The sequence below is a fragment of the Primulina eburnea genome, chromosome 13 (genome assembly GCF_022965805.1).
Source record: "Primulina eburnea isolate SZY01 chromosome 13, ASM2296580v1, whole genome shotgun sequence".
In the NCBI taxonomy this organism is placed as follows: domain Eukaryota; kingdom Viridiplantae; phylum Streptophyta; class Magnoliopsida; order Lamiales; family Gesneriaceae; genus Primulina; species Primulina eburnea.
The window spans coordinates 24,715,042-24,787,130 of NC_133113.1; the positions used below are offsets into that span (position 1 = coordinate 24,715,042).

General features: G+C 37.0%; 3 protein-coding genes across 3 annotated transcripts; 2 read left to right on the top strand and 1 right to left on the bottom strand.

Annotated features, from left to right (window-relative positions):
• The first annotated feature begins 37,243 nt into the window (after nt 1-37,243).
• LOC140810388 (uncharacterized) lies at nt 37,244-37,945 on the top strand. The gene is made up of 2 exons (XM_073168256.1): nt 37,244-37,670; nt 37,926-37,945. Exons 1-2 carry the CDS (start codon nt 37,244-37,246, stop codon nt 37,943-37,945), a joined length of 447 nt encoding a protein of 148 aa, XP_073024357.1.
• Nucleotides 37,946-41,442: 3,497 nt separating this feature from the next.
• Nucleotides 41,443-44,871, top strand: LOC140809566 (uncharacterized). Its single transcript, XM_073167236.1, has 6 exons — nt 41,443-41,709; nt 41,923-41,989; nt 42,073-42,104; nt 42,536-42,777; nt 44,281-44,517; nt 44,607-44,871. The coding sequence occupies exons 2-6, from the start codon at nt 41,937-41,939 to the stop codon at nt 44,613-44,615; spliced, it is 573 nt and encodes a 190-aa protein (XP_073023337.1). The 5' UTR covers nt 41,443-41,709; nt 41,923-41,936; the 3' UTR covers nt 44,616-44,871.
• A 695-nt stretch (nt 44,872-45,566) lies between these two features.
• On the bottom strand, nt 45,567-54,129 carry LOC140810571 (uncharacterized). Its single transcript, XM_073168415.1, has 9 exons — nt 53,985-54,129; nt 51,912-53,564; nt 51,516-51,742; nt 51,104-51,436; nt 48,177-48,423; nt 47,040-47,168; nt 46,730-46,945; nt 46,297-46,420; nt 45,567-46,111 (listed from the first exon to the last, which is right to left on the bottom strand). The coding sequence occupies exons 2-9, from the start codon at nt 53,460-53,462 to the stop codon at nt 45,879-45,881; spliced, it is 3,060 nt and encodes a 1,019-aa protein (XP_073024516.1). The 5' UTR covers nt 53,463-53,564; nt 53,985-54,129; the 3' UTR covers nt 45,567-45,878.
• Between the last annotated feature and the right edge of the window lie 17,960 nt (nt 54,130-72,089).

A 72,089-nucleotide genomic window follows, 5' to 3' on the forward strand; every position in this document is an offset into this window, starting at 1 on the left:
TGTCATTCAGTAGTTTACTACATATATATTCAGTTTTTTCAACGTGTTTAATCAGTCTGTTAATGCCCATATATCGGTTGGTTCAATGTGCTTAAACTATCAGTTAATGCATATATTTCAATCGGTTCAATGTGTTTAATCAGTCGGTTAATGCAAATGTATAAGTTGGTTAAATGTAAAATCAATCAGTTAATGAAAATATATCAGGTGTTGAAATATAAACTCATTTGATTAATTCAAATATATTAGTTTGTTAAATATAAAATTAGTCGGTTAATGAATATATTTCAGTCGGTTAAATGTAACACATTAAACAAATATAATAAAATGAAATTTAAAAACTATATATATATATATATATATATATATAAATATATATATATATATATGATTGATTTATTATGCCCCATCGATGAGAATGATATACGATTATCATGACTATATGATTATATTTTAACTTTATAAATCATACTACTTAACAAATATACATTATTTCAGTTCGTTCAACAAGTTAAATCAAATATTTCAGTCAGTTCAATGTATTTAATCAGTCGATTAATGCATATGTTCCAGTCAATTTATAAAAATACATTTGGTCAATGTATTTACTCAGTCGATTATACTTTTAAACTTTTACATATGATAGACAATATGATATATAATTACATTGACATTTGACTATGTTTGTCAGTGTTAATTATATGTTTTTCTATAATTATTATACAATATGTGATTATCATGACTATGTAATATATATGCATGTTATGTAACTTACATTTGACAATATGATGTATAATCACATTAACAATCAAAATTCAGTTGGTTAAATCAAATATTTCAATTGATGCAATGATAAAAAGTACGTTACATTTGACAATGTGATATACCATTACGGTTACGCTGGATTGTGATTGTCAATGATGATTAGATGTAATTTAGAAACTATAGGCGTATGATTAATTTGTTATCCCTTATCGATGAGAATGATAGACGATTATCATAACTATAGAACTTTATAAACCATAATATTTAACAAACTAATCAAATATTTCAATCGATTCAATAAGTTAAATCATATATTTCAAATGGTTCAATGTGTTTAATAGGTCGGTTAATGCATATGTTCCGGTCAGTTAACAAAAATAATTTCTAGTTCAACGTGTTTATTCAGTCAGTTATACTTTTAAAATTTTAAGTATTTCATTTCAATAACATAATATATATCGTATAATTTTTAATATCGTATTCATTGAGGATTATATGATATACAATTATCAGGACTATATGATATAAAAGTATGCTACATTTGATAATTTGATATTGTAATATCCAAAAACCAGTATATGTAAGCCACATGCAAAATTAATTAAATTAAATATGCATTCAACATGTTTAATTTATTTTAAATATTTATATGTTTATTTTATGGGATTTAAATATTCTTTGAGTTGAGTTTTTTAGGCGAATACTTGATGCTCGGCCGAGGACCGGAGACGATTAAGATGCTAAAATTAAATGTTATATTTTTATTTTAAGCCAAGAAATTGGATAATTTAAACGATTTATGAATTTTATCATTTTAAATTCAAATTTAAATTTTTAGGAGAATTAAAAGATTTTAAAGCATTTTTTTAGCAAATTTCAAAATTTTGAGATTTAATTCTTGAGCATGATGTTTAAGGTTTTATTAATTATTTGATACTTTAATTAAATTTTCCGGGTATCATTTAATTAAGTATGCAAAGTTCTTTTTTTTATATATATAAAAATAAGTGATAAACTCATGCATACACTCACACACACGAAAATTACAGGGTTTTGGCTCCCTAGCAGCCCCCACCACTTCTCCACTCCTACATCCATACATTGGTGAGATTTTTGAAAGTTTAAGGAAAAATGTTTAGCAATCGTTCCCCGTTCATCCTCCATGTTTCCTCGCGCCAGTGATCGTTTATTCGAGCTTTTATACGCAAAGGCATGTTCTAAACTTTTCTTAATGCATCAATCGTGTTACATATGTTATTTGATAATATTTATGCATGAAAAATGCATTTATGTACGAAATATTTGAATCAAAACATGAATTTGCATGTTGAAATTTTTCTGCACAAGAATCTTCAAGTTTTCATGAGTTTTGATGTCTAGGCTTTGTGTGGATTGTCCGGGCTGTTGCTGCTATGTATGGGCATGCGTATGTGCGTGGGGACCTTTTTGATGTTCGGCTGGTTGGGGCAGGTTCGGGCTGGGCTAGGGCTCATAGCTAGGGTCTGGAACATGTCATAGGGTGTCAAGTTGGGTATCGTCTTGGTCGTTTATGGGCTGGTCAGGTAAGAAAGTCGCTGCAGACCAAAAAAGGGCAGCAAGCGCGCAAAGCGCACGTAAGGGCATGTCACGGCCGACTGTTCCACGTCACCCATGGGTGACCTTAGTTGGGAAGGACCATATCAGTGGCTTGGTTAGTGTCTAAGTTCATGGTCTAAGGATTGGTTAAGGGTTGGTCCGAGTCGTGGTATGTTTGGAGCCGTATAGAAACCACACGTGTCGAAAAGGATCTGAATAGAGCCTAGAGTTTCTTATCTTGTTTCAGGATGGTTTGGGGCTGTTACAGAGTTTATTACAAGGCTATGGACAGTGTGTTAGATTTCTGGTCAATGTTGAGTCGAGTCCCGAGTCGTGGGGGTAAGTCGCAAGTTGTTTTATTTAATTCGGGAGTCGTACAAGTAATATGCAAGTTTATGGGATGTTTGGAATTGTAACTTATAAGGGGTGGCAGCAGGTCTGGGGGTCGATCCAACAAGGTCCACAACGTTCTTAAATAAATATAACGTGCAAAAATATTATTTTTGAGGTATGTAAGTTGTTTTGTGGCTGAATTACGCATGTACGGTTCTGAAAGTAGGAGAACGTGTCCGCTGGCATTTCCAGCTTATCTTATGATTGGTGGTGGATATCCAGTCCAAGGTTTGTGATGATCATTGTCGGCCAAGTGTTGTGGTGTTAGTTTGATCAAACGAATTATGTTATGGTGTCATATTTCAATGAGCAAAACTCTACGCAAAATGATTATGTTTATGTTATGTCAAGCATGTCTATGAATTATTTATGCAGGGAAGTCACGTCATATTTATTTATGCCCAAGTTATTTTACAAATAAATTATGTTTAAATTGCATGGTCTTATTTTATTATGTAGTATTTGCTACTCATGGTTTATGCATGCTGAGTCTTTAGACTCACTAGACTTGATTGATGCAGATGACGTTGTTAAGGAGGCTGGAGGTGATGATCAGTGACCAAGCTCGGACCGTAGGAATTGTACGCCTGATGGCCTTGCAGTTTATGAGTTTTATGCGTGTTAAAAAGGATGTAGTACTCTGATTTATTTTATGGTATTTATGGTTAGGGAAAACAAATTATTTCTTTGGTTGTTTGAAATATTTTATGAATGTTGACGTGGGACATTTTTATGCCTTAAAATAAGTGGTATTTCAGTTTTACTATTTTTTTTTTTGAAGTTTTGAATTTTAGGTTTAAGTGTTCGGAATTTTCGAAAATAAAGTTTATGTTTTTTTTGAGTTTAAAAGTTAAGAATTGTGAATTTAAATAAATAAAAAAATATTTTTCGCACATTTTAAATAGTATAGTAAGTGAGGGTCGTTAAAAATATACAATTACATTTTATTGTGATTGTCATTAAAGATTATATGACATTTAAGAAATAAATCATAGTAAATAAAAATTCAGTTGGTTTAATGTATTTATTTATTCGGTTAATGCATATGTTACAATCGATTATATATTACTCGCACGCATACCCACGTCTACGTGGGTAGCCATAAGGATTGGGCAACAATCTTATTTGTTTGCATCATGATCCAGGCGCTTATCCCCATCCGTGTGGGTTGGTTAATAAAAATTCGGTTGGTTCAATGTTTTTAATATGTCGGTAAATGCATATATTTGAGTTGGTTAATGAAAATATATCTGGTTCATTGTGCTTAATTAGTTGGTTAATGAAAATATTTATTTTGGTTCTATGTGTTCAATCAATTGGTTCAGTGTGTTAATACAATATATTTCAGTCGGTGCAATGAGTTAAACCATACATTTTAGTCGGTCCAATACAACTACAAATCATTCATGTAAAATAACATCATTCAACCACACAATCACATCGACAAAATCATTTCAAATCTATAACAAACATTCGAGACACTATCACATAGAAAAATCATTGAAAATTTATAAAAAAATCCTTCACCATATCATACAGATGTTGCTAAATATTTTCTTTATTAATTCACAATCTTGTCATTTAATGAATATATAGACTACTGAGACAACTCCATCTCGAATATCTTGATCATTCAAACACCACAATTAGAACTGCAAAATAAATTATTTCAAACTCTTAGAAATGTATTTTCACAATCTTCTATATAATTTGATCTCAATACATTTTTATGAGTTTAAAATAATTTATTTTACAGTTGTGATTGTGGTGTATGAATGATCAAGACATTCGAGGTGGAGCAGTCTCTATATTCATTGAATGATAAGATTGTGAATTCAAAAAGAAAATATTTAGCATCATCTGTATGATATGGTGAATGGATTTTTATAAATTTGCCAAGATTTTTCGATGTGATAGTGTCTGGAATGTATGCTATAGATTTGAAATGATTTTTTCGATGTGATTGTATGGTTGAATGATGTTATTTTTCATGAATGATTTGTGGATGTATTGGATAGAAGATCAAGTTTAAAAAAAAAATCAAAACAAAATAAATCCCAAAAATTCAAAAACATACATGATGGCATTTTGCGGAAAATTTTTGGGTCCTCGTGTGATTGTCCAAATATTGGGAATCATGACTTTGCAATAATGCAGAAGATTTTGAACAACATATTCTACCGGCTGAATATAAACGCTCATTTCAACATATGTGTGATAGCTATGGTTGCACTCACATATAGTAATGTTTCATTTTTAACATTAACTATAAGTTCTACCCAATGTATTGGCAAATTTATTGGAATCAATAATGAAGATGCATTTGCCCATGGTACTGAACTCCAACGACGACAATATCCATCAACATAGCTAAATAAATTCTTTCACTTGCTATTTTTGAAATCATCGGGAGGATTATGATATACGAAGCCTTTATCTTGAGAAAAATATGGATCCATTATGACAATATCTTGTTTTACCAAATGTAGGTATTTCTTATACAACACAGATTGTACACATGTACTCTCTTGTATGTGATGCACATGATGGAAGCATATTATGTATATAATATTATGATTAGAACATAAATAGAACACAAAATCTTACTCACTCTTTGATCAAGCTAGTGCCTCGGATTAAGAAGGTCCATAAACCACGACTTGTCATATGATCTATACACATCGGCTTTAAATAGTTAATGTAATCTGCATATTTCCATATTAACAGTTGGCAATACTTTATTAATGGAAACTCATTGCACTGGTTCAAATGAACCAATGTAATGACTGGTATAACACAGTGTTGTCAAAGCATGTGTCTCAGGTAGCTGTACATATGGAGAGCGAAAAAAATTGATACTTCATACACTTTCGAGCATCTACATATGGAAAGCAGGTGTTTCAAATAGTAGTGCATATCATCAAATCATAAATCCGAAAAAATTAAAATAAATTAAAACACATACACTTGTGAACTAGGAGAGATAGAGTGATTTCCTATGTTAATGACTTATAATTAGCAAACATAGCTGCTACATCACCATCAACGGTGAGGGCTGGTGCAGTGTCCTGTGGGAATGAAATCTCTATAGTAGTAGCAACTGCTCCTTTCACACTTATGCTCATGTCAGGTTTTGTGATCACATTTTTCTCCGCACCAACTAGGCTAGCATGTGCAGCTTGTTCACTACCACATTCAACAATAAAAGTTTTTGTAGCTTAGCAACAACTAAATAAAGTAATGTATCATAATCAAATAACAGTTTTTTAAATATATAATTTACACACACATACACATATTACTATTCTTTTTCTTGGACCGTGTATAGAAAATAATCCATTTTCCAAATCATTTCTTTCGGTGGAAGGTGGCTCATCTACGATTCAATGAATTAATCAAGTTAAATAAAAATATGTAAACATTTAAATTAAATTTGAAAATAAAGAATACATGATGGGTGGTATTGTTCATTAGTCACTCAGTCATTAACATCTTCAATGACCACCTCTTGCTCACGCCTCACTCCTTCATTCAAGTCTCGAGCAACAAAGTTTCTTCTTTGACTATGTTATCTATGATTTAAGAAATTAAATATTGTTAATAAAATAAAAAAAACATGCTACAATTTAAATTTAAATTAAATATACCAAGATGTGCTAGAGGAGATGTGAATGTTCAATGGTCATTTTGCAACGCCCCCAGATTCGATGACTGTCCTCACTGTATCAACACGGGTCTTTCCAGCGTGCTTATGTCCTCACTCACACGCACCCTGGGAAACTTCCCAGGAGATCACCCATCCCGAAATTGCCCCAAGTCGAGCACGCTTAACTTTAGAGTTCTTATGTGATGAGCTACCGAAAAGAAGACCCACCTTCGTGATATGAGTAGTACCGATCAAATCTTTTAAGCCATCTTCAACTGTACAGTCCATTACATTGAACAGTCTCAGAATCCTCTCCTTCCGGTGTAAGAACGGTTCATTCATGTTCCCTCCACCTAGAAGCTTGCCAGGAACCGCTCATTGTCCGTGCCACCTCATGGCACCGGCGATCAACCCCCGCCCTCTTCGGCCCCGGGCCTCACAATTGTAACGTCCGAAAAATTAGTCCACGTAAACCACATGCATGCAAAACTATTTTGATTTCTTAATTGTTTTATTTAATTGATTTTAAATGCTAGAATGATATTTATTATATGATTAAATGTATAATTGTATGATTAAATGATTATATGACATGTTTACATGAAATTAAGGATTTTACACGAATATTCGACAATAGGCAGGGAAAAGGAGACCGGTGACGACCAAGACAAGAATATATATTTTTCATTAAATAATGGCAAGGCTTCCTAATATGATTAAAAATGATTTAAATTTTCTAAAAATGGTGGAGTTTGAATTATTTTACGAATCGAGCTCAATTTTTCCCGGGAAGCCGGTTTTGGGCAAATAAGGAGTTTTAAAATATCAAAAATATTAATTTTTGGAAACTTATTTTATAACCTTTTATTTTTTATTTAATTAAGTCTTATTGGGTTCAATTTAATTAATTTAAGTAGGCCTGATTACCCTTAAGTTGCAAGCCCAAAACCTAAACTCATTAATATGTTAATTAAATTATAAATAGCTAAACCTAGGTCATTTAACACCACAATTCTTCACCCATCAGCCGTAAAACACACACCAAGCACACACCACAATTTCGAAAATTTGGGGAGAAGAAAAGGCTAGGAGTTCTTCGTCGTCCGGTCGTCCAACGTCGCACCCTCGCCGAAGATCGAATAATCGAGCGTTATAAACGCAAAGGAACGTTTCCTAAACTCTTTTAACATCATAAAAATCATAATATGCTTGATTTAATTGTTTATGCATGAAAAAAAATGTATTCGATAATTTTACGGTAGAATGTTTATACGACGTTTTTACGTTTTTATGAAAAACGTTTTTTAATCCAACGATACGCTGCCAAGGTAGGATGATAGTTGATTGGAATATGATCAAAACATGATTAATAAATTACAAAACAAGGCTGAAACCGTAGGAATTTTTTTTAAACAAAAGAAACCGTGAGTTTGGAGCTTTGTGTTCATGTATGGTTCAAGTGGTTCTTTCCTTTTGCATGGGGCTTGGGGGCTGGCCAGGGCTGGTGGGGGCTTAGCCAGGGTCAGGTTCGAAGGCTAGGTAGGGTCCTAGGGCGGCTAGGGTCGAGGGTGGTGGCTAAGGAAGAGTCCTAGTTAACTAGGACTCTCCCATGCGCACGCAACTAGGCAGCCGAGGGAAGGAGGGGGTGCAGCTCGGTTAGGGGCTGGGCTAGATGGTTCATCAGGGTCCTAGGGTCATGGGCATGGGTCGGGCCAGGGGCTGGAGTGGTTGGGTGCGCCATGGCTCGAGCCAAAAGCGAGAGACACGAGATGGAAGCACCTGCGTGTAAGCTGATGTTCGCGTGAGGGTGGTTCGCGTCAGGGTTCTAGGGCTGGGCTGGCCTGGCTGGGTGTGGGCATGGTCCAGTGAGGTTAGGAAGGTCTGGGTTCAGGGGTGTGGCTTGGTCCAGCGAGGGCCGAGCCAAAAACGTGGAAGCGCATGCAGGAGGTTAATTACGCGCGAGGCTGCTGTATTCGTGCAGTGTTTCATGTGTGGCTCAGGGGTTAGGGCTTGGGGTGGCTCGGGTCTGGGACTAGTCTAGGGTCAGTAAGGGTCGGGGGTGGTCAGTGGTTAGACGACTAGAGGAGTTCTAGGGTCACTAGGAGTCTTGGGCAAGCAAGGGATCACACACAGATTTTTGTGGCTTGGTTCCAGGAGAGTTTGGGTGAGCTATGGTCTTGTTCCAGGAGCCGGGCTTGGTCAAGAAGGTGCCTAGGTGGGTTGGCTAGGGTTTGGCTCAATGTTGCTCGGGCGCGGCTCGAGTAAATTGGGAGATGGCTCGGTGGTTTTGATTAGGTGTCAATATTTCGAATTTTAGAACAAAAAAATAGAACCATGGGTACATGAGTGCGGTTCATGGCTCCTAAGGGTAGAATAAATACTGAAAATGTTATGTTAAAAATTTGAGATCAAAATAACGACTTTTGGAATTTTTCGTAATTTAATCGCCGCACGAAACACTAATTAAATAATTAATTGAAACTCCTAATTTTATGCAGAATAAAATTATAAAAAATTAGTTTTAAGCTTAAATAATTATTAAAAGTCTAATTTTTTAATTTGGGAATTTTATATTAAGGTTTGGTTTAATTCGGGATTAAAACGCGTTAACATGTCTTATTTAAAGATTAATTTGAAAGTCATCGATTTAGGCCAAATAAAAATAAGAGAAAATTTATTTAAGCTTAAATAATTATTTAGTATAATACCATGTCATTAAATGTGAGAAAAAGAAATTAGAGAATTTTTACGTCAAGGGGCAAAACGGTCTTTTTACACTTAAGAAAATTAATAAACGCTTGGCAGCGTCCCGAAGGATCATAATGCTTGTAAAATGATATTATATGATTTAAAATGATGATTTTGATGATAATATGTATTTTTACGATTTATGTTAAAGCTGTGAATTTATATTGTCTAAAATGTTATTTTTGGAAAGCTGTCTTATCTTATGATTTTTAAAGAAAAGGAAAAATATTTTGAGTGATGTGAATAGACTGTGACAAAAGATATGATTTAAGATATATGATTTTTGGGGAATCTGTTTATGTTGAGGACGGTGAACTTACATTTTGTGGGGATGTTGTGAGGGGAAAAGGCCCCAGAGGTAGCCTATTTACGGAAAAAGGCCCCAGAGGGAGCCCATTTGTGGGAAAAGGCCCCAGAGAGAGCCCGTCAATGGGAGAAGGCCCCCGAGGGAGCCTCGACGATCGTATTTCCACGGTGGAGCCTAGTTGTGGGGACCCGGACGCTAATCAAGTTCTTAATCATTGGGACAAATTAATCAATTATAATGAACAGGGTCTAAAATTTTTTTTTTTAAAATGCGGAAGGTAATGGAATCAAACTCCTATACATATCGGTATAAAAGTATAAATCTGATAAAATATACAATCATACATACTCAGGTTCAACAACTACTATCAAGTGTTCAAACCCTAGCTCTAGTCCAAGTCCGGTATCACCACTCTAATCTCAGTCTGTCTTCATCTCTGTGACCCTGTACCTGTCCCACCTGTTGTCGTGCACACATACAAACAAGACAACAGCCGGATAACTCCGGTGGGATATAAATATCCCAGTATAAACAATGTATTAAATGCAATCATATAAAACATATATAAAAGCATAAACAAACATCGAAGCATGTATCTAATCTGACTACATGAATCAATGACTCGTGATCTAATCTTATCTTATCTCAAATCTAGGGATCCCAATCTAAATTAGACTTTGGTATTCTGTATCGAGTGTCTGAGATAGACGTCGATCTACATCTAAGGCTCTTCGATACACCGTAAGTCTAGAGTCTTATCGGTTCTGAGAAAGACTCGGCGGTTCTGCCCTAACTAGGCTGATCTGCCCTAGACTCGGACTCTGACTTTGTTCTAAGTCAATACATTAACATATCAGTCTGATAATCTGCAAATATCAATGCAATAAAGTAAAGTATGTGATTTAGGGAAACTCAAGTCAAACCTAACTCGAGTTGTGCAATCCCGAATCAACATTTATTTATACCTTTCTTGCTGTTGATCTGATACAATCAAAGTCTTGATTCGAAGTCTGTCACTGTTCAATCTGGCAATGACAATATCAATATTCTGTATCAATATTCTAATCAAATCATAACATCTCTGTTTTATCAAATCCTGACGGTACAACCGTACAATCTTGCGATACTGATAATACTATACCAGTCTATATCAATTCCAAACATTTACAATCAACCACGGTACCAATCTAATATCAATTCTAGTCAATTTCATTCTGAAATTCATAACAATTTCATAATCAGTCCGTTTCTTAATCTGACTTCGATTCTACGTTGTCTAACATGGCAAGAACAACATATATGACGTGTATTCAATTCTAACAACATCATAATTTCAAAACATGTCAAAACGTAGTAAAACTTACGTCCAGTTGAAGCCTGCGTTGCTAGGAACACAACACCGAAGTCGGATTTAAAATCTAACGGACGGATTGAAATATAAAGGCGTAAGGATTTTCACTCTTTTTCCCAAACCCTTTTCTCGGTTATATTCTGAAGCTTCTGAAGAATTTCGTTCGTATATATGTATATATATATACGTTGCATGATTTCAAAACGTGGCCTCTTCCTTTTCAAAACACGTCTCTCGCTCGGGCGGACATAAATTTCCGCCCGGGCGAGCAACTCTCGGCCCTTCTGCGCGATTAAGTCTCGCTCGGGCGGACAAAAACTTCCGCCCGGGCGAGACACTTTCGGCCCTCTTGCACTAGGCACTCGCGCTCGGGCGGTTAAAAACTTCCGCCCGGGCGCGCCATCTTCGCCCAACAATTTAGTCTTCTCAAATTAATCTCAAACATGGTCCGGGTTATAATCGTGTCCACTAATAATCAATAATCTCCGATTAACATGATATAAAATCTTGGGCATTACATTTCTCCCCTCCTAAGATACGATTTCGTCCTCGAAATCACAGGTATTTTATTCGTATCAACAAGGAGTATATATACAGAACTGTATAAAAATTTACATCATCGAAACAACTCTGGGAATTCTTGTCTCATAGCTGATTCAGTCTCCCAGGTTGCTTCTTCTACACCATGACGAGTCCATTGTACTTTCACAAGTGGAATCATCTTCGTTCTGAGTTGCTTTTCTTTACGATCGATAATCTGAATCGGTTTTTCAATATAGCTCAACGTCTCATCCAATTCGGCCTCGTCTGGTTGAATAGCATGTGAAGCATCAGGAAGATACTTTCTTAGTAACGATACATGAAAGACATCATGTATTCCTGATAATGAAGGTGGTAAGGCTAGTCGATAGGCACGATCTCCTATCTTCTCGAGAATCTCATAAGGCCCAATATATCGTGGAGATAATTTTCCTTTCTTGCCAAATCTGACAACTCCTCTGAAAGGTGAAATCTTTAAGAATACTCTATCTCCAACCTCAAATACCAATGGTCTACGTCGCACATTGGCATACTTGGCCTGTCTGTCTTGTGCTGCCTTCATCTTCTTTTGAATTAGCTTCACTTTTTCGGTCATATCTCTGATCATATCTGGTCCAATCTCAGGAACTTCAGAGATATCATCCCAATAAAGAGGGGATCTACACTTCTTTCCGTACAACGCTTCGAATGGTGTCATCTCAATACTCGTCTGATAGCTGTTGTTGTACGAAAACTCACAAAGAGGCAATGCATCTTGCCAATTAGTGCCAAAATCTAGCACTACTGCTCTCAGCATATCCTCCAGTGTCTGGATAGTCCGCTCTGACTGTCCGTCGGTCTGTGGATGATATGCGGTACTCAGATGTAACTTCGTACCGAGAGCCTGTTGCAAACTCTGCCAGAAGTGCGAAGTAAATCGAGGATCGCGATCTGATACAAACGACTTCGGCACTCCATGCAATCTGACCACTTCTCTGACATAGATCTCTGCCATCTGGTCAAATCTGTACGGCATAAAACATGCGGATTTGGTCAATCTGTCAATTACGACCCAAATCGCATCACAACCTTTGGAGGAACGCGGCAATTGCGTCACAAAGTCCATGGAAATGTGATCCCATTTCCATTCAGGAATGGACAAACTCTGTAATAAACCTCCTGGTTTCTTTCTTTCTGCCTTCACCTGCTGGCAATTCAGACATCTGGAAACAAATTCGGCAATGTCAGTCTTCATTTGTTTCCACCAGAACTGTCTTTTTAAATCGTTATACATCTTTCTGCCACCAGGATGAATACTAAATCGACTGTTGTGCGCTTCTGACAATATCCGTCGTCTCAAATCTGAAACATTTGGCACAACTAGACGATTATTGACATACAAGACGTTATCACGTACCTGATACTCTGATCGATGTCCTGCTCTGACCATCGATACTGATTTCTGTATATTCTGATCCACTTTCTGAGCTGCCTTTACCTTCAGTATCAGCTCGGGTTCTACTTGCACCGTATAAAGTCTTAACGGTCTATAATCTGTTTCAAATTCTAATCCAGACAAACAGCAGTCCTCTATTAAATTTGAAACACCAATCGTCGACAAGGATAAAGAACATACCTTTCGACTTAGTGCATCAGCTGCTGCATTAGATTTCCCTGGATAGTATTTGATTTCACAATCAAAATCTTTAAGCAAATCTAGCCATCTTCGCTGTCTCATATTCAATTCAGATTGTGAAAACAGATATTTCAAACTCTTATGATCAGAATATATCTCAAACTTTTCACCATAAAGGTAGTGTCGCCATATCTTTAATGCAAAGACAATGGCTGCCAATTCTAAATCGTGAATTGGATAACGAGTCTCATGTGGTTTAAGTTGTCTTGAGGCATAGGCAATAACATGCCCTCGTTGCATCAGCACACATCCCAACCCTCTGTGAGAAGCGTCGCAATAAACCACAAAATCACCAGTACCGGAGGGAATAGTCAACACCGGTGCACTGGTCAATCTCTTCTTCAATTCCAGAAAACTGGTCTCACATTCTTCAGACCAAACAAATGGAGCATTCTTCTGAGTTAGCTGAGTAATTGGTTTAGCTATGCTCGAGAAATCTTTAATAAAACGACGGTAATATCCTGCTAAACCAATAAAACTGCGAATTTCAGGTACTGACGTCGGTCTTGGCCAAGAAATCACGGCTTCTACTTTACTGGGATCAACTGATATACCATCTCCTGATATAATATGAACCAGAAATACTACCTGTTTTAGCCAAAACTCACATTTCGACAGTTTAGCATATAATTTCTCAGTTTTTAAAATTCGCAATATAGTTCTTAGATGCTCAGCATGCTCACTCATATTCTTTGAATAAATCAAAATATCATCGATGAAAATAATCACAAAATCATCGAGATATTTCTGGAATATACGATTCATCAATCCCATGAATACAGCTGGAGCATTCGTCAGACCAAATGGCATGACAATAAATTCATAGTGTCCATACCTGGTTCTGAATGCTGTCTTTGAGATATCAGAATCTCTGACTCTCAGCTGATGATATCCCGATCTCAAATCGATCTTGTAATATACAGAAGAACCCTGCAACTGATCGAATAAATCATCTATACGAGGCAAAGGATATTTATTCTTTATCGTTGCCTTATTCAGTTGCCGATAGTCGATGCAGAGTCTCATCGAACCATCTTTCTTTCTTACGAACAGTACTGGAGCACCCCAAGGAGAAACACTCGGTCTGATGTACCCCTTGGCCAGTAAATCTTCCAATTGTTCCTTCAGTTCTTTCAATTCAACTGGTGCCATTCTGTACGGAGCTCTAGAAATCGGTACTGTACCTGGCATCAGTTCAATGCTGAAGTCTATCTCTCTAACTGGAGATAATCCCGGAATCTCATCTGTGAAGACGTCAGCAAACTCACGCACCACTGGCAGATCTGCCAATGCTGGACTCGACTTCAGTAAATCTACTGAATATACAAGGAATCCTTCTGCTCCTTGCTGTAGCAATCGAGTCATAGAAAATACGGATACTAAAGGAATTCTCGATCTAGAACCCTTCCCGTAAAATTTCCACTCCTCAGCCATGCCTGGTCTGAATCTTACTATCTTGTGGAAACAATCAACTGTTGCTCTGTACTTGATTAGCATGTCCATACCGATAATACAATCAAAATCGGACAATCCAAGTACGATGCAATCTAATTCAATTTCATGCCCGTCATACTGTAGTACACAATGGTTAACCGCATTTACGGATATCAAACCCATCCCCAACTGTAGTAGCCCGAATTCCAAATTGGGTAATTAACGGAGTATTGGTGATTAAGAAGGTTTAAGGTGTAATTTTGACCGAGTCATGATCGGACGGACCGAAGATGGTTCGGAAGCACCGAAGGGTTCGGAAGGTCCGAAGTGAGTTCGGTGGATCCGATCATTAGGTGTCAAGAGTTGATCGACACGTGGGAGTTCGGAAGGTCCGAAGTGGGTTCGGTGGATCCGATCATGAGGTGTCAAGAGCAGCTGGACACGTGCATGTTCGGACGGTCCGAAGTGTATGATCGGAGGATCCGATCATGAGCTGTCAAGAGCCAATGGACACGTAGCGTTCGGACGTTCCGAAGTGGTGTTCGGAGGATCCGAACATGGCCTATAAATAGTGCTCGGATTTCTCATTTGTGACTTGCCATTCCTTGAGTTAAGTCTCCTCTTTGAGAGTTTTGGAAGGATTCTAGGGCTAGTTGTTGTTCGAGCGATAGCCAAGAGCTGCCGGGATTGGTAGCATAGCAGCGCCGGAGTTTCGAGGCAATCGACATCAAAGGGCTGTCGACGGACGAAGGTAAACCCTAAACCTTTGGTAGTACTAGGGAGTACTGGTTTTGCTAGCCGAGCATGGTAGTATTGTTCATTGGGTATGCTTTTGATGAATAGGCTTGGATTAGACCTGTTGTCTGGTTGTTCCAGTGGATTAGGATTGCAGTGATAGAGGTACGAAAGTACTATCCGAGATATCCTGGTTGAGTATACATTCATATATGTGTTGCATGATTATGTGGTGCATTGATATATGTCATATGATGCATGCTATTATGTCACGGTTATTACTGCACGTTGCATTTCATGTTGAGCCGTATTCTTCTTCGAGATAGCCTTTACTGCTGAGCTGTATCTCTTTCGAGATAAGCTATATCTTGGGGCCGCTCAGCCCTGTCTTGTGGACGCATGGACACCGAGAGTACACAGTGGCCGACGGGTCGGGAGGGCTTCGGTGGTCCGGGACATTTTAGGTCCACGTCTGTCTTGTAGTGGATGCAGTGACCCAGAGGTTGGACCGCGCGGCACTATCCACTTGGCGCCTCTAGACTGAGCATTGTTGAGATCCTTTTGTGATTCCTGTTTCTTGACTACCCCGGTATCATGATCATAGCATGTGCATTTCATATAGGTCTGTATACTCATACTTTTGTACTGGGCGTTCTTATCGCTCACGTCCTCGGTTTTGTTTATTCTTGGACACCCCATTCCCTCGGGGCAGGCCTCAGGTTGGACAGCTCAGGAGGAGCAGGAGGAGGACGTTGAGTAGCTGGTTGGTTTAGTTTATCGGTATTGTTTTGATTTCGATATGGTTGTTTTGGATATTTTATTTTGAGTTATTCTAGACTTCGATTGGGTTGTATAACCATTATTTTGTTGACTTTTCCGCTGTTATCTCTGATTATTGTTAATTAGGTTGATTGCATGCTTAGTTCTTGATTAGTAGGTGATTCTGGAACGGGTCACTACATTTATGGTATCAGAGCATGCGTACGATTTTGGGATATAGATTTTTGTTTTGGGATTTCCGTTGACCAATTTACTAGTTTCCCTATTCTATGTTGTAGCAATGGCTGACCATTTTGGTGATGAGAGTAGTCAGGGAAGTGTAGGTCGTTGGGGTGACCAGGACGATTTGTTAAGCGTCATAAGTTACCGCATGTTTCTCTAGACGTCATTCTTTCTGTTTCTACTCCGATGGGTCATTCGGGGTTAGCTAAGCGTCTAGTGATGGGTTGTTCCTTAGATTTGGAGGGTAATGATGTTGTTATTTCGTTTTGTTTATTCTCTTGCCTAGATTTCGAGGACGAAATCGTTTTAAGGGGGGGAGAATGTAGTAGCCCGAATTCCAAATTGGGTAATTAACGGAGTATTGGTGATTAAGAAGGTTTAAGGTGTAATTTTGACCGAGTCATGATCGGACGGACCGAAGATGGTTCGGAAGCACCGAAGGGTTCGGAAGGTCCGAAGTGAGTTCGGTGGATCCGATCATTAGGTGTCAAGAGTTGATCGACACGTGGGAGTTCGGAAGGTCCGAAGTGGGTTCGGTGGATCCGATCATGAGGTGTCAAGAGCAGCTGGACACGTGCATGTTCGGACGGTCCGAAGTGTATGATCGGAGGATCCGATCATGAGCTGTCAAGAGCCAATGGACACGTAGCGTTCGGACGTTCCGAAGTGGTGTTCGGAGGATCCGAACATGGCCTATAAATAGTGCTCGGATTTCTCATTTGTGACTTGCCATTCCTTGAGTTAAGTCTCCTCTTTGAGAGTTTTGGAAGGATTCTAGGGCTAGTTGTTGTTCGAGCGATAGCCAAGAGCTGCCGGGATTGGTAGCATAGCAGCGCCGGAGTTTCGAGGCAATCGACATCAAAGGGCTGTCGACGGACGAAGGTAAACCCTAAACCTTTGGTAGTACTAGGGAGTACTGGTTTTGCTAGCCGAGCATGGTAGTATTGTTCATTGGGTATGCTTTTGATGAATAGGCTTGGATTAGACCTGTTGTCTGGTTGTTCCAGTGGATTAGGATTGCAGTGATAGAGGTACGAAAGTACTATCCGAGATATCCTGGTTGAGTATACATTCATATATGTGTTGCATGATTATGTGGTGCATTGATATATGTCATATGATGCATGCTATTATGTCACGGTTATTACTGCACGTTGCATTTCATGTTGAGCCGTATTCTTCTTCGAGATAGCCTTTACTGCTGAGCTGTATCTCTTTCGAGATAAGCTATATCTTGGGGCCGCTCAGCCCTGTCTTGTGGACGCATGGACACCGAGAGTACACAGTGGCCGACGGGTCGGGAGGGCTTCGGTGGTCCGGGACATTTTAGGTCCACGTCTGTCTTGTAGTGGATGCAGTGACCCAGAGGTTGGACCGCGCGGCACTATCCACTTGGCGCCTCTAGACTGAGCATTGTTGAGATCCTTTTGTGATTCCTGTTTCTTGACTACCCCGGTATCATGATCATAGCATGTGCATTTCATATAGGTCTGTATACTCATACTTTTGTACTGGGCGTTCTTATCGCTCACGTCCTCGGTTTTGTTTATTCTTGGACACCCCATTCCCTCGGGGCAGGCCTCAGGTTGGACAGCTCAGGAGGAGCAGGAGGAGGACGTTGAGTAGCTGGTTGGTTTAGTTTATCGGTATTGTTTTGATTTCGATATGGTTGTTTTGGATATTTTATTTTGAGTTATTCTAGACTTCGATTGGGTTGTATAACCATTATTTTGTTGACTTTTCCGCTGTTATCTCTGATTATTGTTAATTAGGTTGATTGCATGCTTAGTTCTTGATTAGTAGGTGATTCTGGAACGGGTCACTACACCAACGGAGAAGAAACAGACACTACAGTAGCTAAAGACTCTACAGGCAATGCATAACTCAATGCAAATCGTTCAGAAATAAATGTGTGTGAAGCACCGGTATCAATTAATACGTAAGCAGGATAACCACATAAAGAACAGTTACCTGCCACAACGTCATCTGGTGCTTCCTGGGCCTGCTCCTCTGTCAAAGCGAAGACTCTGGCCTGCTGTCTCGGAGGCTGCCCAACTGTCTGGCTTCCTCCTGGCCTCTGCTGTGACTTAGTTGGCGCTGGCTGGAATGTATGAACAGCAGCTGATCGTCTCTCAGTCTGTGCTGCTGATCCTGATGACTCGGCCCCCTGCGATCTTTGGGCACCTCTCTGTGGACACACTTTAGCAAAGTGTCCCGGCTGTTTACAGAAGTTGCAACTACCAGTCACTCCCTGGCATTGCTCAGTTGCATGTCTTCCTCCGCAAGTCTTGCAATAAACTCCAGTGTAACTCTGGCTCAGTCTGGAACCACCGGAGCTGGAAGAACTACTCCCCGATTTCTTGAATTGCTTTCCCCTGGCTTTCAGAAATTCTTTCTTTCCTCCACTACTGCTGCCACTCTCAAATCTGGGAGGTGGTTGCTGTGGTCTCGGTGCTGGAGGCACGAATGAAGCCCCTTTCTGTCTCATCAGACCGGCTTCTGCTCCCTTAGCTCTGTTCAGGGCATCAGTAAAATTATCCGGTCGCCCGGTGTTCACCAATGTGAAAATGTCGGGGTTCAGGCCATTGATGAACTGGTCAGCAGTAGCTTCTTCGCTATCAGCCACATGTGGAGCAAATTTCAGCAAGGAGGAGAACTTGGACACGTATTCTTCTATGTTCATCGGTCCTTGCTTTAGATTGGCAAATTCCGCCCCCTTATCCTTCCGGTACGACACTGGAAAGAATCGTTGATAAAATTCAGTTCTAAATATATTCTAGGTAATATTCGTACCTCTATGCTCCATGGCTCTCTTCCTCGTAATCCACCAGTCCTTGGCCACATCGTGCAGCTGGTGTCCGATCAATTTCACTCTTTTTTCATCTGTATACTCCAAGGATTCGAATAGCATCTCTATATCATCGAGCCAACTCTCGCATTCCACAGCGTTCTCTGTGCCTTTCAAGGTCGGCGGATGAAATGATTGAAATCGTTTCAATAACGTTTCCATTGGAGTTGGAGTGACATCCATTGGAGGATTTGATGTACTTCCCTGTTCTGGTACTCGTCTCGGAGGCATAACTAATAATCAAATAGATTAGTAACAAGTACAACAATTCTGTTTCAATCCTTCTCTGATCATCTTACTGCTGATCTAGAATCAGTACTGATCCAATTTCAATAAAACATATTACTATATCAATCAGATAAACAAGTAACATGTAATAAAGCAGGAAGACATGCTAGCATTCAAAAGCAAGAAAGAAAACCTCAGTCTACCCCGCTCACTAGCCTCTTCTATCTCAATCTAAAGGATCTATCGCTCTGATACCACCTGTTGTGGGGACCCGGACGCTAATCAAGTTCTTAATCATTGGGACAAATTAATCAATTATAATGAACAGGGTCTAAAATTTTTTTTTTAAAATGCGGAAGGTAATGGAATCAAACTCCTATACATATCAGTATAAAAGTATAAATCTGATAAAATATACAATCATACATACTCAGGTTCAACAACTACTATCAAGTGTTCAAACCCTAGCTCTAGTCCAAGTCCGGTATCACCACTCTAATCTCAGTCTGTCTTCATCTCTGTGACCCTGTACCTGTCCCACCTGTTTTCGTGCACACATACAAACAAGACAACAGCCGGATAACTCCGGTGAGATATAAATATCCCAGTATAAACAATGTATTAAATGCAATCATATAAAACATATATAAAAGCATAAACAAACATCGAAGCATGTATCTAATCTGACTACATGAATCAATGACTCGTGATCTATTCTTATCTTATCTCAAATCTAGGGATCCCAATCTAAATTAGACTTTGGTATTCTGTATCGAGTGTCTGAGATAGACGTCGATCTACATCTAAGGCTCTTCGATACACCGTAAGTCTAGAGTCTTATCGGTTCTGAGAAAGACTCGGCGGTTCTGCCCTAACTAGGCTGATCTGCCCTAGACTCGGACTCTGACTTTGTTCTAAGTCAATACATTAACATATCAGTCTGATAATCTGCAAATATCAATGCAATAAAGTAAAGTATGTGATTTAGGGAAACTCAAGTCAAACCTAACTCGAGTTGTGCAATCCCGAATCAACATTTATTTATACCTTTCTTGCTGTTGATCTGATACAATCAAAGTCTTGATTCGAAGTCTGTCACTGTTCAATCTGGCAATGACAATATCAATATTCTGTATCAATATTCTAATCAAATCATAACATCTCTGTTTTATCAAATCCTGACGGTACAACCGTACAATCTTGCGATACTGATAATACTATACCAGTCTATATCAATTCCAAACATTTACAATCAACCACGGTACCAATCTAATATCAATTCTAGTCAATTTCATTCTGAAATTCATAACAATTTCATAATCAGTCCGTTTCTTAATCTGACTTCGATTCTACGTTGTCTAACATGGCAAGAACAACATATATGACGTGTATTCAATTCTAACAACATCATAATTTCAAAACATGTCAAAACGTAGTAAAACTTACGTCCAGTTGAAGCCTGCGTTGCTAGGAACACAACACCGAAGTCGGATTTAAAATCTAACGGACGGATTGAAATATAAAGGCGTAAGGATTTTCACTCTTTTTCCCAAACCCTTTTCTCGGTTATATTCTGAAGCTTCTGAAGAATTTCGTTCGTATATATGTATATATATATACGTTGCATGATTTCAAAACGTGGCCTCTTCCTTTTCAAAACACGTCTCTCGCTCGGGCGGACATAAATTTCCGCCCGGGCGAGCAACTCTCGGCCCTTCTGCGCGATTAAGTCTCGCTCGGGCGGACAAAAACTTCCGTCCGGGCGAGACACTTTCGGCCCTCTTGCACTAGGCACTCGCGCTCGGGCGGTTAAAAACTTCCGCCCGGGCGCGCCATCTTCGCCCAACAATTTAGTCTTCTCAAATTAATCTCAAACATGGTCCGGGTTATAATCGTGTCCACTAATAATCAATAATCTCCGATTAACATGATATAAAATCTTGGGCATTACACTATTGCACACTCCCATGAGCCATGTGGAGCTAAGACTGCAGTCGACCAAAGGATAAAAGCTAGTCACTTCCAAGGATTAAACTTCACCCAAAACGATATATGATTAAAAGCTTAAAATTAAAAAATGATTTTATGATATGTGATTCATGATGATGATTAAAGTTATTTTTAAAATGATTTATCTATGATCAAAACTTATTTTTTTAAATGATTTTTGAAGGATTTAACTATGCTTAAAGTTATTTTAAAATAATTTTACAATTTATGATTCAATTATGCTTAAATTATTTTTAATGGTTTATTTGTGTTCAAAAGATTATTTTAAATAAAAATATGATTTTTAAATACATGTGGATGTATATGTATTATTTGTTATCCATGTTTAGAACGTGTTGAGTCTTTAGACTCACTAGGTTTGTATGATGCAGGATTTGATGATTTTTGGAGGCGGTGACGATTGAGTCGATCGAGTGCATCAGTACACATCTGAGGGCCTTTATGTTTCCGCACTAGCTTATTAGATTTATGATTTAAAGATTTATGTTCATGATTTTTAGTAGAGATATTTTTATGCTTTATTTATTGTTAGTTGATCTTTTTAAATGTCAATTTAGGAAGTTTTGGTTAGGTGTTGATTTAGGACTTTGTTTTATGCACTTGAGATTTAAATTGTAAACTTATATGTTATTTAGTAATTTAGAATTTCTGATTTAAGATGATAAAAAAAATCGAGGTCGTTTCACGTTTTCTTGCCCAAGAATCACTCATTGATTGAAAAAGTTGTCAATGCTCATCTACAATTCAAACAAACATATTATTATGATCAAATAAGTAGTTAACTCTAACATTTTAAAATTCACGAAGTTCTTTTTCTTAGATCGTGCAAACACAGTGGTTGGTTCATTCAAACGTGTTTGGATAAACTTGAAATGTTGGAAAATTTCACTATACGTTCAAGCTTGCCATCCAAACTTGAAATCATTTTTTCCCAACTAAACAACTTTTTTGTCCACGTGCTCTTGTAAGCTTTAACTTGTCTTGTAAGGTCCAGAAATTTAATTCACGTAACATGAATGCATGCAATCTAGGGGTTTTATTTAAAAGATGTGTTTACTTATTTTATGCATTTAATGCATAACTATTGTGTAACATCTATTAATTTAAAATGCTGCTATATTTTTTTATTTTTTATTTTGTAAAGCTCACATTTTGAAAATAAACACTTAAATATTTTGCATGCATGCAACCCTACTAAAGAAAAATACTATTAAGAAAAATATCGTAAACATTTGAAAATTAAAAGAAATACTACAGTTTAAAATGATCGATCTCAATCGAAGCATGAACAATTAAAAATACTAGTAATCATCAGTATATAAAAACTGGTGTATAACATATACATGTCCTCTCAACTCTCCGAAAAGGTGTGGTCCTCGGGTCGTGCGCTCATCCAGGCATGCTTACTCAGAGTTTGGCACCTCCAGCCCCCTCAATAACATCCTCACCTACATCATTCAAACCTAGTGAGTCTAAAGACTCAACACACCTGTATTGTGATATCAAATACATATTGTGGGGACCCGGACGCTAATCATCTTTTTAATCATGATTGGGACTAATTAATCAAGTATAATAAACAGGGTCTAAATTTTTTTTTTTTTTTATGCGGAAGGTAATGGAATCAAACACCTATACATATCAGTATAAAAGCATAAATCTGATAAAATATAAAAACATACACACTCAGGTTCAACAACTATTATCAAGTGTTTCAACCCTAGCTCTAGTCCAAGTCCGGTATCACCACTTTAATCTCGATCTGTCCTCATCTCTGTGACCCTGTACATGTCCCACCTGTTGCCATGCACACATACAAACAAGACAACAGCCGGATAACTCCGGTGAGATATAAATATCCCAGTATAAACAATGTATTATATGCAATCATATAAAACATATATAAAAGCATAAACAAACATCAAAACATGTATCTAATCTGATTACATGAATTAATGACTCGTGATCTAATCTTATCTTATCTCAAATCTAGGGATCCCAATCTAATTTAGACTTTGGTATGCTGTATCGAGTGTGTCTGAGATAGACGTCGATCTACATCTGAAGCTCGTCGATACACCGTAAGTCTAGAGTCTTATCGGTTCTGAGAAAGACTCGGCGGTTCTGCCCTAGCTAGGCTGTCTGCCCTAGACTCGGACTCTGACCCTGTTCTAATTCAATACATGCACATATCAATCTGATTATCTGCAAATATCAATGCAATAAAGTAAAGTATGTGATTTAGGGAAACTCAAGTCAAACCTAACTCGAGTTGTGCAATCCCGAATCAACATTTATTTATACCTTTCTTGCTGTTGATCTGATACAATCAAAGTCTTGATTCGAAGTCTGTCACTGTTCAATCTGGCAATGACAATATCAATATTCTGTATCAATAATCTAATCAAACCACAACATTTCTGTTCTATCAATTTCTGACAGTATAACAGTACAATCTTGCGATACTGATAATACTATATCAGTCTATATCAATTCCAAACGTTTACAATCAACCACCATCCAAATCTGATGTCAACTCTAGTCAATTTCATTCTGAAATTCATAACAATTCCATATTCAGTCCGTTTCTTAATCTGACTTCAATTCTACGCTGTCTAACATGTCAAGAACCACATATATGACGTGTATTCATTTCTAACAACATCATAATTTCAAAACATGTCCAAACGTAGTAAAACTTACGTCCAGTTGAAGCCTGCGTTGCTAGGAACACAACACCGAAGTCGGATTTAAAATCTAACGGACGGATTGAAATATAAAGGCGTAAGGATTTTCACTCTTTTTCCCAAACCCTTTTCTCGGTTATATTCTGAAGCTTCTGAAGAATTTCGTTCGTATATATGTATATATATATACGTTGCATGATTTCAAAACGTGGCCTCTTCCTTTTCAAAACACGTCTCTCGCTCGGGCGGACATAAATTTCCGCCCGGGCGAGCAACTCTCGGCCCTTCTGCGCGATTCAGTCTCGCTCGGGCGGACAAAAACTTCCGCCCGGGCGAGACACTTTCGGCCCTCTTGCACTAGGCACTCGCGCTCGGGCGGTTAAAAACTTCCGCCCGGGCGCGCCATCTTCGCCCAACAATTTAGTCTTCTCAAATTAATCTCAAAAATGGTCCGGGTTATAATCGTGTCCACTAATAATCAATAATCTCCGATTAACATGATATAAAATCTTGGGCATTACACATATACATATCATGCAGTAGTGAAAAATATCGTAACCAACATACATTTCATGTTCGTGGTAAAATCGTAAGCATAATCGTGACCTGTCAAAACAAATTAATAATCTTAGCATGCATCATCATATCAACATATACATGTTCATATTCTTAACTTGAATTTCGTTCATCAGCTGTGACTTTCGTATTATCATGTCATTTGATGGATCCATCTACGTATAACCGAGGTACCAGGTGGCGGAGGCATCAGTGACGGCGTTACCCGTCCACTGAGCCCCAACCTTTCGTGTCATTGTGCCATCGTCTTAGTCACAACCAACTTTCATCCTTAAAAAATGTGTCATCATATTCACCACTTAAATAAAAGCATGCAAATACATAATTTTTCCTTCAAACCAAGCATGCAACATATTTATCATATTTTTGTAAAATCATAAACATGATGCATAAACAGTTAAAAACATGATAATATTGTGCTCAGGGCGCTGCCATGAATAAAACTCACCCCGGAGTGCAAAATGACTATTTTACCCCTGGACACCCAAAATGACCACTTTACCCCCAGACCTCAAAATTTCGACCCGAAGCTTACCAAACTCCTTAAAACGTCCCAAAACATATTTAAAAGTATATTTTAGACGTAAAATTGAGCTCATTTCACAACTTAATCGATTCGTTTTAAAACTTGGACTGGAGCCCCGGTTTTAACCCGAATCGAACCGAAACTTAACCAACATTTTCCCAAGCCTTTACCACACCTTAACCTAAATCTAACAGCCCATAAAAATCACACAGCAACCCACTAAGCCACACGAACAGCCCCTCGAAGTTGCTGGAAAATAATTCTGCACTTATACCCTCAAACCCTAATCACCTTAATTCGTAGTTTGCATACCCTAGACCTAATGCTCGCTTACCAGCCTAAGAACAGCCTCACCAAGACCACCCTAGGACCCCTCTGAACCTGCTGAACCCATGGACCCATCCCCATGCTCACGGAGAAGCTCCCACACTTACTAGCCACCCAACAAAACACACCCACGGCCAACCCCGTTTCCCCCGACCCCAAGCGGTTCCAAGGGAAAGACCAGCAGGTGGTGGACCTCCCCTAGCCTTGGTTGGACCCTCTTGGATCGAGCCTCGGCGTGGTTCAGCCCATGCCTGACCGAACTCACCCCAGCCCTACACCAAAGTCACCCGAAACCCTAGCCACACGCATGACCCCATCGGCTTTCACCAAGAGCTGAGTGTTCCCTAGACTCCCTTCATCATATCGCCTTAAACAGAGCATGTTCGTCCCTAGACAACCAAAAATCGGCAGCCCCCTTGCAACCTTCCTTGCAACCTTTCAAACAAGACGTGAGTTGTGCACCAAATATATGCAAGCTCATGTCAAAACCTTTGTAATATGATGCTATATACAAGACCAACGAAATTTGCATGCAACAACCAACAATGACAGCATATATCATGGTATAAATGATGAGAAACAGTGTACATAGCGTGCCTTGATGTATTTTACGCAAGAAGGTCAAAAAAACGAGTGTCAGGGAAATGTCGGAGGAATTTTCTTGAAAGAAATTGCTATGGCCGATGGAGGCTGCTATTTCTCACGTGAAATGCTTCTGAGTGGGGGAGGTAGGTGGCTGATGCAAGCTAATTATGTTTAGGGTTATTAATATACAATAATTAAATAAGTAATCAAGTGATAATGGGCCCTAATTGGGATTTAAAGAGGATTAAAAGGGTTTTGAGCCCATTAAACTTAAAAATAATTCCAACAAATCCAAACGCACTCCCGAAAATATAAATTTTAGGTGAGTTTTTGAAAATGTTGCCTGAACCCTCAAAAAGTCCTCCGATTCGATAAAATTTGCGTACCGGATAAAAATAAAATCACGCGGATAAAAATATCCAATAAAGCTCATTTTTTGAAAAATACACTTAAAAAAACTCCATATTGATTAATAAAAATTAATCCCTTCATAAAATATTTTTTCTGATAAATCCCCGGTCTTCGTTCGTCGTTCGATCGCGAAATACATCTAGAAACCATAATGCATGAACTTTTAAAATATCATGAAATAAATCCCTATCATGCAATAATTATGCATTAAATACATAAAAATAAATAAACATATATTTCAAATAAAACCCTAGATTACATGCGTTTATGTTACGTAATTTAATTTCTTGGACCTTATATATTGCATGATAGGATTCATTTCACGATTATTTTAAAAGTTTACGCATTAGGGTTCCTATGTGCATTTCGCGCTCGATCGAGGAACGGAAACCGGAGAATTATCAGGAAAATTATTTTTTATTACATGTTTAATTTTTATTAATTAATAGAAGGTGTTTTAAGTATATTTTTTCAAGAAATGAGCTTTGTTGGGCATTTTTACCCGTCTGAGCATATTTTTAATCGCTACGAAAACTATATCGAATCAGTAGACTTTTTTAGGGCTCGGGCAATATTTTCAAAAATTTACCCAAACAAAATATTTTTCGAGAGTGCATTTGGGCTTGATGGGCCTATTTTTAAGCATAATGGGGTCAAGACCTTCTTTAAACTTTTTAAAATGAAAATAAGGGCACATTATCTTGTGTTTAACCATTTAAATATTACCCTAAGCTACCCTAAACCTAACCCTAAATATATTCAGCCGTCCCTCCCCACTCCAGCAGCCATATTCACAAAAAAATTATAGCTGAAAGCTTCGGCTCTCTTATTTCTTGCAAGCAAGATTCCTTCCCCACTCTTCCGGCGTCTCCCTGACGTGGAATACTTCAAGTTTTCAAGCATAATTCTTAAAGGCATGCCATGTATCCCTTCTGATAGGATCGGTTAGGGGGTGAAAGAGTGATTAGAAGGGAGGTTGAATAAACACTGACGATTTTCACAACCTTTTCCAATGAGTCTGTTTAGTGATAAACTGAAACTCGGGAATCTTGTCAGTCGATATCAATCAGTTAACAGTAATAGTGCGGAAATAAACTGACTGATAGATAGAATAAAAACTGAAATAAGAACACACAAGATTTTACGGATGTTCGGAGATTTCAATCACCTCTTCTATCTCGAAGATAGGATATTAACTAAAAACTTTGATTAATACAAACAGTTGTACAGACTCACTTCAGTTTTGGACTCAACAATGTCAAACTGAAACTCTTAGTCACAACACAGTTTATAGTACTCAACTGAACTGAAATAACTTAGCACAACTGATCTTTTCAAGATCTAGTATTATAACAATAACAGTTTGTGCTAATAAACTCGAAGTATAGCTTTTAATGCTATGAGTGTATATGATAAGCGTGAGCTTTGAAATCCTTAGAATATGAATAGAAAGATTGCAAAGATTTCAACAGAGTAACAACTCAGTTAATAGAATAGTGTTCGGTGTCTTCTCATCTGTTATTCTCTGTTTTTTATAGGCTTTGCTTCCAACGGTAACAATGAATGTGATTTGAATCTTTATATCTGTTGTTTGCCACGTCAAGGTTCATCAGACAGTCGTATTATGTAGCATTTATGACGGCATTTTTTATGTTCTTTGTACAATCTGTCGGTGGTTGAGCTATGTCCTTTTCACTGATGACGTGTACAGCTGAAAGATCAGCTGATAGGCTATAGCTGATAAGCTCACAACTGTTTGTAGCAACTGATCAGCTGTGGGGGTCCGGACGCTAATCAAGTTCTTAATCATCATTGGGACTAATTAATCAATTAGAAAACAGGGTCTAAATTTTTTTTTAAAATAATACGGAACGTATTAACATAAAAACATATATACATCTCAGTATATAAAAGTACAAGTCCTGTACCACATACATTTATTCAACTAAGGTTTAACATCTAATGTCAATTGTCCAACCCTATCTCTAATCCAAGTCCGGAGCCTCCACTCTAATCACGATCTCTCTCTTCATCTTCATGACCCTGAACATGTCCCACCTGTTGTCATGTACACATACAGACAAGACAACAACCAGATAATTCCGGTGAGAATATAATCCCAATATAAATCAACGAAACATGCAATCATATAAACAAATATAAGCATGTAACAGGAAACAGCAATATGTATCAAAATCTGAAACATAATCAATCACATATTGTCGACAATACTCGTAACTCTACAATTCATACTAGACTCAATCCTAGTCTAGAGATCTCGATTTCCAGATGTGGGCATTTCTATATCGACCAACAGTAATAGAAAAGACTTCAGTTCTATCCACGTCGATAAGGTATCGATCACTAGTAATAGAAGAAGCTATGATTCTATCCACATCGGTATAGTATCGATCACCAGTAATAGAAGAAACTCTAATTCTATCCACATCGATATGATATCGATCACCAGTAATAGAAGAGTTACAATTCTATCCACATCGATACGGTACCGATAACCAGTAATAGAAGAAGCTACATTTCTATCCACATCGATGGCCAATCATCCGGTGACAGACTTTGGCACTATCTCCAATACACTATCTTGTGACATCGTGCAATGTGCCCGTGGTGATCCCGCCACTATCAGGTACTTCTGTCACAAGATTACTCGTCTAATACCTGCTATCTATAAGTCAAGAGAACAAGTACATCAATCAAATCAATGCAAATATCAATGCAATAAAGTAAAGTATGTGATTTAGGGAAACTCAAGTCTAAACCGACTTAAGTCGATCTCCCAGTACCACATTGACTTATACATTTCGTTTGCAGTCACGGTCTGAAGCAATCTCAGTTTTGAACTCAAGACTGTCTTTGTAAATCTGAAATGACATACCAGGAATACTAATATCAATATTCCATTCTCCATTCAATACTGAATCTAGTTAATCTGGATTTAATTCAAAATCAAGGGTATCACGATACAATCTCAATATCCCCGTCAATACAACATCACCAGATAACAGTTACAATCCATAACCAATATCCAATATAATCTATAATCCAAATCCAATTCAAATATGTCTGGTATAAATCAATATACCCTAAAAATTCAAAACAATTCCATAATCAATCTGTTTCTCAATCTGACTTCGATTCTATGACGTCTAACATGTCAAGAACATCATATATGAATCATATTCAATTCTGACAGTAGCATAATTTCAAAACATGTCAAAACGTAGCAAAACTTACGTCCAGTTGTAGCCTACGTCGATAGGAACTCAATACTGCAGTCAGATTCAAAATCAGACGGACGGATTTTTCGTAAATCAAATTGTAAAATCAGATTGCGAAGTTGGCCTCGGTTTTCTTCTTTTCCTTCTGATTTCTTATTTACCTTCGTGTGTGTGTGTGTGTGTGTGTGTGTATATATATATATATATACAATCGTGCATGCATCAAGGCAAATGGCGCATTCTACGCGCAACACGTCTCGCGCATATACGCGACCTTCTTCCGCGCATATGCGCGAGGAATTCTTAACAACTCTCGGGTACCCTCGCGCATGTGCGCCGATACACGCCGCGCAGATGCGCGAGGGGTTCTGCCTACTCCGCGCATATGCGCCACATCAAGTCGCGCATATGCACGAGGCTCATTTCCTCGCACATACATTTTCACACGCGATCTCATTTCGTGTCCGGATTAATCCTCTCATAATCATATCAAATTATAATCAATAATTACAGATTACTAGGATTAAATTTCCGGGCATTACATCAGTCAGTTGCATGCGTAGTTCAGTCAGCTGGTTCAGTTGCCTTCGATTGTCTTGGCATTAATCTTCAGTAGTAGGCAACCGATAGTTTGTGTATATTAGATTAGTTACTATCAGTCTTCTTGATCAGTTAGTTCAATCTATTAAATGCTCAGTTTGTCAAACTTTCGAAATTCAGTTTCCAACAATTTCCCCCTTTTTGGTTTTTGACAAAACTTAGAAAAATAAGAACTGATCTACTGAACTCATTGTAGATAAAATAACTATTTCAATGTATAGATTCGTACAAAGAATGAAGGAATAAAAGAATATTCTAACTGACTAAAATAATCTTCAAAAATTCTGCCAAATACTTCAACCTCTAACCGATCTTCTATTTCTTATCTGGTTGTTGATCAGTTAGTCGACCGGGTCTCTTCTTCTGCTGATCTTCTTCTATTTCCCCTTTTTTGTCAAACACATCAAACTTCTTGGATAATATTTGAACATCCAAGGATACGTTTTATACAGAATTTATCAAGATTTTTTGCATCAAATCCATTCTTTTTGAAACAATGTTTGCCAAAAAATCAAGTCGTCTTGAAAACAAGGCTTGAGTTTGGAAGTGTGCTTCAGTTGATGCTCTGTCCCTTTTAAGATCATCTGTTTTGAGAAATAGAGAATTAACATCCTTTGTGATCTGCTGTAGTTTTCCCATAATGAACTGCTTTGTAGAGTCGATTTTCAAAGTATGTAGCAATTGAGTTGACTTAATGTCAGAAATGGAAGTCATCATGCGGACAAGGTCGGACTGAATGGCTTGAATTTCATCGAACATAGATTCAATTGCCATTGTTATGCCAGGGGACTTAGCTCCAGAGGTTTCTGGTTCTTGCTCCGTGTTTTCTTGATTAAAAACCACCAAGGCCCTGTCAGTTGTTTCAATTTCATCATTAACAATTTCTAGAACATCGTCTGATAAGGCTTCCTTCTGAAGTTCTGGAGGAGAGGAGAGATTTGGATCAGCAGTGGTGCTTGAAGGCTCTTCAGTCTGTTGATCAGCTGAGACAGAGACTGAATCTTCAGTTGGTTGAACCACTGAAACTGTTGTTGGCTCTTCAGTTGGAACCTTTTCAGTTTCTGTAAAAACTGCATGTTCAGTCGATTAAGCTAAGAATGTTGTGAAATGAGAAAACTTAGTCTGGGTAATGGCTTTGTGAAGATATCTGCTGCTTGTTGTTCAATTGGTATGTATTCTAGTCTGATTGCTTTCTTTAGAGCATGATCTCTGATGAAGTGATGTCTGATATCGATATGCTTGGTCCTTGAGTAAAGAAATGGATTGTATGTTATTGCAATCGTGCCTGTATTATCACAAAAGATTGGTGATTCTTTTGCAATGACTTCATAGTCTTTCAGTAGTTGCTGAATCCAGAGCAGTTGGGCACAGCAGCTTCCAGCAGCAAGATATTCTGCTTCAGTTATGGAAGTTGCTATGGATGTTTGCTTCTTGCTGAACCATGAAATCAGTCTGTCTCTAGAAACTAACATGATCCACTGGTGCTTTTACGATCTAGCTTACATCCTGCATAATATGCATCTGAATATCCAACTAAATTGAACGAAGAATCCTTAGCATACCATAAGCCCACATTTTGTGGGCCTTTAAGATATTTTAAAATGCATTTGGCAGCTGAAAAATGCGATTGCTTAGGATCTGCTTGAAATCTAGCACACATGCAAACAGAAAATACAATATCAGGACAACTAGCAGTTAGGTACAATAATGAACCTATTAAACCTCTGTAAAGTGTCGGCTCAACTGATATTCCCCCTTGATCATTGTCTAGTTTGATTGATGAACTCATGGGAGTACTTGCAGTTGAACATGTTTCTATGTCAAATTTCTTAAGCAATTCCTTCGTATATTTGGCCTAACTGATAAAGGTATTAGCCTATAGTTGCTTCACTCGCAAATCGAGAAAAAATGTTCAGTTCACCCATCATACTCAGCTCGAATTTTTCATGCATTAACTTGGCAAATTTCTCACATAATTTGGGGTTAGTTGACCCAAAGCAATATCATCAACATATATTTTCACAAGTAAAATGTTATCATTCTTCGAAATTTTGAACAGAGTCTTATCAACTGATCCAAGAGTAAAATCGTGATCAGTTAGGAATTTTGAAAGAGTTTCGTACCAAGCTCTTAAAGCTTGTTTAAGTCCATGTAAGGCTTTGTTCAAATGATAAACATGATCAGGAAGAGAGTGATTGATAAAACCTGGTGGTTGTTCAACATATACTTCTTCCTGCAACTGACCATTCAGAAATGCACTCTTCACGTCCATCTGGTAGACTTTAGAGTTCTTGAATGATGCAAAGGCAAGGAACATTCTAATTGCTTCCAATCTTGCAACTGGTGCATAAGTTTCATTGTAATATATTCCTTCTTCTTGCCTATTTCCTTGTGCTACAAGGCTTGCTTTGTTGCGCACAACTGAACTATGTTCGTTCAGTTTATTTCTGTATACCCACTTTGTACCTATAATAGTTTTAGAAACTGGTTTTGAAACTAATTCCGGACATTGTTATGGGTAAACTAATTTAGCTCTTCTTGCATGGCATTTATCCTGTTAGGATCACCAAGAGCTTCATCAGTTTCTTAGGTTCCAGTTGGGAAACGAAAGCTGAATGAATAAATAAATTAATCATATGATTTCGAGTTCTTACCAGATCAAATGGATTACCTATCACAAATTCTTGTGGATGTGATTTCTTCCATCTGTACTCAACATTTGTTGCATCCATCTCAGCAACTGCTTCAGTGGACAACTGAATATTTTCTTCAGTTTCAGTTGGTGTTGTATCAGTTGGTAACTGAGTATTATCATTTTCCTCCACCAACTGATTATCAGTAACAACTTTTTGTTCAACTGATTGATCCAGCACTTCTGGTTCTGGTGTTTGAAGGATATTTCGATTAATGTGATTCCCCTCTTCATTATCATCCTCCAACCTAATATATGTAAAGCGGTCAACTAGCACAACTGGATCAGTTGGCTTATCAATTAGCACAGATTCATCAAATACAACATGAATAGACTCTTATATATTCAAAGTGCATTTTTTAAAAACTCTGTAGGCTTTACTAACTAATGAATACCCAAGAAATATTTCTTCTGCAGATTTAGCATCAAAAGCTTTTAGCTCCTGGCAGTAGAAGTGTCAAACTTTAATATGTGTTGTTTACTGGTAACACAATGCTCACAAAAGGGTAATGACACTTTTTTAAGTCCCGGTAGTAGCTTTCGTTCTGAGAGAAATTTCAACTGTCTTTATGACATATGCCCGAGCTTTCTATGCCATAACACCATTAATTCTTCTCCTGAACCAATTGATGCAACAACTAGTTCTGTCTCTTTGTATGTTTCTCCCAAAAGTACATACAGATTTACAGAAACTTTTTCCGCCTTCATAACCACAAGCGCTGTAATGCCCGAATTTTCATATAATATGGCAGTAGTTGTGATGGTTCTTGGCTTTACGTTATGGTATGAATGGTAATGATGTTATAGAATGGAATAGATAATGGATGGGTAGAATCAAATGTGGAATTTGAGCTAAATAGGTAATGGAAATGCATAAACGGTATGAAAAATATGGCACAAGTTGTGGTTTTTAGAATAATGTTTTGTATATTGATCCAATTGATGTGAGGCCACTTCCATTAGAAAGATAAGACATAAGACTATAACTTTCTAGTTTTGAGTTTTGTTCAAATCATTAGGGAAGATGAGCCAAAAGCGCCCCGAAGTGTGTCGTGCGTATCGTCATTCCTACATTGACACATGTTGGGAGATTGAGCATAACTTTTTATTCAGAACTCCAAATGACATGAGGCTAATTGGAGATGCAAGCCAAGACATAGGACTACAACTTTCTAGTTTACCACTTTTCCTAATTCTGAAGGGAAGAGGCGTTTCGGAAGCGATCTTTGTAGTGGATGTGCGCAGAGTGCGCGCCCGTGCGGGTCTTGTTCAGGAAAAATGGTGTTTTGGCCGAGAGTTCCACGCCCGGGCGGAAAAAGATGTCCGCCCAGGCGGCCAACGATTTTTAAAATGCGTGTTTCCGAGATTTAAATGATAAAATAGAAGAGTTGGTTCACTTTTCTCTCATTTCTCTCCTCACTTCTCGATTCTTCTTTCCAAGGGAAGCTAGGGTTCTCTTTTTCCTTCATTTGTCCCTTTGATTCTAGCTACTTGTTGGGTTTTTGGAGTAAGAGCAAGATCATTTTGGGTTCAAAGAACTAAGGTAAGCTTGTGAGTTTAGTTATTGTTGGATTTTGGTGTTGAGGAATTTGGAGATTGTGATTGTGTTGTTTTGAATTTAAAATGGAATTGAAGCCAATGGCAAAGTAAAGGAGCTAACTCTTTAGCACGCATGTTATGTGTTTGATAAAATTATTCAATAAATGTTTTTACGGCATATCACGGTTAAGAAATTTACGGATCTTGATTCGAAGCAGTATTGAATTAATTATGAATTTTGTACAGAAACAGCTCTGTTTTGATAAATGATCCGAGTTCTTGAGTTATAATAGACTTCATAGGTTCAAGACTTCTCACCTACACATTTCGATCTTCTTTTGATAATATTTGAAAGGTATGTTACGGTCGGTAACATACGAGGTAAAAGTATCATTTTTATTTTAAATTGAAAATTTGATGGCTTGATGAATTACTTGTGATTTGTTGATGATTGATCTTTTGAGATGAGCATATTATGATATTGACTTGATGAGATTGAAATGCATCATTGCATTGCATATTGAGCCATTTGTCGATTCAGATTTGATATGGCGGAGGTCGCCTTGATTTACTAATTTCTTGGATGTATGGGGCTATAGTTGAGTTGGCATAGTGTATGCGTAGGTCGCTACTATGGCCTGAATACTCTCTATAGGCGCACCATAGTCTTGGGATTGTAGAACACAACACACCACCTCGAGTAGATGAGTCGGTGGATGTTGTTGGGGGATTCTCTTCCCTTGGGTACCCTATGACCAGATGATTCACTTGATCTTGAAATTTATTGATAGTCCACAGCTTCGAATTATGCATTGCATTATATTGCATCTTTATGAATTTCATATGAACTATTTGTCATTTTAATTCTCATATGTTATTGATTGTATCATACTGGGTTTATACTCACCGGCACGTCGGCTACCTCTTGTTTTCATGTGCTTGACGGTAGGTGAGGCGAGGCTTGGGATGCCAGAGTCTAGTTCCAGGCGAGGAGACACGAGTTAGAGTGGGATTTTCGGGTCTTAGGAGCTATTTGATGATGTTTGGATTATTTTGGTTCACTACTTTATTTTGTCATGTAAAATTTATATTTCAAACATTTGTGACCTTTAAATTATTTTGACGATGTTTATGTGGATTGTGAACCACAAATTAAGTATTTTACTTAATCATTGGGTTTGTTATATTTATAATTATTAGTATTAGATGTCGGACCCAGGGCCCCACATTAGATGGTATCAGAGCGTAAGATATTTGGGAACAAGGTAGATTGAGTCAGTTTGAATTGCTTGATCCTGTGATATATTTGATAGCATTTCATTGTGCTATAATGTGAAATAACTGATTATAATTGAGATATTATATTGTTGAGCTTTATTCGAGATTTTTGAGATTGTTGAGTCTCAAGAGCCTAGAGATGATTGATACAAGATTGAGATGATTATGATGTTGTGATTTTATATGTGTTTGATCTATTTTATATCATACATGGCTACTCGAGGTAGAGGTCATGGTAGACCTAGACAGGACTTACCAGTGGCCCAAGATCAGGGCAGTGATACTCATACTCAGATGGATATAACTCCGACTCCGATGGAGATACTATTAGCCAGATTTCAGTCTTTGCACCCACCGATGCTGAAGGGTACAGAGAATGCATTAGAGTGTGAGAACTGGTTGGAGAATATGGATCAGTTATTTGAATATCTTGAGTATACAAATGATCGTAGAATCAAATTAGTTGTTCATCAATTATTGGATGTTGCTAAGAGTTGGTGGATAATGACCAAGAAAGATTTAGAGGGTCGAGGTACGATTGTTACCTGGGATATTTTTAAATCTGAATTTTATCAGCGTTTCTTTCCTACCTCTTACAGGAAATATATGGGAGCCGAGTTTGCAAATTTAAAACAGGGAAATCTGAATATTGAGGACTATGTTGCTAAGTTCTCGAATTTACTGAGATTTTCTCCTCATGTAGCATCCGATGAAGAAGCTAAGGCCGATCATTTCATAAATGGTCTTAATCCTGATATATTTATCCTGGTTAATACTGGAAGGACTAACACTTTTGCTGAAGCTCTTGATCGAGCCAAGGGAGCTGAAACTGGAATCATTAGGCAGAGAGGTTCTCAATATTCACAAAGACCCCAACAGCCACAGTTCCGACATCAGTTCAGACAGGGTAATACTGGCGGTAACAGTGGCAACATAAGAGAGCAGTTCAAGGCTAGAGGCAAACAATTTAAGAGGCATGGCAGTAATTTTTCGAGTTCTAGTGGATCGAGACAGTCTGGTTCAGTTCAGAGTACTGGTTATTCAAGTCCGACTTGTGGTCAGTGTAGTGGTAGACATTTTACCAATCAGTGTAGAGGAATCTCGGGAGCTTGCCACTTGTGTAACCAGGTTGGACACTATGCTCGAGTGTGTCCTAACCGTGGCAGTGATATATCTCAGACTGGCGGATCATCGAGACAGACACCTCACCAGAATCGTCCGACCCCTATAGTTCATTCTTATCAGCAATCAAACCGGACAGATCAGAACAAACAGAGTGGTAGCCACAGGGTAGGACAGACATCAAGATAGCATGCTCGAGTTTTTGCACTCACTGAGGATGAGGCACATAATGCTCCAGATAATGTCATTGCAGGTAATTGTTTTCTCTCTGGTTATCCTTCTTATGTTTTGATGGATACTGGTGCATCACATACTTTCATAGCTGAGCACTTTGTCACATTGCCTTCGTTGCGTTCTATGCCATTATCATCTACATTATCTATTTCTGCTCCACTGGCAAAGTGATGAGGTCAGCTGAAATGATATATGGTTGTGAATTTCGTTATGAGGATAATGTTATTGAGCTTGATTGTATTGTATTGGAGATATCTGATTTTGACTGCATAGTTGGCATTGACACGTTGAAAAGATACAGGGCTACTGTAGATTGTTTTCAGAAGGTTGTTAAGTTTAGACCTGATATGACAGATCACTGGACGTTCTATGGTAAGGGTTCTCGAGCTAAGATTCCTTTTATATCTGTATTGTCCATGAATCGTTTGTTGCAGAAAGAAGCCGAATGTTTCTTGGTTTATGCAATTGATATTTCAAGGTCAGTACATAAATTGGCAGATATTCCAATTGTCAGTGAATTTTCAGATGTATTTCCAGATGAGATTCCAGGATTTCCTCCAGTCCGAGAGATTGAGTTCAACATTGAGTTGATGCCAGGTACACAGCCTATTTCTAGAGCTCCTTATAGGATGGACGCCAATTGAACTAAAGGAACTAAAGGAACAACTTGAGGATCTATTGGCTAAAGGATATATAAGACCAAGTGTTTCAACTTGGGGTGCTCCGGTTTTATTCGTGAAGAAGAAAGATGGGTCTATGAGGCTTTGTGTCGATTATAGACTGTTGAATAAAGCCACAGTAAAGAATAAGTATCCTTTGCCAAGGATTGATGATCTCTTTGACCAGTTGCAGGGTTCTTCAGTATATTCTAAGACTGATTTAAGATCCGGATATCATCAGTTAAGAGTTAGAGAGACAGATGTGCCAAAGACTGCTTTTCGTACAAGGTATGGGCATTTTGAATTTTTGGTAATGCCTTTTGGGTTGACCAATGCACCTGCGGTATTTATGGATTTGATGAACTGTGTATTTCAACTGTGGGTTGACCAATGCACCTGCGAGGCTTGGGATGTCAGAGTCCAGTTCCAGGCGAGGAGACACGAGTTAGAGTGGGATTCTCGGGTCTTAAGAGATATGTGATGATGTTTGGATTTCTTTGGTTCACTACTTTATGTTGGCATGTTGTAAATTATATTTCAAACATTTGAGACAATTAAATTATTTTGACGATGTTAATGTGAATTTGTGAACCACAAATTATGTATTTACTAAATCATTTGGTTTGTTAAAATTATAATTATTAGTATTAGGTATCGGACCCGGGATCCCACAAGCGCACCCTTCATAATTTTCATGATCATATTCTCGATACGAGTTTTGCACCCGATGTCATCCAATTGCCCCAAGGACAAAAGATTTTTCGTCGGTCCTTTCACATCTCGTACCTCATGTATGGTGCGAATGGTGCCATCAAACATTTTAATTTGATAGTACCGACCCCAGCGATTTCCAAGGCATGATCATTTCTCATGAATACAGATCCTCATGAGATTGGTTCATAATGATCAAACCATTATCTCCGAGACTGTCACGTGCCACATTGCTCCTGAATCCATAATCCATGTGTCACAAAATTTGTGCCTGCCTTCTGCAACAGTTGCTGCTTCGCTGAATAATATTTCACCAACGCCTGAAGTACTGGCCACATTTCCTTGAGAACTTTTCTCGATACTCGTACACTCTTTCTTGAAGTGCCCTTTACCGCCACATTTAAAGTAGTAAATATTTTTCTTCTTACTTCTTGACTTTGGTCTACCTCGTCTTTGGATCCCACTGGAGTCACGGTCCATAAATCTTCCAATTATCATCGGTAAAGCCTCTGCCTGCTTCGAAGTTACCAACCTATCTTCCTTATTCTTGCGTCGGCTTTCTTCTCCGAGAACCGCAGTTAAGACATCATCAAATTTTAGAAAGCCCATAAGAATATTGTTGGTAATGTTGATGATAAGTTGATCGTATGAATCTGGTAGACTTTGAAGTAGAAGCTCCGCACGTTCATTTTCCTCTATTTTATGCCCTATGGAAGTGAGTTGGGCAAATAGAGTATTTAGTGTATTTATATTGTCGGTCATCGATGAGGATTCCGCCATCCGAAGAGTATAAAGCCTTCTCTTTAGGAAAATTATGTTGTGTAGCGACTTGACCTCGTACATCTTTGTCAGAGTATCCCATATAACTTTGGCTGTTTTTATTTTAGAGATACTTGACAATACTTCTTCTGCAATAACCAAGTGTAAATTGGCAACAACATTATCATTCATCTCATTTCACTTTCCATTATCCGTAATTTCCACTGGTCTATCTCCAATAGCCGCCAAGCAGTTCTCCTTTCTTAAAACTGCTTGTATCTTTATTTTCCACAGCATAAAATTGCTTTTGTTGAACTTTGCTATCGTACCTTCCCGCCATTATGTCTACAACAATTTAGTATACTGAACAAAATAATCTCGCCTTAATAAAAAAAGCTCAAAAAATCTTTTCTGATGTGGAAGATCAGTCTAGGCTACAACCACAGAGGATACTCAGAATTTTAAGATATTTTAAACCAAGGCTCTGATACCACTTGTTGATCCCACTTGCGGTAATTTGAGATAATAAACCCGAAAATAAAGAATAAACTGGACACCGAGATTTACGTGAGAAACCCCTAAAAATTATAAGGGTAAAAACCACGGGCAAGATGAAAAGATTTCCACTATAATATTTTATGGTGTACAACTCACTCACTGTGTTTCCAAAGAGAAAACACACTCTCTTAATATAGGAGAACAAAATACCTCACAAATATTATAGAACTAAGCACTTAAATGCTATAAGATGAGAGAAAAATTGAAGAAATGATGATTTCAGAATGAAGAGGGGAGCTCTATTTATAGAGCCCCTTGTCCGTGTGACGCGTCTTACATCTTTCCACGAAATTTCCTTCGTCAACATTTTGCCTGCAAAACGTGTTAATAATTTTGTCCCTACGTCCCAACCTCATTCAATGTTTCTCTCCATTATTGCCGACATATCATACCCAAATATTTTTTGCAACCATCTATATTATTCCTTTTTTTTTTATCAAAAAGAAGTTTCAAATATAAGAAATCTTGATCGAAAAATAATAAAAAAAATCGGCTTCAAAATTGGTGGAGGACATAAAATATTTGATATTAAAAATTTGAGTTGAAGGGTTAGGAAATTCATCTCATGCGAGATTCTAATTCATCCATAAACAAACAAAATGAAAAATTGAATAATCATCTATTACATATATATTACTAGTTTCGAAGATTCAAAGGTGAGACTTGAGAGGGGGCGTTGAAAAGTCAAATATTTGAAGGTGGAAGTCGCGATTAATCAAAATTATCTAGTAAAGTACCGCAATATAAAATCAAAATAAATTAGTTAATAAACACAGATAATCTATTTATCATCAAAGAATGGGTTGTACTACTTCTAATAATCAATTTACATGGTTTTCATATTTCTGATATCAGGTTTCTGCTCATCATTTTTTTTCTGCAAAATAATTAATTAATTAATCACCAAAAATCTAAATCGCTAGCCAATACTGCAATCTCCCAAAACCTATAAAGTGTTTCGAAGTTCAATCTTCTATCTATCACCACTGACGGATGCATTTAGCTCCGAGCATTTTCTGAAGTATTATGATGGTGAGATAAATATAAGGATAGCTACTTACCATAGTTAAATCATCAAGATTTTTGCACTCAATCTTTCACACGATGATAATAGAATGATGGAAGTTTTTATGATTGAATGTATCCACATTTGAAGAATCGACCGATATACACAGCAAATCACATGACATAATAGGATAATGATTTCGAAGATGATAATAGAATGATAGAAGTTTTTCTAATTGATTGTATCCACGTTTGAAGAATCGACCAATATACACAGCAAATCACATCACATAATATGATAATGATTTAGAAATTGATAAAAGTACAGAGCAAAAAATAGGATAGAAGAGAAGAAATTCTGATAATGAGTTAAGACAAAAATTTGTGTGAGACGGTCTCACGGGTCGTATTTTGTGAGATGAATCTTTTATTTGGATCATCCATGAAAAAATATTATTTTTCATGAAAAAATATTACTTTTTATGCTAAGAGTATTACCTTTTATTGTGAATATCAGTAGAATTGACTCGTCTAACAGATAAAAATTCGTGAGACCGTCTCATAAAAAATCTACTCGTGAGTTAATTAGTAGGAAAAACCAATAAAAGACCTGTTTAATTATATGTTAGTTAAATTATTATTTAAAATAATAATTTTAAAAAAGATAAAATATGGTATTTACGAGATTTTCCGCTTCCTATATTTTCCGTTCCCACAAATCCGTCGCTCAAAACCCTAAATCTGCGTAATCAAGTGTAGAAAATTCCCAGCAAAGCACAGTCCCTACCAGCGCAACCCACACGTCCCAGCATCCATCGCCGTCCTGTTGCCGGAAGCGTTGCAAAAACCAGAAATTCTGGGTCGAAACAACGCAGCTGAGGAGAAATTTGGCGCTTCATTTTCGGCTTTCCGTAGAACTACCACCCTATAAAACTAATAAAGGGGTACACATTTCAATTAACGTTTATTTCTCGTCATTTTTCTAGTTGTAATATTTTTTGTTCGTAAAATCAATTTCTTTCGTTCAATCCCAAATGAATATATGATGTTGTAGGTTAGGATTGTGATATGAGCAGGGAAAGGTTCGAAAGCACATCAGCAGCAAGTCTTTACAGATCGGACCTTTTTAATCACTTTAATTATTTCATTTTTTTCAGAAGCAGCTGAACGAATGTTTAAAAACACCTTCCAGTCTGGTTTCTTGTCAATTCTCTACAGCCTGGGGTATGTTGTGTTTTTTAATTTTTTTTAGCTTGTATTGCTTTTTTACCGCTATGTTCTAATTTCTGGTTATTGTCACACTTCAGGAGCAAGCCTTTACAGATTTGGGATAAAGAAGGTAGAGTTTTTTAAACATTTTGTTCTTTGTTTTCCAGTTGTATGTATGCAGTCGAGAAATTATGCCTTTTGCAAATTTCATACTTAAAGGGGTTCTTTTATGGTGACAGCAGTTTATTCTTCATCTACGGAATTCATATCTGTATAGATGTCTTCTCCTATGTTCTTTGTATTATGTTTAAATCAAATTACTTAAGGTGACGAACAGTAAAATATCTTGCTTTGAAATGACATTATTTTCATTTATATACAATTCCTATGTTTACATGAAAAATGCCTTTTTGTGAAAAACGTGCTACAGAGCCGGCCACATCATGCTTTGAAACATTTTCACCAGTGTACGCTCAAATAGGTTTTCATGGTAGTGGAATAATCATTTTGTAATTTTTTTTTATGTTTAGCTATAGTTTAATGGGAAAAAATATCTTTCAGTCACTAATGGCCAAATCAAGAGATTGCAAGATGATGACATACAATCTAATGTCCTCGAAATAGTTGGATCCAATGTCCAAACCGCGTATATTACTTGTCCTGCTGATCCAACTGCAACACTTGGTATCAAGCTACCGTTTTTAGTCATGATTGTGAAAAACATGAAGAAGTACTTCACATTTGAGATTCAGGTTCTGGATGATAAAAATGTTCGTCGAAGATTTCGGGCATCAAATTTCCAAGTCTGTGAGTTATTTTTATACATTTTAGGATTTAGGATTAATCACTCAGCATATCGCCTGTCCTTTTATTTCTGCTTTACTCATTTATTGTTATCTCTGCTTTACTCATTTATTGTTGACTTTCATTTGTGTGGTTGATGTAATTATGTAGCTCAAGTCAATCATAAGGTGATGTTCTTTTTGTTAGAAAATAACATTGATAGTGTATTTTTTAATTTTTTTTCCTTGTTTATGTTTAATGGCATTGTATTTGTGCCAAGACCCTAGATATTTGAGCAGCATATAAAGCATGGGTATCTTGTATTTGTTCCATCAAATCTTAGATGGTATAAATTACATCTTGTAAAACTCTGGGAATGAAGGTCTGCTCTTATTGTCATGGGGTTCGATGAATTCACTCAAAACTTCTGAAATCTGTGGCAAATAGTTAGTGTGTGCATTTTAAGTAATATATCCTTGATGTTCTATCTTGTGCGTGTATTGTTTCTGATTGATGTGCTTTTTTTTCATGAACTTCATACTTATGGTATTATTTGAAATCCCAAAATGAACGACGAATGTGATTTATATGTTTCCCATGCTAAATGACAACTTGAAAGAAAACAACAGTGACCTTAGAGTTCTATGCATACTTTCCGCTTACACACATTTCAATGTTATGAAGGCTTGCTTTAGGATGGTAACGAAGGATGTTAGACATATTTGCTAGACCATTGATACCATGCTTCTATCTGTATTGATTAGTTGGTTTGCGGCTTCATTATCTTTGTTGAAGTGTAATTTGCAATGTGTTTATTGAGATATTAATGAATACTACACTTGGACACCAATGCAGCGCACAATTCGGATACAGAATAAACTTATTTTCAAAGAACATGTTTTATGACATGTATGCTGTTGTATACTCTAATATTACACATATGCCGCATGCTTTGACTTAGCATTTCCATATGTTTACAATGCCACATGCTTTGACTTAGCATTTCCATATGTTTTCAATATAAATGCTTTTTGTCCATATGTTTTCAATGTTTGTGTATCGAAACTCGTAATTTCCTCAACAAAGCAAAAACTATTACAAATGCATTTACTTGAACTTAGAAGACTTTAGAGCCCATTACAATTTTTTATGTTATTTGAGTAACTCGATAGTTGAGGAAAGATAGATAGAGGAAATCTGTTTCCATGTTTGTTCTCTATCAGATTTTGAAAAGAATGGAGAAAACTTGCAGAGATTATCAACCATCATATTTTGTTTATATAAAGCTTTGACATCGTGATTTTTGTTACAGGCAGTAATATTTTTCATAAACTTTTTTGATAAGTTAACTAAATTGTTCACGTAGAGATTTCCAAGAGGCTGGTGAATGAATTATGTTTTGGTGATTTAAAGTTGACGTACTCGCGTGTTTCCATATACTCGATGTTTCTCTCTCAGGTACTGCCATTTGTGGAGAAATATTTGTGTGTTCTTAGATTGTGAAGTATTCACGTCCACTGCAGGCTGTCACTAGAGTTAAGCCTTTTATTTGCACCATGCCATTGAAATTGGACGAGGGATGGAATCAAATCCAGCTTAACCTTTCAGATCTGACTCGACGAGCTTATGGAACCAACTATGTGGAGACACTGAGAGTTCAGGTTCACGCGAATTGCCGCCTGAGAAGAATATACTTCTCTGATCGCCTATATTCAGAGGAGGAACTCCCACCAGAGTTTAAACTGTACCTTCCCATGCAGGTAAGTTTTGTCATATGCTCTGCAATCATCGTGCATCTAATCAATGTTGGATTCTGAAACTCATTCTTTTTTTGCATTGCCTTTTGCAGAAAGCCTGAAAGATGTATGAAAGTTTAAAGATCTTGGTTAGTAACTAATGTTTGGTGGGATACTTCCTTCGTGGTGAAGTGAAGTTAAGTTGAAGATTTTGGCCAGTTTAGTTTCTGATGCTCCTTGAAAGATATTCCAAGACTTGTTTACTATGGTTCTTGTACAATGGTTTGATGTTATAAAACCCTGTTAGAAATTGCAGTTATGCGACAGTTAATGCAATATGAGCTTGATTGATGTGATATGATTACGATTTGAAGTCAATTATGTTGTCATTATTCTATTGAGATGATGTGGTGGGAGGAGAATTAGTAATTAATTAATAATATTATATTTGGTGCAGATGCCATAGTGCTGGGAATATCAGCATTAAGATTCTTTGTAGAGATTTTTAGTTCTGTTTCGGTGCTTAAGTTTACAGAAACTTTGGTTTTACAGCCCCCAAGTACTACTACCAAATCTGAAATATTTTTATACAGGATACTGTATACTAACATTTTACTCAGACTACAAACAAGAATTTATGCAAATAAGACAAATATTTAGGTGACAAAGTCGAAGTTTCTAGTTTTATAAGAGAGTGATGGCGAGTGTTATACAAAGTCGAAGTTTCTAGTTTTATAAGAAAGAACGATGGCGACCTTTATTACACTTAGTAAATTATTGCGTCATCTTATTTCGATTGTGATCAATTAATTGGTTGGAATGAATTTCGATTTGGTACGAGAATTCCAGTGTTCAAAATTTGAGAGTTGGTTTATTTGCATTTCTACGAACCAAAACCGAACAAATGTCATGCACAAACCGAATCAAATCATGAAAGCTGCAGAGTGGTTCCAGTTTAATCTGCCACTTGCACAAAAAAATCAATCTTAACATGTGTTCACGAACGTCAATGTCATTACAGAATCAACCAAACTGCAAAAAGGTCAACTAATTAGCTATATCAAGATTCCAAATCCAGAACAAAAACATTCGAGCACTTTGATAAACTCGAAAAAATCACCATAACTCTTCTGCTTGTAAAATAAAAGATACATGGCAATGAATACACATGATAACAAAAACGTCGAACTCTTCTACAAAATGCTGGCATAAAAGTAATATTTCATCAATGACTACATTGATTTCAGAGTCTCAGACAGTATCTTTATTCTCACAAAAATAACAATATGATCATTTGAAGTTTGAAACAGCTGCCCATTTTGAAATGTGAAAAACGTCTCAAACACAGAAAAAGGCTTCACTGCAATCACTTGACCGCTTGAATTTCAAGAATTAATTGGATCGGGCTGCATAGCTTTGTGGACTAATTCAGTTTGCTCTTTCACGTGAACTTGGTAAAAGCCAGTAGCCGTTGCAGCAGATGGAGCACGGCCAACATACTTAATGTCATCAACAGTACCTCTACTCAGTGCCTTCATTGCAGTGCCTAGACGAGGGGCAACATAGCTGTATGCACCCATGTTCATGGGCTCTTCCTGACACCAAACGATCTCAGCATCTAGAACAATAGTAAAAATGAAACCAGAAGTTAGTAGAATATATCACAAGCCGACACTTTTGATATACCTCAATAGAATTTTTATGTAAATGATATAGTCTACACTTTATCAAGTAAAGACCATCCTAAATGCTCCAGTGTTTGGATAACACACTGATATGCTAGCAAACTTTTTAAAGTCATACTTGGATATCTCTTCAATTCACGTTGGATGAGGTCATAAGGGAATGGACAAAGTTGTTCCACCCTACAAATTGCAATATCCTTCCCACCAACTTTTTTCCTTTCTTCATCGAGCTCATAGTAGACCTGCAAATAAACAACAACAAATTATATTCCATAAAATAATAAATTTACAACAAAAATATAAATTTCCTAGCCATACTGCGGTAACTTCGTACTTCTCTGAGGGGTACCGTATCCTTTCTTCAGAACCATTACCTGGACATCTTAATTAATCGTCTTATGGCAAGATAAATCTATATTATCATAAAACTTGGTGCATGCACACCCTACCATCAACCCACGAAAACTAAAAAAGTCAAAAACAAAAAATGAAATAGTGACAAGACTGTAGGAACTAGCAAGGAAAGTAGGAAAGACAAAAAAATATCTCACCTTTCCTGAGCAGAGAACTAGCCGTCTAATACCCTCTTCAAGATCCGAGTGATCATTCTGGTCTTTTATAAGCCGCTTAAATCTGGTTCCTTGCTTGTCAAAACCAGGGTGACCTTGAACGTCATCAAACTCAGACAAATTGGATTTGCATTCCTTATGACGAAGCAAGTTCTTGGGTGACATAACAATAAGAGGTTTACGGAAATCCCTGTGTAACTGAAACATATATAAGAAAAGGTTAGAACTTAGAACATAATGAATGTACAGACTCGTATGAATAATACAGCTTTATCTATCCAAATTCACTTACTTGGCGCCGCAAAACATGGAAATAATTAGCAGGAGTAGTTACATTCACCACTTGAACATTGCATTCTTGAATCTGTTTTCTAAGGGTTGAATCCATCTCAGGTATTACAAAAGGATTATCATCACTCATCTGCAATACAAAAAAAAAAGTCAATTTATTATTCCTTGATAAAATACAAAAGAAAAGTGAGACTTCTTCGTCAAGGTAGATGGCAAATAAGCGATCACAGAAAATGTAATAAGCCATTATGCAAAGGAAACAACAAATTTGTAGCATTGCACAAAATACCAATTTCCATCATGCACCACAATATTGCTGAATTCGCTTCAATTATGATAAAGATAAGATGCCAGAAGATTAAAAAAAAATTTGAAAAAAAAAAGTGATTTCTACATCGAAACTTACTCAATAATTCAATGTTTAAATTGGAACAGTTTGACAATACCAAAAAAACGCATTAGAAGATAGGAGATATCATAAATTCGACCCCACCATGATACAAAGCCACTTATTTAATTTGACATTAATGATCTCTTTTAGTTTCATAACCCCAAAGCCCTTCAACATAAGATCCAAGTAACATATCATCTAGTCCATACCCTCTCTCCTTCCCTAAATTTTTTTAAAAAATTTAAAAATAAGAAAGGGGTATAACTGGTATAATATTTATTTACATTTCATCAGACAAATCTTCAGGCAATAAGATGTGAGGACCTTCAGAGCCATCATCATAGAGCAGATCACTGAAATTGGACATCAATCGTCCAGAGGGGGACTACCATACAAAGCATAGAAATCTATTTCAGAAACCTCAAACAATCTTTTGAATGGCTAATTTGTCCCATGTGCAAGGGAATATATGAGGAGCTCGACAAAACACCCAACGGGTTTTAATGATCTTCTATTCTATTCTATCTCGAGGTCAATACACAAAGAGAATCCACTCAGTTACCAAATAGGGAAAAATAGAGACACTTGATAATACAAGAAGACAGTCCCAAATGAAGGAAATATGTGTACAATAAAGGCTCCCTACAGGAGACATTTTTTTGGTTACAAGTAGGTTTATAAAATAACAGGGTAAACAAAAAAATTGAACTGGGGATAAGCACAGGATGATGGAGATAATAACAATACCTGAAGGAAACGCTCCAAACGAGCACTTGAATGTTCAGGGCCTTGACCATCATATCCATGGGGTAGCAGCACAACCAATCCAGTTTGACGTAACCACTTGGACTCCCCACTGCTCACAAACTGGTCAAATATCACCTGAGCTCCATTGGCAAAATCACCAAATTGCGCTTCCCACAGCACTAGAGAATTGGGATTTTCCATCGAATAACCTAATTCAAATCCTAAAACTCCAAACTCTGAAAGAGAGCTGGAGAAAGCCCAGTAGTAATTAATAAATAATATTTTTCATGATAGCCACAAAATTATTAAAGTGAATTTTAAAAAGCAATGAAGAATCAAAATATCATGTAAACCATGAGAACTATGATGCGGAATTCTCATCCGCACATAATATGTAACCTTTATTTATTCTAATGAAAATAGTTTCCTATAAGAAAAAAACAATGAAAACAATCTCAAATTAGAAAATGAACCACATGAACAACGCAAAGGTTCAACCACTAGGTCAACACAGCAAAACATTGATAAAGCTCATGCAAATGAGCAGAAGATATCATCATTCAAGTATTTTACATTTCATAGTAGCAGTCCAAAGTGAAGCATAGTGATTTAAATTCAGTGCAGTGATGGAAACTTGTAGTCTGTTGGATATTATATTATTCCAAAATAGTTAGATTTAACTAGAATTCCACTAATTATGATAACATTTTGATATGGTTTGCTTTTTTAGAAAATTAGGTATCTCAGTCTTTGAACTTACTGAGAGAATAAAGGGTAAGGAATTACCCTTTGTAAATTCTTGAAAGACAATCTAGTTTTCTTTCCTTTTTTTTTCCATTTGTTGCATAGATAAGATATGGGAAGCAATGTTACCACATGGGTCCATGACTTTGGCTTTTGTCGAAATCAAAGTTCTCAAAGAGTCAAAAAGAATATGCTTGAGCACAGGGCCTCACAATGAACCATTTCATTTTTTCAAGCATTACTGTGCAGTAAAGCACATGCTTCTTCGGTGATGTAGAACCTCTTGAAATAGTATCGACAAATAAAAACATGTTTTAACGAAGTTCCATTTGATTAAAAAAAATTGCAATAAATTTCATAAAACAAAATTCTTTTCATGTAGCTATTGGAGTAAATACAGCTAACGGCATGCTAAAATTTGCTCCTTTTGTACCAAATTTTTTAGGGCACTAACTCTATCTGTCACTATAGCATGTCAATAAATGGATAAGGAAACAGAAGAGGCCAATGTCAACCTTAGAAGAAGAGGAGGATCATGGGTTTACAGGTTCCATTATAAGCACAATAAAAGTGAGCAGAATTATGCTGATGAGGAAAACTAGTGTATGAGAATGTACTACTTACTGTCACTCATTACTTATTAATTCAGTCACGTCACTTATTATTTCTGCTTTTAATCTGTTCTGCCTCACAAACTAGAGCTATATTTATATTCATTCTTTGATGCTTTAGGTTTGAAATCAATGCTGCAGAAAATGACAGCATGTAAACTAAACCTGATGTTAAAACTAAGTTGTCCATTCAACAATCATCAGTTTTTTTATACTTATACTTAAGACTTGCTGCATGCTAGGGCTTGATAAGATTCAGGACGGATACTTGTTTCATTGGGTAAGGCAGGTATTTCATCTAATCCCAAGAAGGATATTCCCTCCTAGCTATCTTAATACCACGGTAATTAGTCAAACCATTAGCCTGGTATCATAAAATAATCCAACTTGAATCCATGAGACTTCAAAAATTTTATGGAATGTTTGGGTTTGATTAAACTCAAGATTCCAACCATTTCTAGACGTATAAATCAAATCACCACCAATCATTTTCTTTTCCAAAAAATTTACCCCACCATTCATTTTCCATTTCAAATAAAAAACAAAAAGCATAATAGTCGCACAATCATTCTTTTTCCTACAAATCATTACACTCCAATTTTTCCCGAATAAAATTACGATAAATCTCCCTTTGCACATAATATCAAAATCTATTCCCAGATACTATTTCAATATGTTTTTGCAAAACTTTATAATTGAATTGAAAGCTCAACCAAACACTACCTTAATATTTGTTTGAAATCAGGTATATTCAAATATATAAGTTTAACCAGCTGAAAGCATATGAATTCAAATAAATAAATCCAAGAAAAAACCAGAAGTATAAATATAACAGGTTATTTTGTTATGATTTTCTGACAAAAGCAAACCATATGACACACAAAAGGTTCAAAAACAAACAAATTCAATCAGATTTCTCGTCCTTTCAAAAGTATCTCTCCTTGACTCAGTACAATGAATTAGACATGTCTTGAAGTGATGTTCACTGCAATTTATTTATGCATAAACAAGAAGAATTTACAAAGCATTGTTAATGGTTACAAAGGAAAATAAAGTAATATCATTAAGAATGTTGCTCATGCAAGGAAAGTGGGGAAAATCAGGACCACATATTGCTACACTGTTCTTTCACGACTAACATATGGATCAGAGTTATGCAGCATTTGTGCTTCCAATGGACTTTTCCATGCAGATCGAAAGACATGTTGCTCATGGAACCGGGATTCCTAAAGGGGAAGGGTCTCACGGATTTTTGGTACTTAGTGGTTCATTGCATTTTTTGGTCAATATGGATGGAACGCAATAGTAGAATTTTCCGGTACAAAGAAGATTCGTGGGAGGATCTATGGGAGAAGATCAAATTCAGAGTGGCGAGTTGGACGCTCAACATACCGCAGTTTCAAGCATATGCTTATATCAGGCATAGTTAGGGATTGGAGATTTATTTGTTGCTAGCGATATGGCTGTTTTTTATCACGGTTATGTTTTGTGGATCGCTCGTCCACTGATTTTGTAAGATCGATCGCATTCACATAACTTGAAATATAGAGCAGACATAGTACCAGAACATACCTGTTACTTACAGTAAACATCTCTTCATTTTGGTTTATCATGACATGGTCTAAAGGGCAGTATTGTTCCCCAGTTTCCTGATCATGTAGAACAGAGTGTCTATGGCTGAAAGTACCTCGCTCAACATCCTGTCCACTCAATCTAACATGATTTCCTTCTATAAGCAATGTCGCGAAGGCGAGTACTTCTCCCACCGCCCAGTCAATACCCTCCCCTGTCTCAATCATTTTGGCACGGTCTTCAAAAATTCTCTTCACTGCTCTATGAGGTTTAAAATTTTCAGGCAGAGTAGTGACAGCCTTGCCAACATTCTTCAAAATCTCAGGTTTGACTCTGAAAAATAGAATATGTAAACACAATAAGCATTAAGCAATAAAGAACTGCATAATATAAATAACGAATATAGTGTTACCCAGTGTTACGGATACGTGAAAGCTGTTCAGGAGACTTGAAACCAGTCCAGTAAGCTGAAAGCCAGTCCCTTCTCTGAGGGACATAGTCTTTGCTGGCAACAAATTCTTCATTGAGAATTTTTAGGACTTTGCTGCTTATCTTATCAATGTCTTCTTTGTTCACATGACCAGATTCTAGCAGTTTTTTTTGGTAAATCTCAAGTGCGGAAGGATGATTCCGTATAACCTATAAAAGGCATTGAAGTAAGAGATTAAGAAGCTTCAATAATCAACGCACGACTGAATATCGGGCATCAGTAAGAATGGACTTTTAAAAAGAATCTCTGAAATTAAAGGTAAAGATACCAGTAAATCAATAAACGTTTGAACCATAAAAGGTAATATACAGAACTGACCTTGTACATTTTAGGTTGAGTGAAGGATGGCTCATCAATTTCATTGTGCCCAAATCGACGATAGCACACAATGTCAACCACAACATCAGTGTGGAATATCTGCCGCCACTCCGCAGCAAGTTCGCAGGCGTGAACAACTGCCTCTACATCGTCACCATTGACATGGAAAATTGGTGCACTCAAAGCTTTGGCAACATCTGTGCAATACTGTGAAGATCTTCCTGCTTTAGGGTCGGTAGTGAATGCTACTTGATTGTTCACTACAATGTGAATGGTCCCGCCAGTAGTGTAATTTGGAAGAGCACTAAGATGCAAGGTTTCATAGACAACACCTTGTCCAGCAAAACTACCATCACCATGGATCAAGACACCCATGTTTTTTGTTCTGTCAACATCATTAGAGTAATATTGTTTCGCTCTAGTTTTCCCTACCACAACAGGGTCCACTGCCTCTAAGTGACTTGGATTAGCAACCAAAGACAAGTGAATTCTCTTACCGCCCCGAGTTGGCCTATCGTAGGAAGTTCCCAAATGATATTTAACATCCCCTGTTCCAGTGTAAAGACCGACCTCATCCACAGGTTTTGTACCTCCACTAAACTCGCTAAATATTTGTCGCAGTGGTTTCCTGACAACATTTCCCAGAACGTTCAGTCTTCCTCTGTGCGACATTCCAATAACTATGCTCTCTACCCCGAGATCAGCTGACCTATCAAACATCTCCTTCATGCCGGGAATCAATGTCTCACAACCTTCAAGCCCAAACCTCTTGGCTGCAGTCCATTTTGCTGCTAAGAAATTCTCAAATTGAGTACTCCAAATAAGCCGGTCAAGGATCACCTCTCGCCTCTGATGACTATACTCCATCGGTATTGGAGTCTCAATTTTGTCTCTCAACCAGTTGCACTTTTCACGATCTGTAATATGCATGTATTCATAACCAATTTTTCCACAATAAGCCTGTTCTAATCTAGTCAATATAGCCCTTAAAGTTTGCACTGGACGATTTTCAGACAAGAACCCATGCATTCTCCAAACTCCAATGAAGAATTCTCTATCAAGATCAGCTTCTGAGAAACCATAAAGGGCTGGGTCTAGATCATCAGGAATGGGCCTCTGTTCCAAGCCCAGTGGATCCAATGTAGCTTTCATGTGACCAAAAACCTGGTAAGCTCTCACAAGCAACAAAAGCCGCATACTCTCTTGTATCGTTTGGCCAGAAATTCCAGGTGATGTACTCGCCTGACCTACAAAGTTCCTGAAGAAGTTGTCCCATGATTCATCAACGCTATTGGGATCTTCCTCCCATGCCCTCTGGAGCTCTTCAAGATAAACACTGCTGGTCCCATCCAGAAAGCTATCAGTTAACCTGGACAGTGGAACGGGACGAGGGACAGGAGCTGATTGGGCCTTTGACTTAAAAACTGTGGAGTGAAAGTATCGTTTCTGCACAGGAGAGAGCCGAGTTCTTGCTAAGTATGAAGCGCTTTGTGATATAGTTCGCCTCACAGCAAGCTTTGCCACCTGAGACCCAGCTCTAAACCAAGCCATGGCAATTCACCAAATCTTACAAAGAAAGGATATATATCCAACTTTCCACACTTCTCTTGCTAAGGATAAGCACTTTGAATTGTCTTCCTACCCACAAACACCCTACTCAACAAAAGAAGAAGGACGTGAATTATCAATAAAAACGAGTATTTTTAGCACAATTCTACCTGTACAAGTACCACCTAACCAAAAATCAAAATAACAATCAATAAATTCAAATCTATTAGAACACAAATAAACAAAAACGAAAGATGTACAAAACAAATATATCCATCGCAATTGCCACAGCGAGCAAATAACTGAGCTTCTCCAATAACATGATGAAATGAACCAAAATTCGAACACATTAATGAAGCCCAAGCGCAGAAAAACTAAGGGAACATGAAATAAAAACATTGGAACTTGGAAGGAAAATCGATCACACAAAAAATTCCATCGGCAGCTCAATTCTTTTTATCATCGATTTGTGCGATAATATCAACAATAAATTGATCGACCGAAGGCTGGTAAGCAATATGATACCTGAGCAAATGATACAAAAAATTGTCAGATTAAACCCTAAACCTCATCGCAGAAATGAACCTTCAATTCAACGCAACATCCGATTATGAATAATGAGTAATGCACGTACACAAACAAATTTTATAAATAATTTATACAACACAGAAATATTCAATATAAAAATATCATTTATCAACATATAAACTCAATGAATAATCTCACGTTTTTAATAACAAAATCTCACGATTTAATTATTATAAATATTACGATATTTTTGTTGTACTTTTAACATTATTATTCATGAATAATAGATATGGTCATTCTTCCGTTGCTGGCTTTTTTGACTGAGGTTTCCTTTTCCAGAACTTTGTCCAAAATAATAAGTTTAGTCAATGAATCGAGGAGTTATAATTATTTAATTTTTTATGAAATATATTATATTATATAATTATTATTACAGAATTATTTCTAGGGGAAATTGCTCGTAAATCCCTAAACCCAAACTTAACTTGTCCCTAACTCCCTAGCCATCAAAAACTCTCTTTTAACTCCCTAAACCTATAAAATTGACAAAACTACCCTTATTCTCTATTTTCTTTTAATTGATCCTTCGCGCTTCAAAAATGGTATCAGAGCATGGTTAATTTATTTCAAACACGAAAATTTTATTATTACTAGTAACTAAATGTATGAGAAGGAGAATTTCGAAAAAATTATGAATCCGAACTTTAGTTCGAGGAGAATAATTTACAAGAACTATTCCAATATTTTGGAATATACACAAGTTTATCTAACTATCGTTAGATATCAGAAACAGGAGAACAGAGGTATGTCCCAATGGTGACCACCAAGTTATGGTACAGATCTGATGGAAACATCAGACAAATGACGGTATATGTCATGTATCAAGAAATGAAAGGATTTAGGAATCCCCGAAATCATTTCAATCTCTATTCCAGAAACATTAGTTTCCGAATAGAGCTATTCAGATGTTCTATAAAGCATCTGAAACAACTCATTGAATCAGGAAATTTATCTCCTGATGAAAGACAGCAGTGTTTGCAAAACCTTGCATACACAAAAGGTAGACTCTTACAGGCCGAAAAGACCAGATCTTCAATGATCTGTTAAATATGCCAGGGACTACCATCCAGTTCGAAATTGAACTTATTTCCCTGGAAATAAATCAATTAGAACAAGAATTACAGCGAAGTACATGCTTCACTGAACTCAGAACGAAAGGTATGCGTTTACAAGGTTTAAAGAACCGTAAAAACATACTTCAAAATCTACTCAGAAGAAATTCTTCAGAGAACAATGGATCTGTATAGACAGAAGATCTACGAAGGGAAGCAACAGCACCCTCAGGTAAAAATTTATGATTCAGAATAATAAATTTCTGGAGATAGTACCAGACTCCTCTAAGCTCTCTCTGGATCTTAGAGAAATACAGAAAACGGTACAAAATTATGGCAATATGCTATATTATGTACCTCAAAGGATTGAAAAGGTCCTAGAAAAACAAGAAGAAATTCTTGAAATCTTAAAGGATATTCAAACAAGAATACAGAAACTAGAACAACAACCAAGTTCTAGTAGAAGAACTTCAGGAGGCTGGTTACCACCATCCTTTGGTACCGAACCTTTGTTACATCAACAAGGGAAGGCCAGAGTGGTGTCAAAACCTTTAACTGAAGAAGAAAAGATGATCAATCTAATCAAGTCTGTTTCAGAAAAGAAATTGATCTGATGACAACTTTAGAAAGGATTGGTCTGGAGGATCTACAAGAGCTTGCGGAATCTTTCGCAAATCTCAAAGTAGTAGATCTAAAGATGAATACAGCAGTAGGTGAAACACCACCTGCAATAACCTGATCATCTTCTCAGGAACCACCAAGGGAAAGTATGGGATCTCATAATGTAAATATGAGAGAATCTCAGACTGATTTCCATACCGGTGGAGGATCACACCCAGCGGGAACAAGGGCAAGGAGAACTCAAATTCCTTTGCACCAAACACCCTATGGGAAAACTGTTTTAGATCCTATACATCCTTACGGGGTTATGCTTAACCTTGATGTATTGGACTTCAAAAACAGAGAAGATCTCATAGACGATTGGACGTCTGCTATGAGAATTGCAGCAGGAACACTTGATCTCAACAAAGAAGGATTCATTAAACTTTTGGAAATGAGTCTTATGGGATCAGTAAAAATTGCTTGGGACATGACTTCAGCAGACATGAAAGAGTCAGTCCTAGTTGGGGAATCTCTTAGTGAGATCGCTGGAAAGATGGCTACCCTATTCAAAGCACACTTTATAGGGGTAGACTATTTCAACAGTCAAGATACAGAGAAGAAGAAAAAATATACTCAAGCTCTGTATAGTCTTGAATTACATGATATATGTTTGGTAGATGAATACATTATGTTATTCACCAAATATAGATGGAATTCAGGAGTCGAAGAAGATATAGCTATGCAGCTTTTCTTCGCAAAAATGCCAAGCCCTTGGAGAGAAATGCTCATAAGGGAATACGTACCTGGTAATCCAGATACATTGGCAAGAAGAGCCTCTTTCCTTAAAGGGAAATTAGCAGAATGGTGTCACATGGCAGCATTACAAAAGAATTACAAACGACTAAGGGGTATCAACAAAAGAACTCCTTTGTGTTGTAAGGAAAATGATCTTCCAACAATTATTGGAAGTAAACCACAGAAGCATAAAAGGAAAAGTTTTAGGACTCATCCTTATGCACGAAGTGGAAGAAGTTCTTGGAAACCAAGAACCGTATGGTCTAGACAGAAAGCCAGATCTTATAAATCTGGACAAAGAAGCGGACCATCAAGAAGTAGGATATCATCCCAAGCATCGAGCTCATCTCGAAGCACGGGAAGAACACCTACAAAGAAAACTTTCAGAAGAGCTCATACTAGAGCCAATGAAAGTTTCAAGGATTGTAATTGCTGGACATGTGGAGCAAGAGGTCATATCTCGACCAATTGTCCAGAGAATGAGAAAAGAGGTATTAAACGTTTTGATCCTACTCCGGATATTGAAGAAGCAGTTTATTACCAAGATCTTATTCAAGTATACCGATTTGAGGATATCGCCTCAGATGAAAGTATATATGAAGAAGAAGAAGTCGTCTTAAGTCAAGAAGAATCTGATGGAACAGAATCAGAATCTGACTGAAGACGAGGTGTTTCGACACGAAACACATGAAGATTTGTCTGGGTTTTTTAGCCAGACAACAATATCTCATAACATGGTTCAAAGAATCATGAGAGAAAATCCGAGTTTACAGAGATACCAAGGTTTCTCTGCAGGACAGGTAGAAAAGTTCTTAGGAAGTCTTGGCCTAAGAAACAGAAAGCATCATCTAATATATAAAGTTTCTAGAAGGGAAATGACAATCCCAATGGAACTTACAGGAAATAGAATGGAGATACAGTTAATTCCTTCCGAAGAAATAAAGGAGGAATTACAAAAACTCAAGATAGAAGTAGCAAGGACTATGTCCTGGATTCATATAGGAGCAATCCAGATTATGATAAAGGCTACTTTCAAAGAAGGGATAGATTCACCAATTGATATCGCCATATGCGATAAAAGAATGGGGAATCTACAAGATTCAGTACTGGGAACAATCTCAGGAAACCTCTGTGCAGGAAAAATTGTAGGAGTAATCTATCCAAGGATAGCCTACAACCTAGCAGATCGAGATTTCAGCCGAGCTTTGACATTACATCAGAATTTTAAGGAAAAAAGGTTGATGAAAGAAGGCAATAGACCATATTCTATTACCTATCAGATTTCATATGCTCTATCTAATACACATCATTCTGAGTTGTTTATTAGAATTGAAATCCCTGAGATATTTGGAAAAGTTGCGCAGGAAATTTATCCAGAAAGAATTGAGTTTCCTTTAATACAGGAAACAGATATCCAGATCCAAGACAAACCGATTCTACAGAGGAATCAAAGTCTTAGATTGGAACCAAGAAGACTATCTTTTCAAGGAGATAGAATTACAAGTTACAGATGGGATAAAAAGCCTGTCATAGAAACCCAACAGGAGCTGAAAAGTTTTTCTACAATAGGAAAGCTCAGATGCCCAGAAGGTTGGAAGGAAGTAGAAATAGTATTTGATATTACAAAACAAAGGAATCAATTTCCTTGTAATTCAATATACTATTTGGAACAACCGATGATAGGAACTTACCAAGGACTGATTAATATCGGAGAATTGGAGGTTCATATTCAAGGAATTCCAGGAAAAGAATCAGAACGATTGATTCTTGGGCTAGAGTTTCTCGAGGAACATAAACCTTGGAAACGTCTAGAGTATGGAATGGAGTTTATGGCAGAAGATAAAATGTGGAAAATCCAATGACCACAAGTCCATTCTCCATATACATTCCAGTAGGAATGTTGTATGAACAATATAAGGCAGAATATTTTGCTGCATATATTGATTCAGGTGCTGGAATATGTACAGCAAAACGAGGAGTTTTTTCAAATAATTTGGAAGAAGAGTTACCCAAGATTGCTGGAAGAGATTTTTCCAGAAGAATCTTAATCTTATGTAAAGGGATTAAGATGACTGAAATCATGATTGGCGGTGCTGGACAAACACCTTGGTACAAGGTAAAGACACCACCAATTTATTTTCATGATACAGGAGCTGACATATTGTTAGGAAATAATTTCCTACAAATGTTCAAATCCTATACACAGGAAAATGAGACTAGAAGATTAGTATTCACAACACCATGTGCTCACAAAATCATAGTCCAGAGACTTCGGGAGGCATTTTACAGAAAATTGCCAATCCAGTTTCGCAGCAAGCGTGGTGATTCAGGAAAACTTCTGAACCCAAAAATGAAGGATTCAAGACGGTTTGGAGAAACAATGCTCCAGTTAAGAGCAGATAAGGAACTCCAACCAGAAGATATAGAATGCCTTAAGATAACTCTACACACAAATGAAGTAGAGTTTGAATCTAAGGTATCACTGGAAGATGTCAAGAAGAGGATCAAAGAAAATTATAACGAAGATCCCTTGGCATGGTGGGACAGAAATCAACTCAGGGCTTGCCTAAAGATCAAGGAAGGCAAAGAGTATGAATTTGTCCGTTGTAAACCCATCCCAATGAACATCATTGATCAGAGGGATATGCAGATTATAATCAAGGAACATTTGGACCTTGGATTAATCAAAGCAGGTATGTCACCATATAGCAGTCCAGGTTTTCTGGTAAGAAACCATGGTGAAATTAAACGAGGAAAACCCAGATTGGTTATTAATTATCAAGAAATTAATAAGATTCTGGAGTTTGATGGGTATTTTATACCTAGTAGAGAACACTTGATTAGTTGCATTCGCAATGCCAAGATATTCTCTAAATTTGATTGTAAATCTGGATTCTATCAGATTCGGATGCAGGAAGAAAGCAAGAAATTCACAGCTTTCTCCACACCTCAAGGACATTATATTTGAGAAGTATTACCAATGGGATTGGCTAACTCACCCCAAATATTTCAAAGAAAGATGGATAATCTTTTCAAAGATTATTTCAAGTTTATGTTTGTTTACATCGACGATGTTTTAATAGCATCCAAAGATATGAATGAACATGTTAAACATTTGGAGATTTTCTCTAATATTTGCAAGAAAGAAGGACTGGTTTTATCTGAAAAGAAAGTAGTCATTGCTACAAGAAAGATTGAATTCCTCGGAATTGAAATCGATGAGTCAGGAATAATTCTGCAAGAGCACATAGTAGAAAAAGTGCAGAATTTTCCAGAAAATCTCAAAGACAAGAAGCAACTTCAAAGTTTTTTAGGGGTTGTTAATTTTGCTGGGATGTTTATTAAAAACCTAGCAAAACACAGGAAGGTGTTCAGTCCATTATTGAAAAAGGATGCTAGATTTATATGGACAGACGAACACACAAAAGGACTTATCCATTTAAAGAAGGTTTGCAAAAATCTTCCAAAGATGGCTATTCCTCAAGACGAGGATGATCTGGTGTTATATACCGATGCCAGTGATCATTGGTGGGCTGCAGTATTAACAAAGCTCACACCAGATGGAGAACAACCATGCAGATATTGTAGTGGGTTATTCTCAGATGCAGAAGCCATAAGATGGCATATCAACGAAAAGGAATTTTATGCAGTAAAGAGGGCTTTTGAAAAATGGCCATTATTTTTACTTGCAAAGAAATTCACTTTGAAAGTTGATAACACTCAAGTTAAAGCCTTTTTGAGGAATAGAATTGAGTCTAAACCGGAGAAGGCTAGATTATTACGATGGCAAGCTTTATGTCAAAATTATATTTTTGATATTATGATAATAAAATCTCATGAAAATATTCTTGCAGATTTTTTAACAAGAGATGGACAGCATTGACATTGATGCTATTATCAAGATGCAGAGGCATTTGAGGGAACACCTTGAAATGCTTCAAACCGAGTTCAACAAGTTAGCTGTCAACGCAGAAGTTGCGGGAAGGCTACAACAAGCTGATAAGAGAATTGTCTCTGATCGAATTACAGGATGTTTACAGGCATATACTCAGTTATGGTCTGTAACGCAAAGGCCTATCCTCCAGGGCATTGAGAGACCACTGGTTTCTCAAATGGAGAGTTTTCGAGTACAGGACTCTATACCTGTAGCGGGGGATTCAAATACCCCTTGCACAAGTGTTAAGTCGGGATCATCACGAGATGAGTCGGCTGAAACAAAAATTGAGACTCCTGATCCTTATCTTGAGTCCTCAAGTCAACCCTTCACCTCGGGGATTGAAAAGGGAGAGATCAACCTTAGGCCTCGTATTGACAAAGGCAAAGCTAAGGTTGGTACTAATGAAGGTGTAATTTCTCCATTTCAGGTTTATCAGCAGAATTGGGAGAAATTAAAAACAAGTATTGGCATTAACCCAGCTACAAATAGGGTTGATGTTTCAGGAAAATATCCAAGGGTATGGATGAAACCTAATTCATATCCCAAGGAGGTTAAAGCTTGGTATGAATTTGGGGCTCTTGCCTCAGTTTATACTACATCACCCAGCTTTCCGGAAATCTCAGGTTTACCAAAGTGGATCCAGGAAGCTGTTCACGAGACTTGGGCAAACAATGATTATTTGTCCAGAGGAGATGTTTTGGAGCTATACTTCTTTAGTGCAGCACCAGAACCAGCAGGGAAAGGTTCTCACGAAGCCTTTCATTTCATCAAGCTAAGGAGGCCGGATACGAATGTCCAAAAATTTATCAAGGATCCTCCAACAGAAGAAACACCCCTGGTTGCTTCAATCACTGAAGATGACATTTCTACCAGAAGAGCTTGGGGTTTATGGGTCTGTCTTACTGAAATGGACAAAGTTAAGTTTCCGTTCAAGTTCTACAATCATTCAGTGAACGGATCATTCCTGTTGAATACCATGACAGGAAAAACAACAAGTTTCGCAGAAGATTTATTTGAAAAGAAAAGAAATCTCTTGTGGAACAGCAAGCTACCGGCAAGCAAAGAGACTCGCCGAAAGTTCTGTAATATGGCACACATAGGAAGATGGTCGGAGAACATCTGCTCTGAATGCCAAATACAGAAAGAACCAGAGTTCGGTAAAGGTTTCAAACCAAGATCTGATCGGAAGCATTTTACCGAAGCAAGGACAAGTGGGGAAGGACCACATGCACATTTTCCTCGAGGATACAAAAAACCGAAGATTCCTCGACAAAATTAAAAGGGACATGTGACCCTCCATTATAAAAAGCAGGACCACTACCATGTGAGTGGTAGAATCAAGACAACCACTAAATCAGTGGTAAAGGACAAATGGACCACCAATAACAAATGGTGGATGACTCAGCAAGCATTGGATACCAACCTAAAAAGGAATCCAATGAATTAACTGGTCCCGAAAAATTCATCCATAAATAAGGACAGAATGAAAACCAGTTAACATACCAGAATCAAAACTTAAAAATGTATCGAGTATATTTAAAAGTTTTGAAAAGAAGGTTAACATACAAGAGGAAAGAGGCAGAAGCTCTTAAATGGTTAGTAAATCATTTCAAAGAGTATAAAAAAGATGAAATTACTGCCGATATCCTGGAAACTCATCGTCAATGGTATCTAAAAGAGATAAAGGAGGATGAGAAGTTGATGTCCAGATTAATAATCTAGACAGGGACCCCTCAACCACTACATGGTCCCCAAGCAAGCTGTAAAGGCTAATGAAGATTTGAAATCCGAGTTTCAAATCCGAAAGAGCCTTCTATAAATAAAGCCGGAAGAAGGAAGTGAAGATCATCAAAAATTTTCTCCATTTCTTTCATACAAGGTTGTAATATTTTCTTTCAAGTTTTATGTGTGTTAAGAGTTCAGCTACGATAAGTAGCTAAAACAAGTTTCTCCTCCTCTACAGGAGGTTACTATGTAATAAATAAATGTTTGTGTTTGAATAAAAGAGATCTTTGCTCTTAGCCCCTATCATGTATTATTTTCAAAAATTTGATCTTTTGCTGTACGCTCTAAGGTAGGAAACGAATTAGAGCTGTGCTAAGTATTGCTGAAGGAATCTGCTTAGTAACCATCGGTTGCGATCGTGTGGTTGGACTGTGAGGAGTAGTTCGTAAAAAACGGTGGATATAACCCGGTGGTACTCTAGTCAAAAAGGTAAAAGATTCAATTTATTTTACGGAAGCATGATGGGCCTTTTACTACCCAAAATTATTTAAAATAAAGATATAAGGGCAAACTTGGAAATTTGAGGGATATGGGGAGTTGAAACAAAGTTTTAATGGGGTAGGGAGTAAAGAGGAGGTTGAGAATGGAAATAGGGAGTTTTTGACAAAATCCCCTTATTTCTAAATCTAAAATTTATAAAAATAAGCATAAAATATTACAGGATTATTTCTAAATCTAAAATCTATAAAAAAAAAAAAAAATGAGCATAATATAAATATTGTTATAAAGTATGTTTAATAAGTTGACAACTCCGAGTTGCTTTATTAACTAGGAGTGGACAAATGGATCTGGTAGTTCGATTCCGACCACGACCCGATCGGTACACTTAATCGAGTAATTCGAATAAAAAATTGAATTCAACTAATTTTAATCAAGTCAGGTTTCATATAGGATCGATGACCGATGATTTCGATTGGTAACATTAGCAAGTGTACTAAGTCAAATAATAATATAGTTGGATGGAATTTAAGTCTTCTACCATAGACTATAATTGAATTATTATGATAAAAATTATTTAATTTAATCTATTTAAATTATTTAATTTAATCTAGATTAAATAAAAGAAATTATTTTTGTAAATAATTAAACTAATTAAAATAAATTAAATTATTATAATACAAATAACACAATTCAATTAAATAACGGATTAAGCTTAGAAGAAATTCAAATTCAAATAAAATAACCAGAACACATATCGGCACCAAATATCAATTATTTTCACGTATTAAATTTGATCGAAAAATAATTATTCTAAAGTCATTATCAATTATTGTAAATATCAGCATGAACGACTCATCTCACGGATCTCACAAAAGACTTATTATAAATAAGATTATAAAAGAGAAATCAAATTTATTTATATTTTTTTGATTTGGGGCTCCTCTTGGTGGTGGGCGTGAAGCATAGCCCTCATGTTCAAGTTCATTTTGATTAAATAAGCAACTTTATCAAGTCTTATATGACATTAGTTAGTTTCTAGTACTATGAGGAAAAGGCAATTTCTTCAAGAAAGGAAAAATTAAAATTAGAATTGATCTTGATTTGAATTAGAAATGTTTGGAATTATATTATTCATATTATTAAACAATCCAAATTATTGCTTTATGGTGCTATCTTCTTCTTAGAAATATTAATAACACATTGTTCCATCTTTGGGTTAAAAGTAATATTGATGTTTTTCTATGAATTTGAAGCATTGTGTTTTTACTGCTTTAAAACATATTTATGAAAGTATTACAATTTACGTGCAAAAAGATGGAATAGAGCTAAGAGTTCATTTTAAAGACCCGAAACCGAAACGAAACCTATTGGAGACCAGACTAGTCTGGTGGTCAAAAATCGAGTTGAGCTTGAGTATTAAAAAATACCCAACAATCGAGTACTCGATCCTTGTCGGTCCTTATAAAAAAAAACCTCTATTAATAAGGCACAATTGCATGATATAAATATGTCTATATAAATTATATCTATCTTAACAGAATGTCTATAATGACAATCATCTATATTTAACAAATATATCATAACACTCCATGCACGTTAGATGATTATTTACATAACAAAAAAGTTGTTAAAACCTCCATTTGGCAATATGTTTTCCTGAGAAATTCATGTCACCTAAATACTACCTTGTTAAAACTTTGACAGTAAAACTCATTGTGGATAAAAGCCTGAGCCATAGGAAACGAGTATAACAATAGATATTTCTCATTGTATGTTCTCCTGACGATGTATGTGTCCCATTAAAATCTAACTAGGAAAAATCTAATGAAACCAAACCTAGTTAAGGAAAAATATTACATGTCGTTTTTTCCGTCATTAATTTGAAATTGTAAAGACGATATTTCTATTTTTATGAAATAAATAGACTTATTTTAGAATTATGTGCTTGGTGGTTGTTTTTGAGTATGTCATCAATTGGATTTTATATATATATATATATATATATATATATATATATATATATATATATATATATACATACACACACGGGCTTTTCATGTGTTTGAATGTAAATTAGAGAACGGTGAGTTTGTACCACATAGGAAAATTAAAGTGGTATAGAAAAGTTTATATTGTGTTACACTTTATGAAAGTGTAAGAATGATTGGTCAAGAAGTTCTCTCGCGCGCGCGCCAACGCATGGGTGCAAATCATGGCCCCTATTTGAACTAGAAAAGGCTTGACTTATGTGCAAACATACAAGCGCGGCTTGAATACATCTAATGTTAGACAGATCAACGAAACCTTTTACAATTTTTTCCCTCGGAAAAGACATTCCACATGCCATGTGAGACCTTTCACATGCTTGACTGTTGGTACTCCGCCTGACTGGATGTTGCGTGAAAACACACACCAGAAATACACTTTCTTCCTCCTTCACGTATACTTCCTGTGTATTCTGCTGATAAAGTTCAGGTACTCTTTCGTTCGTCAGTGTGGTGATTTGTGCAACATCATGGCGAGTCTGCCCATTGTAATCTGGGAAATAATCGCTGGTTAAATCCTTGGAGCATATACCGGAGGGGACGAATCTTTTTTAAAGAAACTGTATTTACTACTGGTCTCGGTTTGATTTTGTTCTTACATATACGATATTCATATTTTCAACAGTATACTTATTTCGTTTACTGTTCTGCCTTTACGACCTTGCTTCTACGATTCTGTTATTAGCAATTTTGTTGACATCATCTTCAGGCTTGCCTACTGATTTAATAAATCTCGCGTCCTAGAGAAAAGGATCGTCACTTGATTCCATCTCCATTTTTGAGAACTCGATGGAACCATAATCTCGAATGAAGAACAATGCGTTTCTCTCGCCGAGTTCTCGAGTATTTCAAGGGCTTTCAGCAACGAGCTATACATGGTGGTGGCCATTTCCTCTCTACTCTCACCAAATGAAGGCGATAATAGAACGATTGGCTAACTGCTATGAAAGGAAATGGAAAACCTACATTCAGTGAGAGTGTGGCCTATTCATTCTATGTGGTGACTCTTTTATCTCCGTCCTTCTAAAACCTTCACTAAGAAATAATTCTATTCGTATAATTGGTTAAAGATATGGTGGCTCACTAAGAAATAATTCTATATATGTGTGTGTGTGTGTATTATGTATAACACATTGACACAGATGAATATATTCTAGTTATTACAAAAATATTAAATGCTAAATTCCAAAAATAATGAAATTTACAACTCATGCATCCCGTAAAAATGATTTATTGCAAAATTTCCCCAATCTCAAGATCTTAATTTAATCAAAAGATTCTTTGGGCGTTACAGGAGAATCTCTCATTGACATGGTAGTTGGCCCTGTTAGTTCACGGATTGCATGAAACTATGGAAATTGGACACCGAGGGCGCCATAGGGATAGAATCGACAAGTAGGTATAATTGTGAAATCATGGTTGTTGGATATTGATGGGTACAGATCGAATGGTGTGGTATAAATTTTGCCCAAGATCATTCAAGCTTCTTGAAACATCAATATGATCGAACACTTGGTCGTAGAATAATCTCACATTCAAGATTAACACACTTAGAATTTCACAGAAGAGTTTGGATGGAAAGTAAAGATGATAGCATAGAACACAAAATTTATGTGGTTCGATTCAATTGAATCTACTTCCACGATAGCTACACAAATTATTACACTATGAAGAAATTGAATAGAGCTTACAATACATCTTTGACTCAGGTATATATATGTTATTACAAGCGGAAATTTTTAATTGCCTTTAGCCTACTACGCACTCACACACAAGCCTCTATCCAAGACAACTCAAAGTTTGTTGCTTTCGCTTTTACTGACAATGATTTATATGTTCTAGGAATCGGACCACTGTTCAACATATCTTCACTCGCTTCCATTCCCGCCTTCTTTAGTTTCAGAATCGGTGGCTTTCAAGGTTCTTCCCCTACTTTAACCAAGTTTAGATTGTTCCTAAACTTGGATGCTGATGATTTTGGTTAGAACATTTGCTGGGTTGTCCTTAGATGCTACTTTTTGAGCTTGATGCCTCCAGTACCCAACACTTCTTGAATAAAGTGTAATTTTATGTCAATGTGTTTGATCTATCATGATGAACTAGATTTTTTCATGAGGTGTATTGCACTTTAACTATCACAATGTACCCCCGTGTCTTCTTGAATGATACCAAGTTCTTTTATGATGTCTTGTAACCAAATTCCCTCTTTTATAGCTTCTGTCACAACTATATATTATGCCTCTGTAGTTGTGAGTGCCACGACCTTTTGTAAGCTAGCTCTCCAAATTATGGCTCCACCATATGCTGTAAAAATATACACCAGAATAGATTTCCTGGAATGTAGAGAACCTGCATAAACTAACTCAACAAAATCTTCTACAACTTTCGGTGAAGTGTGTACTCCTTTATAACACAACCCAACATCCCTTGATCCAAAGAGTATTAAAACACTTTAATGTGATCGAGGTGGGGAGTACTTAAGTGATGAATTTCAAAATTACCTTAAGGAAAATGAGATTATCTCACAGTGGACATCATCTGCCACACCCAGTTGAATGGTCTATCAGAACGTCGTAATCGGACATTGATGAACATGGTTCGATCTATAATGATATTTAGTGAACTGGCGTCATTCCTTAGGGGATTTGCGTTTGAAATTGCGGCAATGTTATTGAACCAAGTCAATATAAAGACAATGGATAAAACTCAATATGATATATGGATGTGAAAGCCTCCCAAAAATTTTTCTTAAGAATATGAGAATATTCTGCTTATGTGAAGCAAGCAATGGGAGACAAATTAGATAGTAGAGTCAATTTGTACTGCATTTGTTGATATCCAAAGAATTTCATTGGATATTATTTATATAATCCCAATGAAACAAATATGCGTGTTTCAAAGAAAATGTCATCTTCTTAGGGAACGAATTTTTATTAGATAAAAAATGCGGAATGATAGAACTCAAAGAGATTTGGGAACCACCCATTTATAAAATCGTAGAACCCACGCCCCAACAGCTAGTTGAAGAAACACAAGCTTCTAGGTGATCTAGAAGGATCTCAAGTCCACCTAAGAGGATAAGTTTGCTTCTTGAATAAGGCCAAGATGAGCTCATTCATGGATGTGATCCAAGAAAATTCAAAGAAAAATTGTCTGCTATCGATTCATCTAAATGACTTGAAGCCATGATCTCGGACTCCGTGTATTTGAACCAAGTATAATCTTTAGTGGATCCACCTGAGGGAATTATTCTCATAGGAACAAAATGATTTACAAAAGAAAACTTGGGGCAAATGATAATATATTGACCTTAAATGCAAGATTGGTAGCAAAAAGATACACTGAAAGGCAATGTATTGAATATGAGGAAAACTTTTCTCATGTTGCAATGTTCAAGTACATTAGGATATTTATATGCATAGCAGTATGGTATGACTATGAAATAGAATAGATGTAGTTGAAGAAAGTGTTCCTTAATGGTGACACTAAGGAAGAGATTTACATGTCTCGACCTGAATGATTCATATCAGTAAGAAATGCGCATAATGTATGCAAAAATCAAAGATCCATCTATGAACTCAAGCAGGCATCAAGTAGCTAGAACCTCAGATTTGACAACACTATCAAAGAGTTTGAGTTTTTTAATACCCTGAAGAACCGTGTGTATCCAAGCAGGTTAGTGAGAGTGCAGTGTCATTCCTAGTACTTTATATTGGTACCAGGACTCTTGATATCAATGTACTTATCCTATAGGTCATGGGATCGAGTCTTGGGGAGGCGAAAGAAACCCCTTGGTAGGGAGGTGGAGATCCTATGAGTAACCCGTACGACGCCTATGGAAAGCCCGTGAGGGAAAAGGCCCCTTTGAGAGAGCCCAAGATCGTGATAACTTGGGTCGATCGGGGAAGTGGGCCGTATGGGTGGTCCACTGGGCCTGTAATGGGTCGTTAAAAGATCAAATGTCTTATGGCAGATGTTGAACCAAACCCCACATCTGAAGAGGTATTCGACTTTGACTATGACGAATTTACACGAATTGATTTAATTAAAGCTCTGCATGACATGGTAAGGGAGTACTCAAGACTTTCTCAATCATTCGAGGAAGTTAAGACTGAAAATCTAAACTTAAGAAATCAAGTCAGTAAATTCACTTGCTTACAAGAGAATATCTACAATGATTTGAAAGTGGAGATGAGTAAGTTGAAAACCGAGAATGAAAGAGTCAAGGCAGACTACCAGACAATGAGATCTGAAAATCAGAAGCTGTCTATTCTGGTAAATGCTTGGAATAAGTCTTCTGTTTCATTGGAAAAGATGCAAGAATTGCAGAAGCAGTCCGGAGATAGAAGTGGTCTCAGATTCAGCAATAATGAAAGCACTTCTGAAACCAGTACCAAGTCAGAACTGGATAAAGGCAAAGGGAAATTCATTCACTTTGTCAAATCCAGTGTGGTATATGAACATGAAGTACCCACTGTTCAAGTTGAAAGGAATGTAAATCAGATTAACAGAAGAAAGAATTATGGTCTAAGATATGTTGAACCTAAGGGAAAAGTTCACCAGAGTGCTGGATCCAATGGAGGATTCAACTCAGGAGGACAACCTCCTATGAAGGTTAAAAACTATCAGTACTATAATTCCAGACCTGTTTAGAAGAGATATAGGCTAGACAACACAAACAGAAAGGAAAAACAACATCCAAATATGCATACTGTTAGAAATAACAGATCCCCTGTTGCACACACCTCTATGGATACCCGAAGTACAAAATCACCAAAAATTGTACAAATGTGGGTTTCTAAGGGACTAATAAGGCTTGGACCCAAGTAGATTGGGTACCAGATACTAAAATTTGTGTTTGCAGGAACATGTAAAGAAAGCTAAAGTAAGCAGCTCCTCATTGTATCTGGACAGTGGATGTTGCAGACACATGACTGGACAGAAAAATCTACTTTCTGATATAATGATCTGTACTGGACCAAAGTTAACCTTTGGAGATAACTCAAAAGGTAAAACCGTGGGTAACGGTAAGATTATCCATGGTAACATAACTATTAATGATGTACTACTGGTTGAGAATCTCTGTTATAATTTGATTAGCATTAGTCAACTATGTGATAATGATTATTCCGTAGCTTTTCAGAAGCACATATGCACAGTTAAAGATTCTGCTGAGTCTACTATATTAACTGGAAAGAGAGAAGGCAACACTTACAAAGTCTCATGGAACTTAGATCATGCTACTGTTCCTACATGTTTAGTTGTTTCTCTTACTGACAAGCATTGGCTCTGGCACAAGAGATTTAATCATTTGAATTTCAAGTCAATCAATAATCTCAAGAAGCAGAACATAGTTGATGGTTTGCCTGATATTAATTTTGTTAAGAATCATGTCTGTTCTGCATGTCAGCTTGGAAAACAGATCAGATCCAGCTTCAAGAACAAAGGTAGTAAATCAACTTCAAGATGTTTGGAATTACTGCACATGGACTTATTTGGTCCAATCCCTATCATGAGCTTAGGGGGAATGAAATACACCCTTGTTATTATTGATGATTTTTCTAGATTTACTTGGGTATTCTTTCTTGCTGGAAAAGATCAAACCAGTAACCTCCTGATCAATCTTCTGAAAAAGATTCAAAATGAAAAATCTTCTTCTATTATCAAAATCAGAAGTGATCGGGGTACTGAGTTCACTAACAAAATTCTTGAGTTATATTTAGATGAACAGAGAATTTATCATGAATATTCAGCTGCCAGAACACCTCAACAGAACGGAGTAGCTGAGAGGAGAAACAGAACTCTTAAAGAAGCTGCTAGAACAATGATAGCAGATGCAGATATCTCTCAGTGCTTCTGGGCAGAAGCAATCAACACTGCATGCTTCACGCAAAATAGAACAATGATAAACAAAAGGCATAATCAGACTCCTTATGAGATATGGAAATGGAGTAAGCCTAATGTATCTTATTTCCATAGTGTTTGGTTGCAAATGCTTTGTGCTTAATAATGGCAAAAATTATTTAACTACATTTGATTCAAAATCAAGATGCTGGACTGTTTCTTGGTTACTCTGTCGTGAGCAAAGCATTCCGATCTACAACAATAGAACTCTCAATGTTGAAGAATCTGTTCATGTTGTATTCGATGAGAACAGCAGTGCTCCTGAAATATCTAATACGTCAAATTTGAGTAACATGTTACACAGGATTCACTTGGAACTGGATAGTTAAGATGATGCATAACCAAGCATCAAAGATGTTCAAAATTCAGAACCAGACATTCCCTTAGTGGAACTAGAATTGCAGACATTAGATCTATCAGTACCAGCAGAAGGAACTCAAGAACCTACTATTGGTTCAGTTGAGATCAATCCAAATATATCAAACCAGGAAGAAATCCATTTAAACCCTTTTATTTGGAGAAAATCTCATCCTCCCTCTTTGGTTATTGGAAATCCAGCAGCATCCTTGAGAACCAGAAGGCAAATGATTAATGAATATATGCATGCTGCTTTTATTTCTCAGGATGAACCAAAGAAAATTAAAGAAGCTCTTCTGGATCCTAGTTGGATTGAAGCTATGCAAGAAGAACTGAATCAAGTCAAAAGAAACGAAGTTTGGGTTCTAGTACCTAGACCTTCTCACCAAGCTGTCATTGGAACTCGATGGGTATTCAGAAACAAACTAAATGAGGAAGGCACAATGGTTAGAAATAAAGCAAGACTGGTGGCTCAAGGTTTTAGACAAGAAGAAGAATCGACTATGATGAAACCTATGCGCCAGTAGCAAGGCTCGAAGCTATCAGAATATTTTTGGCATTTGCTGCTTTTAAGAATTTCAAAGTTTATCAAATGGACGTGAAGAGTGCCTTCCTAAACGGATCTACTACAAGAAGAGGTCTACGTTGAACAACCTCCGGATTTATTGATCATTTTTCACCTCATCGTGTATTCAAATTACACAAAGCTCTGTATGGATTAAAACAGGCACCTAGAACATGTTATGACACTCTGTCACAATTTCTTATCAATCATGATTTTACGATTGGCACAGTAGACAAGACTTTGTTCACTCTAGTCAAGAATAAACATATTCTATTAGTACAGATCTATGTTGATGAAATTATCTTTGGGTGAACTAACCCCAAACTATGTGTAAAGTTTGCTAATTTGATGCAGGATCAATTCGAAATGAGCATGATGGGAGAAATAACATTCTTCCTAGGGCTGCAGATCAAACAACTTGATACTGATATTTTCATAAATCAAGCCAAGTATACAAAGGAGCTGTTAGAAAAGTTTGGTATGGAAGCATGCTCTGCTGCCTCCACTCCAATGAGCTCATCTACCAAGTTTGATAAAGATGAAAGTGAAATTTCAGTA

What these genes read in the sequence shown, in the direction of transcription:
- LOC140810388 (XM_073168256.1), top strand. Translation starts at nt 37,244, where the DNA reads ATGAGGTCAGCTGAAATGATATATGGTTGTGAATTTCGTTATGAGGAT. An exon ending in CAACATTGAGTTGATGCCAG is followed by an intron (nt 37,671 to 37,925) that starts GTACACAGCCTA and finishes GACCAGTTGCAG; the next exon opens with GGTTCTTCAGTATATTCTAA.
- LOC140809566 (XM_073167236.1), top strand. Translation starts at nt 41,937, where the DNA reads ATGTTTAAAAACACCTTCCAGTCTGGTTTCTTGTCAATTCTCTACAGC. An exon ending in TCAATTCTCTACAGCCTGGG is followed by an intron (nt 41,990 to 42,072) that starts GTATGTTGTGTT and finishes GTCACACTTCAG; the next exon opens with GAGCAAGCCTTTACAGATTT. An exon ending in TTCGGGCATCAAATTTCCAA is followed by an intron (nt 42,778 to 44,280) that starts GTCTGTGAGTTA and finishes CGTCCACTGCAG; the next exon opens with GCTGTCACTAGAGTTAAGCC.
- LOC140810571 (XM_073168415.1), bottom strand. Translation starts at nt 53,462, where the DNA reads ATGGCTTGGTTTAGAGCTGGGTCTCAGGTGGCAAAGCTTGCTGTGAGG. An exon ending in ATGTTTACTGTAAGTAACAG is followed by an intron (nt 48,424 to 51,103) that starts GTATGTTCTGGT and finishes GGCTTTCTCCAG; the next exon opens with CTCTCTTTCAGAGTTTGGAG. An exon ending in TCCATGTTTTGCGGCGCCAA is followed by an intron (nt 46,946 to 47,039) that starts GTAAGTGAATTT and finishes TATATGTTTCAG; the next exon opens with TTACACAGGGATTTCCGTAA.